The sequence below is a fragment of the Dermacentor andersoni genome, chromosome 9, assembly GCF_023375885.2.
Source record: "Dermacentor andersoni chromosome 9, qqDerAnde1_hic_scaffold, whole genome shotgun sequence".
NCBI lineage: Eukaryota > Metazoa > Arthropoda > Arachnida > Ixodida > Ixodidae > Dermacentor > Dermacentor andersoni.
The window spans coordinates 18,100,366-18,161,199 of record NC_092822.1 but is presented as its reverse complement, the minus strand read 5'-3'; the positions used below and the strand labels follow the sequence as shown (position 1 = coordinate 18,161,199).

General features: G+C 45.4%; 2 protein-coding genes across 7 annotated transcripts; one reads left to right on the top strand and one right to left on the bottom strand.

Annotated features, from left to right (window-relative positions):
- Positions 1-7,805: 7,805 nt before the first annotated feature.
- On the bottom strand, positions 7,806-33,645 carry LOC126527153 (tRNA (guanine(6)-N(2))-methyltransferase THUMP3-like). Its single transcript, XM_050174902.1, has 8 exons — positions 33,316-33,645; positions 30,081-30,314; positions 21,478-21,767; positions 20,418-20,487; positions 18,992-19,116; positions 13,751-13,838; positions 11,048-11,185; positions 7,806-8,208 (listed from the first exon to the last, which is right to left on the bottom strand). Exons 1-8 carry the CDS (start codon positions 33,628-33,630, stop codon positions 8,098-8,100), a joined length of 1,371 nt encoding a protein of 456 aa, XP_050030859.1. The 5' UTR covers positions 33,631-33,645; the 3' UTR covers positions 7,806-8,097.
- Positions 33,646-33,978: 333 nt separating this feature from the next.
- Positions 33,979-55,894, top strand: LOC126527134 (uncharacterized). Of its 6 annotated transcripts, none has more exons than XR_011890260.1 (3): positions 33,979-34,156; positions 35,137-35,271; positions 41,212-41,300. XR_011890260.1 is itself a non-coding variant. In XM_055068588.2 (3 exons), exons 1-3 carry the CDS (start codon positions 34,147-34,149, stop codon positions 55,712-55,714), a joined length of 2,400 nt encoding a protein of 799 aa, XP_054924563.1. In that variant the 5' UTR covers positions 34,090-34,146; the 3' UTR covers positions 55,715-55,894. The 6 variants fall into 6 exon arrangements, 2 of the variants coding, with proteins under 2 accessions (XP_054924563.1, XP_054924562.1); XM_055068588.2 differs by lacking the exons at positions 35,137-35,271; positions 41,212-41,300 and adding exons at positions 49,149-49,820; positions 53,997-55,894 and having other exon boundaries at positions 34,090-34,156; XR_008611649.2 differs by lacking the exon at positions 35,137-35,271 and having other exon boundaries at positions 41,212-41,297.
- Positions 55,895-60,834: the final 4,940 nt, after the last annotated feature.

Here is a 60,834-nt window from a genome sequence, read left to right as displayed (position 1 = left end):
ATATGCATTCTGACGGGGGCGAAATGCAATGACGCCCGTTTACTTGTATTTAGGTGCAGGTTGGCGAGCCCCCTGCAGGTGGTAAAAAATAATCGGAGGTCATTACTGGTATACGTGCCTCATAATAAAATTGTGGTTTTCGCTTGTAAATCAATTATAACTCAATTTAGGCGTAAAAAAAAAAGTCCCACGACGGGTACGCCGTTCTTCTTTTCTTTTTGCTGGGATTAGGTCTCGGCAAAGGCTCGATAGGGAGTTTTAGAATAGGGCTGTGCGTCTGCGGATAGCGTCTCGTGCCTGTAGCGCACTACTACGGCGTCAAAGAAAAGCTATTATAAATGCTTATTTTGTTCTATATAAATGCTCATTCCGGGATTTTTGGGCATTCATCCAATGTTGCGGCACCAGGTAAGCAGCACTACCCGTACGAAACACTACCGGACGGCATCAGCTGAAAAAAAAAAAGTAAATTACAAACATGTGTCGTTTTGGTGTTTAGACCTTATAGCAATACTGATTCTAGAGGCGAAGCGTGCGAAAATGGTGAATGGGTGGCATTACAAACAAAAGCAAGTTGCTTTTCCATACATGGCCTAGAAGATACCCGACTCATTCCAAACAATACCATAAAATATGATACCTGAAATATATCTGATTTCCAAGCATTCTCCCCCCATTCCCAGGCATTATTTCCTGCAAGAGCACAAATACAAGGGCGACTGCGTGTTTTCGACATAACTTAGCCCCTTTACCCGCCGTGGTTGCTCAGTGGCTAAGGTGTTTGGCTGCTGAGCACGAGGTCGCGGGATCGAATCCTGGCCACGGCGGCTGCACTTCGATGGGGGCGATATGCGATAACACCCGTGTACTTAGATTCAGGTGCACGTTAAAGAACCCCAGGTGGTTGAAATTTCCGAAGTCCCCCAGTACGGCGTGCCTCATAATCAGAAAGTGGTTTCTGCACGTAAAACCTCATAATTTAATTTTTAATTAATAACGCGGCCTCAGCTGACGCTATGGTACGCTACGCAGACAGAGATGGCCACAACACAGGCTCCCAGCCAGACCATGCTAGACGCTCGCAGAATGCCTTCTACACGAACTCAAGACATGCGGGGGTGAAAAGCCTGTTTTCAGTCGTTCACAACACGCAATTTTCGAGTTACAAGTTCCTATAGTTTATTGAACTCCTCGGCCTTCAGCGCGTTCTGCAGGCGCAAGCAACGCACTCTCGTGTTATCACTCTTGGCAGTCGCTCGTCGCGTTTTCGACAAGCGTGAGTACCGAAAGAAGGTATATATTGTTGGGGGGTTGAAGTGTCACGACCTTGTCCCAGTAAGATTCCAGTACGCGCGAAGCTAACTGCGTCATTACGGTCGAGCTGCTTTCCGCCAGGCGCGGCGAGCGTGCCCAAAAAAAGTACAGAAATGAGTTACAATAACGTTGGGGACCACAGAAAGTAAAAAACCAACAGCACCACAAGGGCCGAACTGTTTTTCGCTAACTGCGTCATCCCACCGTCGGGGCTGTGCGTGCAAGACTAAATTGCTTGAAATCCAGCGCAGACTGTCAAACAAAATTTCTCACCTTACCGTAGTCCAATAGCACAGTGGTGCCGTGTCGGAGTGGAGAACGAACCCAAGAAACCAGGCTATACACTTAAGCAAAATTACACCCCTTGGGTCGTATCTTGCCATACAACGATAATCGTCATCTGTCTTGTCCGCATTTCCTTTCTTTAACGCTGCGAGCCCGGTACTTCCCAGTCACGAACGGCATGCGCGTTATCAGCATTACAGTGCATTCTCGACAGTAAACTAGCGAGCGCAGCGTTTTCAAGAAAGCAGACGCAGTCAAGACAGATGACGATTATTTTTGTATGACAAATATACACCCCAAAAGGTTGTACATTTGTTTGAGAGTGTATACATCCGAAAGAGACAGACGGGTCGCCGAACAGGCGGCCGCTCACATGCGCAGCCGACCTCGCTCGCTTCGGTGGCGTGTCTGGCGTATGACACGTGCATCTGGCATGTCAATGGCCTATCGCTAGGCCAACGCAAGAAAGTCGCAAAGTATAGGTTCATTTATGCGGCAAGCTTTATTAGCTTTAGCAGGAAAGAATAAAGAAAATACAATGTTTGTTGACTTCATTTCACTTTTTTTTCGGTGCTCGCGGCAGCTAACGGATGGGGCGAACACTAGGCGTGACGTGTTTCGTGTTGCCAGTTTTTTGCCAAGTGCCCCCTCTTGAATGTTTTTCTCTATCCCATTACCGCGGAGCATATCTCACTATATGAACTAGAAACTCTGGGCCGCGGAGACAAGCGGGCGAGCGCCCGCGCACTTCCTTTCTTTTTTTTTTTTTACTTGCGCCGTCGCCACGACTGTTGCTCATGATCGCGGTGCGCAGCCTCATGATCGCGGTGATCGTGGACCCGCGATCAAACGGAGCAAACTGATGGTATCTTCGACTGGTCGCTTCCATCTCCCGAAGCAGAGTCGGGCAGATCCGGCGTTCCCCGAGCTAAAAGAGGTAGAAGACGAGCGCGCAAGCCGAACGTGCGACGCGCTCTCGGAGGAGGAAATGGCAGATGCGAAACCACGTGACGCCCGATGTTTCGCCTATCCAGAGCTCCCGGTGCTGTCGGGAAAACCGGCGGACGCGCCGGCGGAACGCGCGTTCGTCGAGACACCAGCATGCAGTAGCCTAGGTTGCCAAGGTTACGGTGGGCCGTCGCCAACAGCAGCGACGCGGCGCTGTGATGACGTTTCAATCTCGACGACTGCTCCGACGACAGTGCTCGGAGCGCCTCAGAGTGCTCCAAGATAGAGGAGAGCAATCGAGAAGAACCAGCCGAACGCAGGGCGCACGCCCTCTTTCGACCAGCCGAAGACAACGCCGCTCGCGAGAGCGCTCCAGAGCGCTCAGAAACGACCAGCCGAAGATGGCATGAGAGTATCTAGCCGCCATACTGATAAGTCGAGCAGTGAGGGAAGGCGCATCCGGCGACAAGGAGGCCAGGAGAGGAGGAATGTCGCTAGCTTTATTTTGGGGGTCACTAGCGGAGGAGAGTCGCCCAAGACAGGTGCGCGGCTGGCGAGACTCCTGAAGTATACAACGCGTATTAATAATAAACATGAAAAAGAGAACAGAGACAAGACAATAATCGACATTTAATCATCGAATCAATTGAGCAACCATGTGCCTTCTTAAGCGTCAACACTTGTTTTTGATTGTGTTCTTTTTAAAGCGAAGCTCTCTTTGTCTCTTCCTTTGACTTTCCCACTGCTGCTGCTGTCTGGCACACCGCGTCGGGGGGTGGTTCAGAGCGTGTGTATACATGACAGGAGCGCGGAAGAGAGGAAAGGCGACGCGAGCAACTCGTTTGGCCCCCACCGCGTCGAAAGTGCACAATGCCCTCTGAAGCTCTCTGGGCGTCGCCACATCGACAGCTCTAGTTACCCGTGACCCATCTCAAAAGCACTGAAGAAGTTGCAGCGTTTCCCTTTCTACTAAAGTGCTAGTCCAGAAGGGACGTAGACAAAAATGTAGAGAGCATGGAGGAGAAAAGGGGAAGGGGGGACGTGACGTGAGAAGGCAAGGAAACCCTACTGCTGTGCAGCAGCGGTTGCGGGGAAACTGGATAAGCTTAAGTTCAAGGTACGGTACAGTGCGTTCCTACTATTTCTGAAAAATAAATACCATGCAAATATGTCAAGCGGACAAATTAAGCAGGGGTTGCAGAAGCAGAGCCACATTAATTAAAGCGCACCGCAGGGTCCAGACGACACTATGGAAGCGGTCGACCATCATATCAACACTTCTGTGCCCGCCGCGGTAGTTTTGCTGCTATGGCATTGCTAGACGTCACGAATTTGATCTTGACCGCGGCAGCCGCATTTCGATGGGGGCGAAATAGAACACGCACGTGCATTTAGATTTTAGGACACGTTAAAGAACATTACGGTGTCAAAATTAATCTGGAGTCCGCCACAACAGCGTACCTCGTAATCCGATTGTGGTTTTGGCATGTACCAACCCCATAATCCAATTCAACTTTAATACTTGTGCCACGATACGATGTCCCATGCGAGGCAATGACAATGCTCAACCCTCTCAGAGGTTATGAAATATGGCGCACAACGCCTCAAGCAAACGTCTCTCCCTGTTTGTTCTGTGTACTACGCAGACAAACAGCAGTGGTGCACGCAAGGTAACGTTCAACATCGACTGACCACTCTCGTGTCAGACTAAACGTTGAAGAAATTAACCTTTCGCCGTCGACATTGCCGTTAATTACCGTCAATCAAAGCAACCAGCACAGAAAGCTTCGCTTACATCGATTCCCACTGTGCGTGGGATCTGCATATTTTTTTCTTCTAATTTTGCGTCCTTTATTGTCAACGTTTGTCCTTTTCCCCAGTGACTATAAAGCCTACTCGTACCTACGTGGTGTCTTTTCTTTTCCTTCTTTTTCTTTTAGTATTGCTCGTTTTAACTGTATCCGCAAAGTGATCTCATTTTACTACCACCCGAAATGCTGTAGCATTTGTACGAATGCAGTGCATGAAACATTGAGAGAGCGCTCTACCTGTATTGCTAGAGCTCTCGCACTTTTTTTTCCCTGCATACGCAGAACTCGCCGTGCAAACGTGCTGCAAAATATCCATATCCGGTGAATCGTGTGCGTTCTTCAACACGTAGCACATCCAGGGAACCGTCTAAAGTCGCTGAGCGGAAACACTGGCTCGGGAAGAAACGAAGTGGACATGACAGACACTGGACAGGACGAGCGTCTGTCCTGTCCACTTCTTCCCGCCAGTATTTCTGTCGAGCGCACGCTATATAATGCATGAAATGGCCCAACAATCCACGCTTGGGAACATCCAAGGAATTTCCGAAGCTCACAACACCGCATTACGTGTTGCCAACGACGACGGCTTGATCAAAGAACAGCTTTAGAAAAAAAAAAAAATCTACCTCGATCTGAAAGTCGCATGGTCGCTTGAGATCCTTTCCGAACGCCCCCACAACGCCCCCACGAATGGTCCACATTCGGCAAACATGCTCCAAGGCTGTACGGCTGTCCATATCTGTTGGCAATGACCATGCCCCAGTTAACGTCACAATACGAGTAAATACGAGTTAGAGCGTGCCGAAAAATAAACAATATAAAAAATCTGCACATTTCGGCGATTCCTCCCGCGCTGAACTCATTTACCGCGACAACAGCACAGTGGACAACGCCACATTCTCAAAAGTAACTCAACAGTGTTTACTACATCGTGCTCGACTGCCACAGGCACAGCACCTGCCCTTCGGAGCATGTGGCCACGGAGAGCAAGCAAACTTCGAAACGTCTGCGCTGCGAGAACACAATGTGGCGGCCACGAAACCAGCAGCTCCCGCCCTCAAAAAATCTGCAATGGCGTCATGGCGGGAAACCTCTCTTACTACTTACCGTCTTCCCTTTCGATTTCACGGCCTAGCGCTCCCGGCGCGCTTCGTTAAACGAACAAGATTTTTCTTTACCTCATGTCATCGAGAGTTTAAAAAATTAAGAAAGTCACGATGCAACTCGGCTGCCTTTTTCTGAGATGCAAGCGCGCACAGCGACGCCAGAGTTCGGACAGACGATCGACAACAGTGATAACGGTTTTGTCCTTCAGTACTCACTTCTATAGGCCCTCCCGTACATGCACAGCAGATGGTCCTGGAACCAGGCGTCGTAGAAGGAACACAACCATTTGTGGCGTACCGACGCGTAATCCGCCAAGTTTGAAAACTGAGGCACACATGTAATCAGAGTTCGCCAGTCCAGGCGACAAGGCGCCGCAGAGCCTCGCAAATCGCGCCTAAATCACAAAGCTCATGAGGCACTCACCGATCCACCGCGCCAGCGCAGCTGTCCGTTGTGTCAGTTTCGTTTAGCGTCTCGCGATTCAATCTGACCAATTAGAGCATGCGAATGCACACGGCACGCAGGAGCATGCGGGCGGACGGACCAATGGCCAACTCTCGAGGTTCATCCCTAGACCTAGGGTTTCCGAAACCAACTTAGGGATTTGGCATCTTTACGGCAATGTTTAGGGATTTTTGAAAGGAACAGAGCGTCTTTTTTAAAATAACAAATGCGGGTTGCCTTACCGGCTTATTATATTTAAATACATGCGAGCAGTTCTTCCTGAAGCTCGAAAAGTGGCCTGTGGTACATATGCAGGGTGTCCCAACTGTCATGTACCAAGATTTTAAAATATGCAAATGCTACGTAGCTGGACAGAACCAAAGTAGTTGATTGCCGCTGCTTGGAGATACTCCGATTATTTCTTGCATTCCGCCTAATTAAATAATTAGTGATGATTAATGAATTTCTCAAATATAATTGGATGAAAAGTGTCTCCCGATGCAGCTTTCTCTTGATCAATACGTGTTACATACATGTTTTTCCAAGCGAGGAAGAAGCCCGCGAATACACGCAAAATTGTCGCGCAATTGGCCGCTCGATACACATTGAATTGAGCTTATCTTATTACTGATAATCATGTCTTCTTCAACTGGACAAATTATTTGGAAGTTCATCAGAATGAAGCCCCCTAGACAACATCATTTAATTAATGTTCATCCCTGCTCCTGCTGCCCACACCGATTATTATATGTTTCGCTTTTTTCCTAAAGCTATCAATCAGTGGAATTCCCTCGCCTATGTTGCCGTACTTGCACATGAGTCGATGCTTTCATAAACAGCAATTAGTGCCAGTCTTGTATGAAACAATTAAATACCATTACAAATTATTCATTGGTACACCTGTCAGTTTCTCCTGGTATTTGGTGCCTTAGTGTTACTTTCATTGCATTTGTTTGTTTTGTTTTTTCTGATACATAAACTATCTTGATTTGATCCTTGGCCCTGCTGTCATTCTAGTACAGTAGACTTTCGTTAGTTCGACACCGGTTCATTCGAACCAGACCAAAGGTCCCGGCTGACGTTCATCCATTTCTATGGGCCCAAACTTTCATTATTTCTATCCCAAAATTGGCCTTCGCCGGATAATTCGAACTTGGCCAGTCAGCAAGCACGCGCCTCACCCCTCTGGTCACTTCCGTGGCAGTGTCCGTCTCGGCAGAGCTTAGGAGACAGCGAATGCGTTTCGTCATCGCCCGTTGAAAACGCCTATTTTCAGCCAGCCGTAGGGAGATTTTCAAGCAATAACCGTAGCTCACAATGTCCGGTTATGGTACTTACTGTATTCTAATGCGCGCATTTTTTTTTTAATAAGAAAATTTACCGGAAATTGCCTGCGCGGAGCAATCGGATACGAAACGAAAAGCGCCTTCGCGGCGCTTGTATGCTCTACTGCATGACATGAGTGTGCTGCGGCGAAGCTGACTTTAAAAACCAACCGTCATCGCGCAACACGTATTTTGCTTGATAAAAACTCAGGTGCGCGTGAAATTTATACTTTCTTTAGGGGCTTTAATGTAACTTCTACGTGTTTTCTAATTTGTAAACACAGAAATTTGGCGAGCATGTTATTTGGAGGGCGCGTTAGACTGGCAAATACTGCCAAATGGATCGGCAGTGTGTTTTAGAATTTTTTATACATCTTACTCAATTCTATCCGCCGGATAATTCGATCAACTTCGTCGGTCCAGTCAGGGTCGAACAAACGTTATCAACAGTATACATGCATTCTTATAAACTCCTGTAAAAACTTTGTACAGGGCCGACAGTATTAGTAAAGTAAGTAAACAGACAAATTCGCACAGTTGATTCACGCATGCAGAAAACCACTAAGCAAGAGCAAGTTGGCAAGTTTTACTGCACACCAAAAGCAAACATGAACTTGTCCTCTTAACATCTACAAGGCTGCTGACACGCAACCCGTACACTAGCCCTCCTCGTGTTTTTGAGAGGAGCAGAGCGGGAACAAAGAAAGAGTCACTGATTGTCACAACTCTTTTGTGGCTTGTCACGCTGAATGCACACACGGCCCTTGTGTCGCACATAGGAAGTCGTTGAACCAGCAGGTTGCCTTGACTGGTAGCCTTCCTGTCAAATAAGTCGGCAGTGGCAGTTGGAGTAGCCAGTGGCCTCACAGGGCAACGTCAGTGCGCCGCAGAACGTAGATGGCCGCTGCCAAGCCGCCCACGTTGACACCGTGCACTCTCAACTGCCTCCACAGCCGGCCCAGCCGCCCCACGGCCTGTACACATGCGCCATTGTGTGTGAACGAGGATGCAGGTGGACTAATAACAAGAATATCGCTTAACCTATGGTAGCTTCTGTATTCTCATGCTCAGAGAATGCAGATACTCTCACCAGACGGACTCTGCACTAGCAACCCGACAACAAATGAACCTCATTATAGCAAAGCCTAATTCAACACCAAAATTCATCATATTCGATATTCGCTCTAAGCATATATTTGATACACGTTGATGTTGGCAAGAAGTATTTCTGTAAGAGGTAAGCATGGGTTAATGGCTATTCCACTAATTCATTCTTCTACTCCCTCCTTCCTTTTTTTCCCCTCCTAGTTGACCCTTGATCATCTACTGTGCAGCGATTCTAGACTTCTTGTGGTCACTTCACAATTTTACATTTACTTTGTTAAAACTATGTTCACTATATTGACATTCGACTGCACCAGCAAGACTTGGGGCAGAGGACATGAAACCAACAGATAATGAAGACAAGGAGAGCAGAGAGACTATGAACTGCTTCTTTTAGTTTAAATGCAGCCATAATAAAGAAATTGGATGTGAGGATGCCCATTACTGTACCTTAGTGCTGGAGCACTGCAAGCTAAAGCTGAAGTTATGAGCTTGGCTCCTACTCATGGCAACTTGTTTTCTCGTACACTTTAATTTATGTTTACCTTACTATTGCTACACTTCAATAAAAAAAAAACATTATAATTTTCCCTGTCTTTCCTTGTCTGTTGGCTTCATGTGGCTGTGACTAACAATAATCGAGCCATTTGGTTCCCCTTAATCTTCCTGTTATTAGCCCAGCGAACACACTACCAGCGAATACAAGTTGGCCTGGAGCGGCTGGAATTGCATTCAGCATGACTCTTATGCAAGGTCATGTTATGAAAGCTGACTGCATTGGGAAAATGAAGGTGGAGAACAATTAAAAGAAGCAGGAAATGCCAGAACCGGGAAGAACAAAAGAGGGTATAAGGCCATAGGCCATTAAAAGAAAATGCATTCGTGCAACCACATAAAGAACAAATAAATCGACACAGAAATGCTGCATTTTCTGCCATGGTTGTGCTGTCTTGTGTGTTTGACATGTACAGGGTGCTGCATCCACCCATTGAAGGCATTTACATTCAATTTCGTACGCTTGTTACTTTACACATGGGGGTGAAGAGCACTTGTGAAACAAAGGTGCTTGCAGACATACGTGCGAACGAACAGTGGCAGCTATTACTCAGCGCAGCAGGTGAACTTGCCAAGCAGCTGTATCTCTACAAACTGAACTTGGTCACCAGCACATGGGCTGAGAAACTGCTACATCATGGTATAATTGATTGATTTGCACAATTTAAAATCCCATCACAAATCTGGGGACCATGACAGACATGCATCGTGGCATGATGGCGCACCATGGTGTGGTGGTGTGGCCAACCTCTGGATTCACAAGGGATTAAAAAAAAAAAATTATGGGGTTTTACGTGCCAAAACCACTTTCTGATTATGAGGCACGCCGTAGTGGAGGACTCCGGAAATTTAGACCACTTGGGGTTCTTTAATGTGCACCTAAATCTAAGTACACGGGTGTTTTCGCATTTCGCCCCCATCGAAATGCGGCCGCCGTGGCCGGGATTTGATCCCGCGACCTCGTGCTCAGCAGCCCAACACCATAGCCACGGGGCAACCACGGCGGGTAACACAAAGGATTTCAAAACAATGCATGTTATGCTTGCACACTTACACTTCTGGCACTCATAAACGATGTGACATCACGATGATGCAGTGCCACTACTGCACATTCAATGCAAGCAAAAGGGAGAGTAAGAGAGGGAGAGAGAAATTTCAAGCTTTATTCACTTGAATTTTCTAAAAAGGAGTTCAGCACAAGTGGCCAAGTTTACCTGAAAAGTTACTTTAGAGATTACTGTGGCAAAGCAAGCAGCAATGAAGAAGAGTGTCAATGCAGTCTTCTCTTTTTTTCCTGGATTAGGCAAACTTCCTAACTTTGACGGTTGAAAATACTATGGTTGAAGCCAAGAAACGATAAAGCTTGGTGAAAAAATACTGAAAAGCATTCAATTACTGAAGTTGTTGACTGCATATTTATAGAATTTGGTGATTGTTCAGTAGAGACGCTATGAACAGGCACCCTGCTCTATCGTCGCAAGAAGAATGGTCTACGCCACACACTAATGGAAATATTCATTACGTTTATTCTTGAGACTTACTAAGAGCCATAAAAAAATCTGTTATCTTTGTGCATTGGTTCGATGGGTGAGTGGCACTGACTTGGGTAGGTCTGAATAATCCTGGGGTTAAGAAAAAACAGCTTGACAAGTCAATTGGGGACTGTGTTCTGTGTTCTTTCAAAAACAATTATACCCCAAACTGGACGCTAAAACGATAAAATCACAGATGCTCACAGGTATGGCTACACATTGCCATGATCTTTCATTTAAACACATGCATGTTCACAACCAGAAATTTTGTGCCTGCAAGTTTACGTTCATATCGAGAGATGTATCCAGCGACTTAACTGATTGGGCATTTGTGCACCTAATAGTAGGAGCACATGTACTTCTCGGAATGGACATGGACAGAGCTTGGCTGGACACGTCGCACATTGGCAGTCTTGTTAGAGGCACAAGTCTGTTATCGTTAAAATTGTTCTGTGGTTTTCGTGGCGCCCCAAGCGAACAGCGTCAGTATGTTTTAGTCGCACACTCAGGTTGCCGTAGTGCCACCTGGCCAGCGCCGATTCCCTTTACTGCAATAAACTATTGAACAACCTTCCAAGGACGCTCCCAATGCACTGCAGTGAGAAAGCATGCAGATGTTTACCAGGGACAGGCTCTTCTTGTCCTGAGTGAGGAGCACTGCTCGCCCAGTGCGAGGACGGGCAGCTCGAGCCAGCTCCTGCAGCAGCCTGGGGTACAGCATCCGGTTGTCTGGTCGAGAGCCCATTCGCTTGCCGAAAGGCTGCACAAAAGACACAGGCAGGAATGCCCGGCAGGTCTAGCAATGTCCACTCACGAAGCACAATAAAGAAAACGGAAGACCCCGATGATGCTGCGCTTGTGGCAGTGCTTGGTGATATCGGCATCAACACAACAATTGTAAGCTAGCTATAATTATTGGGCATTCGTACGATACAATCACAAAAAATCACAGGTATGGCTATGCATCACCACGCTTCCTCGCTCACAATCGGTCTCCCAATCCCACCGTTGTTCAGCAACATGCCTGTCATCTGCTTTCTGCCCTTTCATTCTTCAACATTTGTAGAGTTGCTATCACTGCAAAACAAGTAGTAGTGGGAGTCAGCCAAGCCTTTCTTTGAGTAACGCCTCTTTGTCAACATCGCTGGTAGGTCAGAATGTCATGGCCCCTCATCTAATGTCTTTCATTCATCAGTAACGCTTTTCAATGTTGTGCAAGCACCATCATCAGCAGTAACATCATCATTAGTCTCACTTTTGTTTTCTGCTGCTCTCCCAATTTTACTGTGCCTACACATTACATGGCTGGCCTGTGCACATGCCCCTTCAAACAAGAACAGCACTAGTGGGTGTGGAGTTGCTAATAATGATGATAATAAAATGGTGAATAGAAAAGTGGGCCTGCAGAAGCCATATGGGGGCTTGAGCAACCCTGCCTAACAGCTGGACACATGAGAAAAAAATTACAGCAAATTGACAGAGGAGCACAGCATTACAAGGACGAGAACATCAAATAGTTATTTTTCTTTAGGTTTTCTTTTGCTAGTTTTATGGGCATTTGAAGTAAAAATACGGTCAGGGAAGGCACAGAAAAGGTCCTGTCACCAACGGTTGCAGTAAATGCCATACCACTGACTCCATAACTATCTCACTCAAAGCAAGTGGTCGAACAATCATGTTTCAGAAGGGTAGCTGCCATTACTCGTTCCCAAGTGGTCTCCATCACGGGGACTGACCGTGTCAAATGCTGCCTCACTTCGAGCATCTAACATGAAGCAGTGTATACAGCTTGACATGGCCAATGAGCACCATACTAGCCAGCAATTGTGCCCGTGTCTACTTCCATCAACACGAGATTAATCTTTTCTATCTTTTCAATCAAGGCTAAATCTTGCATGTACATCTCGCTTGTCCATAAAGTACATTGCTGTCGAATGTTGAAAGGAACACTCTGATGCGCAGCTTTTAACTTTGCTGGTGCTTTAACTACACGGGCTGGCTGAAGTTATGCCAGTTTGCTGCACAGGGGTGTTGAAAAGTTCCAGTGCCAGAAATCACAAATCATCCGCTGCAAAGCTTAGCAACTGAAGACTTGCAAGAGAAAAAAATCTGCCCACGCTCTACACAGGAAGGGAGAATTCTCATCTGCCAGAGAGAAAAAAAAAAAAAAAAAAAAAATTGAATGATGGGGTTTTACGTGCCAAAACCACTTTCTGATTATGAGGCACGCCGTAGTGGAGGACTCCGGAAATTTTGACCACCTGGGGTTCTTTAACGTGCACCTAAATCTAAATACACGGGTGTTTTCGCATTTCGCCCCCATCGAAATGCGGCCGCCGTGGCCGGGATACGATCCCGCGACCTCGTGCTCAGCAGCCCAACACCATAGCCACTGAGCAACCACGGCGGGTTGCCAGAGAGAAGCCACAGAGGAAATCCATATCAGTTTCAACCGCAAAGCTTTTTCTCAGAAATATATATTGTGTTTCCTTTGCAGCTTTGATGTTACTGTCAGCTGCATCACTGAGAAAATCTAGCCTTGCAAAAAACTGCGACAATCTCAAAGTAATGAGCGGCATAAAAAAGCATAGTGCTGTGCTATGACAAACGAAGCACATATCGATTTCAAGTACAAAGCTTTCTTTTCTTAAAAAGCTGTATTGGGCTTACTTAGCAGCTTTGTGCTACCCTCTGGTGGATGAAAATTTTCGTTTTCATGCTACTGCCACCTTGTGAATTTCTGCGCAAGTGACCTGCCGTGCTCTACACTTGCGCATAACTCAGACTTCACAGTACAAGGGTTGTCCAGAAAGTAAATTCCAATAAATTTTTAAATAACACTCACACATAAAAAAAAAAAAGTCTATATGTCAGACAGTGATGCACAGGCTGCTTTTCCTAGTGTGAACCATAGTTTCGTTGAAACATTAGCTGTAGCATAGCACAAAGTTATGTTTGACAGTGTCATGCTGGCCTCCCACCAATGAGTGAAACCAGGATATCACTTCTGTAAGAACAGCAATCTGTTGCCAAAACGTTGCCCTGCCAGAAACGTAATGATTTTGCACAGCAGGAAGTGGCACAAGAAGGCTCACTGCGGTGCTGTGACAATTTCCTAAGAAATGGTGCTTCACATGTCAATAAATAGCCCATGCACTACTCAATCTGACATTATCAACACGGTTGTTTTTTCCCTCAATTTTTATGAGTACTGAAATACCAATTGGAAGTTATTTTCTCGAAGCTCCTTGTACTAAGTTTGGCCTTACAAGGCTTCCTTATCTAAGCGAAACTATGAGGCCGAGATTCATTGAGAGCTACTTACCAGGTCAGTGATGAAGACATCAACAGAAGCAGTCTTGAACGGCAAAGAGCATGCATCCCACTGGCACACGTCCAAGCACAGCTGGCCGCTGCAGCAACACCACGAGATAAACAGCCATCATCAGTCATGTTTTGTGGCACCGTTAGAGCACATAGAAACGTAAGGAAAACCAAGAAGGGACAAGACAAAGTGCTGACCACAACTCAGAACTTGTCTAAGGTCCCCAAAAATTGTGGTCAGCACTTTGTCCTGTTCCTTCTTGTTTTTTTCTATGTTTATACGTGCTATAACACTGCTACAAAGAATGCGTCACCAACTAGCCTGCAAACAAACATTATTGAATTTCACCATCAGTAAAACATTTCCAGCACCTAGTGGAAAAGAGGAAGGCAAACGGACGCAAAGCAATCGGAGCGCTCTTTCTGTCCTGTTGCTTTCTATCGATACTTCTGCCTTCCTCTTTTCCACTAAGTGCTGGAAATTTTTTATCAATGTCACAATTCTAACTAGCCCAGTTTTTGGGATTTATTACAGACATCATCAGGTACTGCAGCCAATACAGCTACTATTTGCAGAAGGTGTGAGCTCATAATGTGCGGCAGGTGCCTCTTGAAGTTCAAAGAGCAGATGCTGCCATCGTGGACTGTAATATTGTAGAGTCAGTTGCGGAAAACATTACTTTCTACATAACAAAGTGGAAAGGAAAGATCATGTAGATTCCACACACTGTGGGAACGAATGTTAGGCATCAGCAATTAGGACACAGAGCCATGCTATTATCCATCAGGTGGCTGGATCCTGCCACCTACCAAGCCCAGTTTCGAAGTGTTCTGAGCATTGGAATGACATTCTGAGCGATCACTTTCGCGAGATTTCAAATGACTTGGCATAGGACGTGTTGGTGTTACAGCCGACAACATTCCTGGCACTATGACAAGCTAGCTATCTTCCAACATAGCCAAAAATGTGGTTTCCTGCATACTTTCACGTATATGATGCTGAGTCATGTGAAACCTCTCGAAGGTGATATAGTACCCCAAAGCTGATTGCTCAAGGATATGGGCCATTAAACGGAGCCAGGTGGCTAGGTTCAGTAAAGCAGATGCCCCTACATATACAATAGACTTCCGTTACTTTGACTCTGGTTAATTAGATTATTCAGTTGATTTGATTCCCACCGAAAGGTCCCAGACAGCACCAACGCATTTCTATGGGCCTTAACTTTCGTTATTTCGATCCTAAAATTTGCCTTTACCAGATAATTCGAGCTTGACCAGTCAGTCACCCCAATAGCGATTTCTTTGGTGGCAGCGTCTGCCTCGGCGCAGCTTGGGAGACAACGAATGCATTGAACACATGTCAACTTCCTGATAAAAACGGCTATTTTCAGCCTGTCCTAGGAAGATTTTTAGGCAATAACCATACCTCACAATGTCTGATTACGTTATCCACCTGATTCTAACACAAGCCTTTTCTTTAGTTTTTTCAGAAGTACTGGGCCGAAAATTGCCTACGGGGTACGATTGGACAGGATATCAAAACCACTTTCGTGGCGTTCGCATGCTTTATCACATAGAGGCTACCTCCATGGACTTTGGCAACGAACCTTGTGTGGTTGAAATCCAACGCAAAGCGCTGCTGCGCATTCGTCACCCCACACTCCATGCAAGCAAGAGCAAGCGAACGCCACCAACTGTGCCGACGACACAGCCCGCAAGGAGTCATCATCACCAGACGAGCTTGACTTAGGAAACTGATGAGTCAAAGACTCTGCTACGATCTCATAGGTCCACGCTCTATGCCGCACACGATTACTTTCGGTGGCAGTGTAAGCTGGGTGTCAAATATCTGGAGAAAGTTGGTAGGCAGCGAACAGCTAGTTTTTGGACGTCGGGTGGCAGACGCTGAAAATTTGTTGCTTTTTCACTAAATATATGTAATGCAGCAAAGCTGAGTTTAAAGAAACCATGTGACGAAGCTCTAATTAGGAAACCGGCCTCAGTTGTCCAATGCATATTTGATACCTGCCCATTTTTCTAAATAAGAAACTGGGTGCGCGTTAGATTCTTACTTTGCTTAGGAGCTTTAATGGCGTTCTACGCTAGTTTTCTACTCTGTATACATAGAAAGTGGGTGCACATTTGATTTGGGCGTGTGTTAGAATTGGGAATATACTGCCAAATGAATCAATTTGGGTGTTTTTTTCTGCACCTTGTTCCACCTTCTGGTTAATTCAATCAATTTTGTCGGTCTCATCGCGGTCGATTAACGGAAGTATATTACACTATGTTCATGACAGCTGTTGCTAGTATTGGCATATTATACATGTTCCGTGATATCATAACACAAACTTCATACAACACAGTGTTGTCAGAGTACATTGCAAGATCCGGCAGTGCCACTGAGCCACACTGGATTGCACAACCCAGTCATCGCTGACAGTTCTTACGTTTCGCCTATGACGCGCGGTATAGCCGGCGCGGATGCAACGGACGCCGGGGCTTCGTTCAAAGTGGCGGACATTTTGGCCCGTTCCGCGCTGCCGCAACGCTTCCTGCCAAGCGCGTCCAGGCATGTTTCAATGCCACGTGTCTTCGTGTGTGTGTGTGTGTGTGTGTGTGTGTGTGTGTGTGTGTGTGTGTGTGTGTGTGTGTGTGTGTGTGTGTGTGTGTGTGTGTGTGTGTGTGTGTGTGTGTGTGTGTGTGTGTGTGTGTGTGTGTGTGTGTGTGTGTGTGTGTGTGTGTGTGTGTGTGTGTGTGTGTGTGTGTGTGTGTGTGTGTGTGTGTGTGTGTGTGTGTGTGTGTGTGTGTGTGTGTGTGTGTGTGTGTGTGTGTGTGTGTGTGTGTGTGTGTGTGTGTGTGTGTGTGTGTGTGTGTGTGTGTGTGTGTGTGTGTGTGTGTGTGTGTGTGTGTGTGTGTGTGTGTGTGTGTGTGTGTGTGTGTGTGTGTGTGTGTGTGTGTGTGTGTGTGTGTGTGTGTGTGTGTGTGTGTGTGTGTGTGTGTGTGTGTGTGTGTGTGTGTGTGTGTGTGTGTGTGTGTGTGTGTGTGTGTGTGTGTGTGTGTGTGTGTGTGTGTGTGTGTGTGTGTGTGTGTGTGTGTGTGTGTGTGTACATGTTAGTGCCCACGCTTGTCAAAGCACGGCAGCCAGGGAGAGGAGCTCCCCAACTGTGAAGCGAGGAGGTCTGACCAGCGCCAGCCCGGCGGATGCGTCACTTCTCGTCTCAACGTGTCCGGGCGCCGCCGTCACGTGCGCCTCATCCCGAGCCGTTCCTTCTTGCCCTCGACTCCGAGAGTATAAAAGCAGCAGCCCACGGACGCCGAGGGAGGCTCCGATTTCTTCCGTTGAGTAACGTGCTCTCCCGTCTCTCCACTTCGGTCGACCTGACCAGCCGCTCTTTTGCGATGCTATAATAAACAAGTTGTTCTGTTAGCAATAGACTCATCCTTTGCCAGGGCCTTCGGATGCTTCCAGCTGTGCCCCAGGCCGCCAGGCCAACGCTACCCTTGGGGGCTTGCGACCCAGATGCAACACAGTGCATCTGTTTGCTCTCCGGACTTGTTAGTAGTACAGAGAATCATGTTCCTTTCGATACTTTTCTGCACATATCTAGCATGCTGTGTATTATGAGAAGTGTTGCACTGCTTGGGCTTTTAGGACCTCATCAAGCTGTGAAAAATCCAGAAAATCTTCCTCTCTCAGGAAAGTAAAATTAACTTGAACTGAAAATGATTGGTCATTTATGACTGGCACGAGTATACCATACTGCCCTCATTTGTGCAACTGAACAAATATGCAACTTTGCAACTGCACAAATAGAGTGTACCGTTAAATTCATGTATCACCTGATGAAATGGACGACCCGACAACAGCTAGGCTAGTGTTTTGATATTATGTTGTATCTACACTCTGTGTATGTGTCACACAAAGAACATTCAGGGAAAGCGCACTTTAGCAAGGCTAATAGGAGAAATCTGTGCATCAGTCAGAGCGTGCATTCAAAGATGCATAGCATTTCTCGATTGCTTACTCCCGAAAACAGAGGAGGCTGCGGACAAAGAATATCACCACCATGATAAGGCCAAGTAATCTTGATAAAAATTGTTTTTTGCTGGTACAGTAGAACCCCGCTGTTACATTCATCACTGCTACATTTTCCCGGCTGCTACATCGTTTTCATCCGGTCCTGGCATAGCTTCCATAGGATCCAATGCATAAGGAACCCCGCTGTTACGTAGTAGCTGTGAAAACGTTCCCGTATGATACGTCGCAACTTAGCACCCCAAACCCGCCTGGGCTAAAGTAGGCAACGTGCTCCAACCGCCATTTTGGCTTTTGACAAGTTTTGGCCGAGCTTGGCTATGGAACTGGCTGCAAGAAGCTGCACGCCAGTTCGAGAGGCCGCCACTAGGTGGCCATTCGTGAAAAATGCTCTCACTATCATCACTGTGATTACGGTCACCGCATGGTTGTTGGACGGGTCGAGTCGCGGAGGAAGGAAACTCAGGAGAGGCCCTGACATCACTCTTTGTGAAGCTAAAGTGAAGCCGGGAGTTGGCGTCGCTCATGGCGTTGCTCCGCCTATTGGGCCAGCTCTCCTCTCTTGTTTACATTTCTCGCGAAACCACGCCGTGCTGCGCACAACCGGGCTGCTCGGACGCGCGCGCTCCGCAGCAATACTAAACAATCGTTATCACGTTAGCATGATTACGCCAAAGAGGGCAAAATTTCCCGCGGATATTCCTTCGGCCATTGCCATTGCCGTGACGCAGTGACGACGAGCACGAGCCGCATGATACCGGGGAGTTGCCAAATCCTAGCTTTGGAGAAGCCGTCGCGGCTCTGGACCTCCTCCGCAGGTACATCGCACCTCACAGCGATGCTGACAGCAATGCGACTTTCCAGGCTATTGAGAAACGTGTGGTGATTTCTAGCGAGCGAAAGAAACGGCAAGCAACCATTCTAGACTTTTTTAACTCCTAAGCGCACTCTGTGGAAATAAATTGTCTATAGTTGAAGCTGCACTTTTATCATTCATTTTCGGAGCTTTCCTCACTGTTGCATTTTCCCGGCTGTTACGTTTTTTTTCCTCGGTCCTGTGAAAAACGTATGAACGGGGTTCCACTGTAGTTCTCAGATAATTCCATCGATGTTCCTTGCGAGGTTTGTGTTTATGTGTGAAGTCAATCACGCCAACAGAAACGTGCTAACCAGCTCAGTAAGATGTCCTAGTGCAATACACACCTGCCCTCGGGACTTGCCTTGGCACGCTTTTCGTTGAGTGCAGATAGGTTGTCATATGTGCGCTGCACAGCTAAGGGGTGGTTGTCGCCGCACACAAAAACAGTCTGCGGCCAATTCACACAACCCTGCAAAAGTACACACAATGTGCTTATTACAAACAATAATTATGCAAAAAGACAGTGAACCCTAACGTTGAGACTGCGCGCAATGCTGTATGCAGGAATATGTGCTAGAGACTCCCAAATGTGTGCCACCTTGATACTAGTTGACTTGAATGAGACTCCAGTCCTGGCCCTTGCCTGAACTAGGCACTCCACTTCCATAATAACTCCCATAAGCTTAATCCATGTTTGCCCTGTCCTTTATCTAAACTTTGAATTTCCACAATAGTGAGCAAAGAACTGGAATAGGTCAGCCTGCTAAAAGAGCTGTATGCTAATACAGCTTTTGATACAGTTCCTGGAGAGTGCAATTATACGTCCAGTTGCCATTACTGGCTGATGCACGATGGTTGGCTAATGCTGTCCTCTGTAACTCATTCATAAATTAGAACATAGGTGATTCTAATTGAAATAAAGGCAGTGGTAAAATGTGGATAGGAAAGAGGAGAAAGAAGCTATGTTTTTGCCATTTCACCATTACTGGGAAGAGTCACTTCCACAAACGAAGACAACTCAGACAAATGTTTTCTTCTCAAAAGGAGATTGCTTGTGTGCATTTGAAAATTTTTACTATGACTGAAAAAGCACAGAACTATGCAAGATTAATACTGTGCCAGCTATTACTTCACTGCTTTGCATTATCCGTAAAACAAACTTTTTGTTCCTATTATTCCACTGATATTGTTTACACTCATAATCATGGGCCACAATTTTGCAGCGATGCCGTCCACTCGATTTTATGCCACTCTTTATCATCCACCATTCACTGCTGCTGATACCACTGGTAAAGCAGGCAGAGCATTGCTCTGACCACTGACAAAGTGCGAAAAGGAGTAAAATCGGAAGAGGCATCACTGCAAAACTGCAACCTTGTACTTCATTTTAGGCCATGGAAAGACCGAGTAGAAACTCATGGTGAAAGGAAATGACGGACTCCAAGTAGGCGGCCAAGTGAAACATGGCTGCAGTGAAAAGCAGCTACAGTGTTACAGCATTTTTTAAATATTTCATGCAAACTACAATGAAGTAGCAGAGAGGTAGCACACATAGCCTTAGCTTAAATGTTATGAGTACTGCTAAAATGAAGCATTCATAACAGTTGAAATGCTGCACATGTTGCTTTTTAATGATTTTAATAGGCTCAGAAAGTTGACAGCTTTTCATTTAACAAACATGGAGCGGGGTCCCTGAAGAAATGGCATGTAAACTTTCCTGTTGTGAAAACAAAATCGGCAAGCAATAATCTGAGAGTGGAAAACACTCGCCTCCAGTGGAATGGACCCTCCGCCAACCATGGGGTCGCACACTATGTCACTCGGCTTCAGATCACACAGCCTGCAGCAGGGTACACACAAGCGATATGTACCATCACTAAGGACTACGAATGCACTGAAGTCCAAATGGCACTGAAAGGCACACCACATGTAAGCAAACCATCTTTCACTTTGTTGCAGAAAACATCTGCATTGGGCTGATGTGTATCGATGACAACGAGTAGAGTTTTTTCATAGGTATCTGGTCTGTGTTGCACATGCTAATTATACCTCTGTCTCTATTTCAACTTCACTACACATGCACACGCACGCACACGCACGCACACGCGCACACACACACACACACACACACACACACACAGGGTGTTTCACGTAACATGAACCAAGAGTTTAAAAAGTGGTTAATCGCATGGTTTGCCACCATGTGGCGCTCCTTAAAGTATTTCTTATATTCTGCTTAATTAGTTAAGTAAGATCAATTATGTAAAATTATTAATATTTACTTTAGGGCAAAGTGCATTTCGTTACAATGTCGAGGGGATTCAGAAACGACCACTCCAATCTTCTACGGCAATGTACATGCTGTGTGGCGATTTCTTTTCAGTGTTTAAAGAAAGCCTGTGAAATATAAAATAAAACGAAGTGATTGCACTCATGTGCTATCATATTGCAGCGCTCTCAGCAGTTCAGTTGACTCTCAGTTGAAAGACAGCACTTGCCCTTTTTATGCTCTTCGATTTATATTTTTGTCCCAAGTCATGCAGTTACAGCTTGGAACATGCACCATCACAAGCAACAGTTTGGAGACCATTGCAGCAGCCAAAACTTTTCATTTCCTTTCTGGCATTTCCTTTCTTGGTCAGGAATTGAACCCCCCACCTCGTGCTCAGTGGCAGAATGCCGTAGTCACACTGAGCTACCAGAGTGGGTCTGTTACAATAAATATGCAGGTTGCTGTAGTACTATGCACTTGAATAGCAAAGCTTGAGTTGGGCCCAAGGTAAGTAAAGATACTTCTAAAAAGTGAAAGCATGACAGGCACAACACTTGCCTGAGCATGTTGTACGCAATAGTGCAGCGAAGGCTAGTGGGTCCAAAGTGCTCCAAGTGCCGGTGGTGCAGACTGGCCTGGGTCAATGTCAGACAGACGTACACGCAGCCAGGGTCCACGTGCAGTACCACTTCCAGATCATAGTTGCGCATGTCCACGCCCCAGCCAAAGAAGTCGTTCACCGCACCCCCGAACACGGCCGCCGCCTCCATTGAGGTGAACTTGTGATTCTCGCCCGACCGATGGCAGGTCACCCGAAACTTGGGGCCTTCCTTCTTGTTGGTCTCTTTCTGTTTCAATAGCAGAGTGGCATGGCGAATTCAAGCGTGAGAAATGGTGCATCTGCAGTCTGTGAGCCGTTACACTGGATACACATGAGGAACTGAAGTACGATTTGGGCTTATGGATTGCACATCACAGGATTATTCGTCACACATTCCCACACTGCTCACTTGGCTCATACAAAGAGACTCACAATACATATGGCAGCAAGCCAAATCACCTTTGAAATTTTCAGCTAGAAATGCCAAAATACCCAATTCTAGAAACAACTATTTTCAATCCAATTCAAGTAACTCGTTTAATTTAAACATGTTAAACAGAAATGCGTGGCTGTGGTTGCTCGCTCGATGACTGCAAGTGAGAGAGCACAGCCCATTTGCACTTACATTCGTTCGTGCCTATGCCTTAAGGAGCAAGACTACAGTTAGTTTGCAGTCTCTGTGGTGTGTGTCCCATTCTGTATTGAAGTACTAATTCTTGGCTTTGCGCAAAACAGAATGTCTATCATGAAATGAAAAGGATTAGTTCATCAGTGTAATCACCAGTTTTTCTCTTCTGTCATGGGAATGCTAGGTGCGAAGTGATCCAGCGTATGTCATGTCATGTGACTATTTTCATTCACAATAGCATCTGTCATGTGAATCCAGCTTTACACGAGGGCACAGCAATAAATTGCACTTGCTGCTTTGCTAGTTGTTCATATTTGACTTGATACATGTTAGTGCAATAAAAGACAACAGACAAGGAAAAAACCAGACCATTCACTTTTCTTTCTTGCGACTGCTGGCATGCATTGTAGCATGGCTGCTTCTGTTCTTTGCCTCACTGAAAACAGTATAGCCGAGAACCTTGCATCAATGCCTGAATGTCATAGGTTATCAGCTACCTCCTTATTGCTAATGAACGGTAGTGCTGCATTACTGGCACAACAAATTCGCATTGAGGTAAAGGCTGTTCTTCTGATCAGGGAGAGGGGGTGGGGTAGCAAATCAAAGTATAACTCAAAGTAACAGGGGCGCAGTGCAGCAATTCTGAAACAGCAAGTTAACTGCAGCAATCAAGTGATGTGATCAGAGCCATTATATGATGTTTCAGATGATGAGTGCATTTTAGTCTAAATAACGAATGTATGTACCTTTGCAGGTGTCATTTACACTTTCACTATTGACCAGTACCAATTCACAATGGCATGCACAGTGACAAGTGATCGACAGAGAACAAAATAAGGGAAACCTCAGGCTGGAGCCATCATTCCGACAATGGGACTTGTCTTCATTAGGGCCACATCTTTTCTTGGCAGCATTGGTGTATGTATTGCATACCTGCTAACTCTCCCGCTTTCTTTGGGAGCTTCCTTGATTTTGCCCAATTGAACAGACAAGGCCATAAATCCTCTAAAAAGCTGCCCCAACTCCACCACAAAAAAAGAAAGAAAGAAGAGTAAACACGTTGCACAGCACAGTTGGCATCGTAACTGCCATTATGCGCTATATAGCTAGCTGAAGCCAGATTTAAATCCAAGCCATTTGTGTATAGGCAGTGCAGGCATAACTCAGTTTGCTTCATATCACGACATGCGTTGAGGAGTGTGTGTGAGGTAAAGCTCTAATATGTGTTGCATAACGGTGCGTACTCTCAAGTTCGTGTCACCGGTATATCACCGTGTCATGTGGTGAAGCATATTAAGTGTTCAAAGGGGCCATTGCTAAGGGACATAATATATTGGCACGCACTAGTTACGCTAGAAGTCGAGGAAGAAGTGTGTGTGGTAGCTGCTGCAAAAACGAACTGTAAACGGCCGTTCGCTCAGAACTGACTGACTGACTTTTCCTCTCATGACAAACTGGTGGAGGCGCTGGGTACGCATCCATCGTATGCCTACGGGTCCTGAACCAGAAGCTACCGACGCCAGTACCTCGGGGACGGCAGAAATCTATCGAAGCAACTGTCGCCTCCAAGGTCTTCCACCGCAATACAGTCCCCTGGCAAGCACCGTGAGGAAGATGTCAACTACCGCAAGCCAAACCGAGGGGATCCCAAATGCTGCCGTACCATGCATTCTCAACGCGCCTCGCACGCCTAACCCGTTCCATGGCGACGCCTTTGAGGACGTTGAAGACTGGTTGGACCATTTTGACCGGGTCGCCGCCTTTAACGACTGGGACGATCGTCGTAAGTTGAAGAAGGTCTAGTACTTTTCCCTTTTAGATGCGGCGAGAGTATGGTACGAGAACCACGAAGCCTCATTTACCAGCTGGCAGGAGTTTTACCGACTGCTTTGCGAAGCCTTCAGCACTCCCGAAAGGAAAGAAAAAGCCGAACAGACACTGTCTTTGAGGTTCCAAATGCCAAACGAAACCGTCGCCATGTTCGTCGAAGACATGACGCGATTGTTCCGTCGGGCCGATCCACTAATGCCAGAAGACAAGAAGGTGCGTCTGTTAATGCGAGGTATAAAGGAACAGCTTTTCGCTCTCTCAGTTCGTTCGTGAGGCAACAGTCGTGGAACGTATGCTTCAGCAGTGGCTCTCGCAGTATGAACGCCAGACCACCATGACTGCTGCATGCTCTCTCGTACCTGCAAATGATGACAGGGAGTCCCTTACTGAGCTAATATGACAAATTGTTCGAGAAGAACTGCAGAAGTCCTATGCATTGGTTCCGGCACCTCCCAGTGCCGCGGTTCTTACGGATGTCATTCGGGAAGAAATCGGCAAAGTGGTTCATCCCTAGCCACCAACACGACCCGAACCTCCCACGTTCTCGTACGCGGATGCTCTTCGGGCTTGCGCACCGTCGACGGGCGGTTTTTCGCAGCCGCCTGCTGGGATTTCTCGACGCTCCCCAAGTCCGATCCACCGCATGAATCCACAAGCACCCTTTCATCCTGGTCCGCGCAAATCTACAGTATGGCGCGCCCCTGACAACAGTCCGTTGTGCTATCACTGCGGGGAGGCTGGTCACATGTATCGCGACTGCCAGTACCGACGGATTGGTCTGCGGGGATACCATCTGGACGCCCGTTGCCCGCGCTATGGCGAACGCCCGCACGAAATCGAGCAATACTTAGAAAGTAACCAGCTTCCTCCTGCCCCACAGCGAAGACAGTCACAGTCGCCTTCACCTCGTCGGTACGCGTCACCAAACCGTGCTCTACCCGCCTTTGATTCCGCTGGAGTCAACGGTGGAAGCCCGCGCCGGGGAAACTGAAAACGGTGACCTCCGGGGGTGAGGCCGCTGTCATGCGAATCGTCAAATATCCTCCGCCGACCCCATCCCCTCGTGACGTACCGCTGACACCTTCATTCGAAACTGCAAAAAGAACTTCTGCTGCTATTACTGCTTCCATCGACGGTTATCCGGTAACTGCACTTGTCGATACGGGAGCTGACTACTCGGTTATGAGTGCCTCACTGGCCACTCGGCTACGCAAGGTGCTGACAGCGTGGGACGGCCCACATCTGATTGCGGCCAGAGGACACCTCGTGTCACCCATTGGACGATGCACCGCGAGACTTGCAATTTCTACTTCGACTTTCGTAGCGTCTTTCCTTGTGCTGCCCAAGTGTTCTCGGCTAGTTATACTGGGCATGGATTTCCTCCAGGAATATGGGGCGATCATTAACCTTCGTGACTTGTTAGTGACTTTTTCTAACTATGTTTCTTCGGATTCGAGTGTGGAGGATGAACATCACCGTGCGGCTTTACGCGTGGTCGATGACTGCGTGACGTTACCGCCTCGAAGTAGCATCTTCTTCCTCATTGATTGCCCTCAAGACCAACTAGGAATAGGCATCGCCGAAGGTAACCTCACCATAGTGCTGGACTGCGAAGTCGGCGTCGCACGAGGTCTCGTAGAGCTCTAACATAGGCAAACCACGATTCTAGTTACCAACTTCAGTGGCGAATACAAGCACTTTGCGAGGCATACCACCATGGCCTACTTTGTAACGGTGGCCAAGTCCAACGCCTGTGCTTCGGTAACGACTATCTCGATTCCGGAACCCAGCGATGTGGACTTGACCAGTCACATCAACGTCAACCCACAGCTAGACCAAAACGAGAAGGAGAGGCTCCTCACTCTGCTATCGTCATTTAGCGACTGTTTCGCCACCACGTCGAAGATCAAACAGACTCCTTTAATCAAACACAGAATCATCACTGAACCAACCGTCCAATATGTTTGCCAACACGCTTATCGCATGTCGCAGAGAGAACAGGATGCTATTCGTCATCAAGTTAAACAAATGCTCGACGATGATGTCATTTAACCATCGACAAGTCCTTGGGCTTCACCTGTTGTATTAGTTAAAAAGAAAGACGGTTCACTACGATTCTGTGTCGATTATCGCAAATTGAACAAGATCACGAAAAAAGACGTTTACGCACTTCCTCGAATTGACGACTCCTTGGATCGCCTGCGACATGCCCGTTACTTTTCTTCAATGGATCTGCTTAGTGGGTACTGGCAAATTGAAGTTGACGAACGGGACCAGGAAAAAACGGCGTTTATAACACCTGACGGTCTCTATCAATTTAATACCCCTGTCACACTGGGTGTTTTAATGTCATTCGAACCGAATGGCATTAGCATCGAATGACATTATTCGGTTGCTACACAGCGATATTTAATGCCATTACCACCGAATGACTTCTGCAATCGAATGAGTTCGAGAAACTCATTCGGCTTCGCACTCGGAGCGAATGTGTACTCTCAACCCCAGAAACTAAGCAAAACAGGACACAGTATTTGCAAATTGAAAACCGTACTCGTATAGAAATAATAACGTTTGCGTGTTTTAGTGGTTTTGTTACTTTAAAGACACAAAATATGTGAGGCAGGCTGTCGCAAAATGTTGTTACTCTCCAGCTCAGCAGCGTCTGGCCGCCGCCCATGCCACCGCAACTCTGCTCGTCGGCCATAGAACGTCTAATCGCTTCCTCCGATTATTACGCCTTCTCGTAATGCAAAGTACGCAGCAACTAATCGCTTCACCTGCTGCAACTTAGCGTCGTCGTCCAGCAACGCCATGTCAGCCATTTTATTTGTTTTCAATTTATAGGCTACTCAGGTGGCTAAGCCTTGTTTTGGCTTATAGTGGCCACATAGTCTGAAATAGAACAACTTTTTTTTATAGGCATTACTAAAATATTTTTTTTTTCAGTGAAGTGACGTCCCAAAAATATATTTAAATATATGGATTGCTTATGCAAGCACTTTGTACCTACCTTGTTCTACTTTAGTTGCCACGTATTTTTCGGAATGATCGCCATTGATATCGCCACCGAATGACATTAATTTTTCGAGTGTAGCACCTCCGCGGGCAAATGACATTCGTTGCACCGAATGCCATTCGATTCGAATGACATTAAAACTCCCAGTGTGACAGGGGTATAAGGTCCTCCCTTTTGGATTGTGTTCCGCTCTGGCCACATTTCAACGCAAATTGGACACAGTTTTATCTGACCTCAAGTGGAACTCGTGTTTAGTCTACTTAGACGATGCAGTTGTTTTTTCCACCACGTTTGAACAACACATCCAGCGGCTTGAGGTGGTTCTTCAAGCTACCCACACCGCCGGCCTCTCCCTGAAGCCCGAAAAATGTCACTTTGGCTACGAGGAGCTCAAATTTCTAGGTCACATTGTCAGCAGCACCGGTGTGCGCCCTGACCCTGACAAAGCCATGGCAGTTGCTCTGTTCCTGATACTGAAGACAAAACATGATGTCCGCCGATTTTTAGGGCTTTGTGCGTATTACCGCCGTTTTGTACCCAATTTTTGTGAAATTGCCGAACCTTTGCAACGACTCATCAAGAACGACGTCACATTTGTCTGGGGCCCGGCACAATCCGACGCCTTCCATATCCGTCTACAGACACCACCGATCCTTGGTCACTTTGTCTGCTGCTGAAAAAAACTACTCAGCAACTGAAAAAGAATGTCTGGCAGTCATATGGGCTATCCAGAAATTCCGCCCATACCTGTATGGACGCCCCTTCCGTGTTGTCAGCGACCACCACTCTCTCTGCTGGCTGGCGAATCTCAATGATCCTTCAGGCCGTCTCGCAAGATGGAGCCTTCGGTTGCAGGAATTTGATGTGACTATCCTCTATAAGTCTGGCCAGAAACACTGACACCAACTGTCTCTCCCGCGCCCCCGTCGAACCCGCACCACTAGATACTGACGATGATTCTGGTTTTCCTTGTACTCTTCCGTCTTAAAACCTTGCTCAACAGCAATGCCAAGATTCCGAGCTCCAGCCCTTGATTGAATACCTTGAAGGAAGCCGCCCACAACCCCCACGGCAGTTCGCGCGTCACTTGTCCTCTTTCTGCCTACGTGGCGACATCCTATACAAGCGGAACTTTCACCCTACGGCAACCGTTTTCCTGCTCGTTGTTCCCGCTACTCTCCGCGACGACGTTCTACATGCATGCCACGACGAACCAACATCCGGGCCATCTTGGTTTCATGTGTACTCTCGCGAGGATCAAGCAGAAGTACTATTGGCGAAAACTCACAAAAACCGTGAAGCAGTACGTCAGAAGTTGTCGAGATTGCCAGCGTCGCAAAGTTCCACCACTGAAACCAGCCGGTCTGCTTCAGCCTGTCCAACCTCCTTGTTCACCTTTTGAACTTGTCGAGATGGATTTACTCGGCCCATTTCCCAAGTCTTCGGCTGATAGCCGCTGGATCGTTGTCACCACCGATTACCTCACTCGATACTGCGAAACACAAGCCGTTCAGCGAGCTACTGCTTCAGATGTTGCTAACTTCTTTATCAAAAATATCGTTCTTCGACATGGTGCTCCCGCTGTCGTAATCACAGACCGTGGTACGGCCTTCACTGCCCAGTTGGTCCGAGATATTCTGCAGCTGAGCGGAACAACGCACCGTACGGCAACTGCGTATCACCCGCAGACTGACGGTTTAACTGAGCCTCTCAACAAAACGATTGCGGATATGCTTTCCATGTATGTTGCCACGGATCATAAAAATTGGGACGAACTGTTCCCGTATGTGACATTCGCGTACAACACTGCCCTACAAGAAAGCACCGGGTTTCCTCCTTTTCGTCTGGTCTACGGACGCGACGTCACCACTATGCTCGACGTGATGCTCCTACCAACTTCGTCTCAACCTACCGCACCAGATACAGACGCCTTTGTTCAGCGTGCCGATGCAGCGCGGCACCTTGCGCGGCAATGAATTCTATCCCGACAAAGTCAAGATGCTCGTCGATACAACATATGCCTTCGAGACGTCACATACAACCCAGGAGATATTGTATGGGTTTGGACCCCTATACGTCAGCGAGGCTGGTCAGAAAAATTATTGCGCCGATACTTCGGCCCCTACATAGTTTTGCGTCGTCTAAGTCCTGTCAACTACAAAGTTATTCGAGCCGACACTTCGCACCACTCCCGTAGACCACGTTCCTCTGACATTGTTCACGTTACCAGGATGAAGCCCTACCATTCGCGCTGACTCTCATCCACAAACTTTGTGATGCGGCCCCTGTCGTCACTTCCGTTGTCTTTCTCACTTCTTTTATTTTCTCCTTGTGGCTTTTAACATCTCCCCAACTTTATTTATTTATTTTTTGGAGGGAGGGGTAATGGCACGCACTAGTTACGCTAGAAGTCGAGGAAGTAGAAGTGTGCGTGGTAGCTGCAGCAAAAACGAACTGTAAACGGCCGTTCGCTTAGAACTGACTTACTGGCTTTTCCTCTCTTGACAATATGCGTTCCTTAGTTAGACATGTGCGCATGTGCACTCTCCGATCACAGAACGAGCACTGCGACATCTAATAACTGTACTGGCAGCCATTCAGAGCTGTTAGATGTTTCTAATATTGCCTTCACAAAAAAGAGCAATGTTTTCTTTCCTTTTTTTCATCTCTCTTTGGACAAGCAAGCATACACTGATATACAATATGAAAATGATAAGCTTTCATGCACAAAAGAGCATGGAAGCATTCTACACAAGAAATCCAGGGATGATTGTGTAAGTACGCCTTCTCTGGCAGAAGAAGAGATAGCCTTTGTGCATGAAAACTGCTAATTATTGTACTGCACCAGTGCACGCATGCTTAATCTGAGCAGACTACAAAAGGCTGGCAATATTCTGCATAACCTCATTTCGGCTGCACTGTTTCAGCTTACGTTGAAAGTGGCATCAATGCACAGAGACATATCCTGAATTTATTAATATACTTGGGCTCAAACCTCTCCTCTTACCCATCAGTAGATTGGCTTCAATGCTTGCCATAATTAGAACACACCCAATCAAAATGTAGAAATGGCAAAACTTTGTCACCTCATCACCAGCACCGCTGTCAGGCTCTTTCTGGCGTTGGTGGAAGAAATCGGCCAGTTCAAACTTGGCACTTGGGTGCATCCGCCTCCAGACCTCCAAGCCTGTCTCCCAGCGCATCTTCTCCACTAGTGGAACAAGTGCTGCTTCCATTTCCTCCTTGGACGACGGCACCTCCATGCTCGAAAACGTTGCAATCACCACATAGAGGTTGTCCACGCCTTGAAGGTGCCACACCTGTCAATTTAGCACCACCACTCTGTCAAGCGACAAATAAAAGATGATTAAAGGCACACTGAATTACTTTAAACGCATTAGTTTGGACCAGAGATGTATGCTTTCAAGATCGGTTTCCTTTCAAGACTGGACTTTCATTTGTGGAGTTGATGCACAGCCCAAATAATTCAACAGTGGTCGTTTTTATGGCACACACAGTTCTTCACTTGTTTGAACATTACCTTCGATGTTGTTGCACATGATGAATTGGTATCTGTTTATCTATTATTATGACGTCTATTTCATACTAGGGTCAAACCAGGATATATCAAACCCACATATAACAAATTACCTACTGTATACATCGTACATATGTAAAATACCCTTGAAAATTTTTTGTATAAACATTTTATTTGATATACTGAATTACCTATATGTCGAGCTCTTTTGTGATCCCCTTCAGATTCACTATGTCCGGGTTTGACTGTACAGTGAACCTGCACAAAGTACAAACTGTACACATTTCTTTTTGTGTCGACAAAGAGGTCATGTTGTCATGACAGATTTCTTCGCCCTGTTGTACATGAAGGGATTCAGGGCTCGCCAAGCTCATTGAGGCCGCCGTTAGCCTCAACCTCCTCATTCTACCAGTAAAGAATAAATCTTCAAAAAGAGTAATTTAGAAATGCAGCAAACTTCATATTCCTCATTAAAGGCTGCTTAATGAAACAATTCTAGGCAAGCTATTTACAGATTAAGTGATGCAATGGCAGAAAAGTGGTACAGTCTATTTTACCTTTGTTGAGTTCCTGTATCTACAAGCAGTTTCCTGATCAATGTACTTTCTCCTTCATTAAACTGTTTTGATACTGGAATCACAAAATGTGTTTTGTTTTGTTTCACTGCTACTGAATGAGACTTCGTACTGTTAGAATAAGGACCCTCTACAATGAACACCCTCCAGGCAAATAGAGCAGTGTACCTATACGCATAAATATACGCACAGATATCTGCTGTAGTGGCTCAGTGATGGTAATCAGCTGCTGAGTACAAGGCCGCAGATTTCAATTTCTGGCTGTGGTGACTGCATTCTGACGGTGCCAAAATGCAAAAACACCCGTATACTTAGATTTAGGCACAGGTGAAAGAATCCCGTATGGTCAAAACTGATCTGGAGCATCTTTCATGGCCCCAGAGTTGCTTTGGGACATAAAAATCCGTAAATGAATGAATCAACCTATCAATGCCCATTACAAAACTGACAAGCACTTTAGGCAGACTATGATCATTTTAATGTGATTAGCATTCTTAGGATACTTCCTTTCTAGCAGCCATCTATCAATGTCTATTATCAACTTGGGTCTCTAGGTAGTCCATCGTCTAATGAATAAAGCATCAGGCTCCTGCGCTGAGGGAACCAGATTCGAAACCAATTGTTAAACCAACTTGGGTCAGCGGGTGTGTGCCACTTTTCTATGACAAAAAGATCCTACAGAACTTCTCCAGTCGTGGGCAGAATGGAACCTGCATCATATATATTCAGACAATCTTGTCTGAATTTACATTCGGCATTGCTTTAATGCTAATTGCATTAACGCTGACATTCAACGTGAGATAGGTTATGGCAGAATTTTTTATTATTTCGCCATAACCGCAGTCATGGCATATTTATGATTCTTTGATGGGGCTTAACCAAGGAGGCTAAAAAAGTTGCTGAAGGGGAGAGCAAAAATGAAGCCGGACACCAACATCTTACCACCATAGCCACGAAAAAAACGTTAGCAAACAGTGGAGAATGCAGGAAGCGCTTTCTTCTGTGTAGGTTTAAGATTGCCTTGTGATTACTGCTCGAGGTCAGTTCTCTAAGGAAGTATAAACGTCTTGGCAAATTTCATGGCATATCATGGTATCAGTACGCAGCCAAGATCAATATTTTTGCCAGAAATAGCAAGGTTATACTTTCCCATTAACCTAGCATTTACACTGGTACAGCAAAAGCACTTGAACTGTGAGCGCACTCCAGGTGCCCTGGCCCTCTCTCCGAGTGTAGTATGGGCAAGTTCAGGCTCTACCTCTGCTGGTAACAAGCTGTGTAGACTGGCACTCTAGTACTCTCATATATTTTTTTAAACCTTTGTTAATTTAACGCCCAAAAAGTACTATGGGGCTATTAGAAATGCCATAATGGAGGACCTCGGGCAAGTTTTGACAAGAGATTCTTTAATGTGCACCCAAAGCTGTTGGAGGACTCCGCCTCCATCGGAACGAGGACGCTGTGGACTTAACCTCCGACCTAGTGCTCAACAGGAGGATGCCACACCAAAGACATTAGATGACTTTGGTCATATCCACTGGACCAATGTGGCCTCTAAGATTTCGAATTGAAATTGAGTAAAAATGTTAAATTTTTAGATATCTGCACAACCTGAGAGGGACTACACAGCGTCCCCACTTGCATAACTTCATTTTAGAAAGAATAAAATCGTTTGCGTCACACCAAAGTGACAGCCTGGTTTGCTTCTTATATCCAAAGAAGAAATCAGCACTTCCAAAAACAGTTTTGATTAGCACCGCATTTTTCTCGTACTAAACACCACAATTCTGAATCCATCGAAGGCGTATGCAGTTGCGCTCAGAATCGTCGTAGCTGCCGTAAATGACGGGCCGACTGCAACAGCTCGCGAATGAACGCCGTCAAACGCTGTTGGCGTCCGTCCCTCTTCCGACAGGCGAATATTAATAAGCATAACGTTAAGCGCACTCGTACGCAACAAAGAAAGTTCCTTGAAATCAACGTATACCATCCTTCAAATTATTTTCACGTTTCTCTTCTTTTGGGTTCACAGTGACGCCGAACGCGTCCCACTGAATGGTCAACAAGCGGGTACGCGTGTTGTTTCCAAACGCGCACGCGACCATAGAATAGACGTGCTCCTTATTCCGTACGCGCCCACTTTTCTACAAATTTATAGGCCACAGCGTGACGATAAGACCGGCGTTGTTCCACGCTAGTTAAACCCACCTCGGTGACTCGGTCGACAGGCAGGTCGAAGAATACGCGGCCGCGCGCCGTCTCTGGACGGACGCCCAGCTTGTCGGTACATTCGTCGCGTGCAATGTGCTCCAGCCCTGTAACCACGGTCGCCTCGATCCGGCAGACTGCGTCGAACGTGTGCGCGCCCGCTGGCGCGGTCGACGCACCGTCGCAGCTGGTTTCGCATACTTCGGTTTCCACGCCGTCGGGCATGCTGCTATCCATGTTGCTGTCAGACGTGGCGGCCATTTTCAAACCAATGCGGTTTCGAATCTCTGGATTGACCTCGGCCTGGCACATCATGGCACATGCTGGCACGACGACAGTTTGAGATGCTAACATTATGGATGGTAATGATGCTCGCGGAAAGAAGTTAATCTGAGTAAATGTCAACGCATATGTTTATAGCCAGTCAAATAATTTAACAACTAGCACATTAATATGTACTGCAACGTGAACGAATTCGAGCACATTTATCTGAGCGCTTTGCTGAACGTGTTCGAAGCAAGTATGCACTATTGCATGTTTTTCAAAGCAAAAAGGTATAACCCCCATAACGGTATAGCAAGTTTGTGTAGGTGTTCTGTGGTATAGCCTCCTTGATTCAAAGTCAACTGTTCACAAAAACATATTTTTTTAAATGTTTAGGCAGTTAGGCACCGCGTCACAAAGGCAGCGCCATGGCTATTTCTATGGCTACTCGCGTTCGCTTGTTCTATGCATCCTCCTTGGTTCTACGCAGGTCGTGGTGGTTCTACGGGTCTAACATCTACCATTTACGATCATGGCCGCGGATCGTGACGAGTATGGTCGAATCCAATGTCGTATGGTGAGCACGGTAGTAATAGTAGCATGTTAGTCCGTTCTTGTGCACACAGGTGCGCGGGCGTTGCGATTCGCCAGAACCGTGGACGTGTATTGGACATGTGTCCTAATATGTGTGCCCGAAGCAGCGCTGTGCATAAAAACTTGGACCTGTCAATCAATGCAAAGCCGCTGCAGTGAGGTTGTTAAGTATGAATCCTTCAGCATCAGCCTCTCCCTCATCCATGCTAAGAACGTCGCGTAATGGTGTCATTTCGCAGTGAGCTTTGTTTAGTACCGCGTTTGGACGCAATACTTGCTTTTTTTATGTCTGAGGAAACCATAAATGCGCGTCGTCCATGGAGATGCGAAACCGCAATATCAACTGTCTCAGAAAAGCCCACAGCTTTGCAAACGATGAGTATTTATTTTCGACGAAGCAGGCAAGTACTTCACCAGGATGTTGTGTTAGAAATGTGGTGAAAAATTTACAGTGAAGAGAATTAATTGCACGTGAAGAGAATATGATAAATTTTCTCGGCCGAGAAAAATTACACTAGTAGAGCTCGCAAAACGTTTTTGCCCGTGCAGAATACGATGGCAAAGCTGCCGCTTTCATGACAGGATGGTCCGCAGCTTGTTTGTTAATGTGGTTATGAGGAGTCGTTATTGGCTTTCAGGATCAACATCACACATGTGGTGATAAATGCATTATTACTCATTGAGCTACCTTGCACTGTAATGTGGTTTGGCAGTGAAGCCTTTTATTAGTGAACTCGTATTTAGGGTTTCATTAGCTGCTGTTGCTAAATTGTTATTTTCCTGCATAAGAAGGAAGTATAGGAGCAACGTGAATAGGAAGCAGGGAAGACCTAAGCAGGACAAACATTAATTGAAACATTGATTGCTAACAGCAGTGGTAAAGTATCGAATGGTTAAGAGGAATGAAGTGAACCAACAAAGCTTCCACTGTGAATCCTCTGTGCCGCAATTACTTCTTTACAGGATCGAGGATAGAAGACAACTGGCAGGAGCACAGTTATACAGTTGCTTCTGTGACAGACAGGTTGCTTGGGACTGGAGTTCTAGAAGACCTTCACTGTCACATTGCTTTATATTTATTTTACACAGCTCAGCTTGGTAAGACCTGGAGTGGTATTCTCGGTCAATCACTTTCAGGGATATGATCACCTCCACAAGATTTCGTGTGGCTCGGTACTGGACGTGCTTATGACTACTAGTGAAACCATTCCTGGCACTGCATCAATACAGTGTGTTTGACACTGTTTGTGGAATTCTGTTGCCCATGACCTGTGCCTAGTCACGCAAGATATCTAGTAACTGATTGTGTCCCTGAAAGTGCCAGAATGAGAATACATTCCCTGGATGCCAGCTTGGCATACAGGATTGATGCATGTAGATCATGTATATGACACATAACATGTAGGGACCCAGCCCCTGCCCTTGCTCCACAATGAGTCATGTGGCAGAACAGGGTGCTGATGTTACACTGCCAGGTAAGGCATCATAAAAGCCTTTGCGAAATATTTTCGGAGCCCCTTCAACAACTACTAAGCAGCAGTCCCACTGTTGGAATTGTGCGTGCACTTAGGACAGGCTGATTGGGTCTTGCGTTTCTGTTGATGTACTAATGGCTGCTATGGTTACAGAATGTAAGTTAGTGCAGCCCTTTTAGTGCATGTGCATATTCTCACAAGTCTTATCATGCTTTTAAAGCACTGTGTACACATTTTGCATACATCTTGCTACTAAGTTGTACCAAAGCAACCATTCTTAAGGCATTGTAACACACATTTGTGCACTCATATCTACGCCTACAGCTCATGCTTTTTCTTTCTTTATTATTATTTATTTTTTTTGCTCTTCCCACTGTTCCCACACTAGATAGGGTCACTGTGTCACTAGCATAAATATGTGTGGTGCATTTTAGTGTATGCAGCATTGCTAATGAATGTACTGCATGACTTCTGCAGCAAGAGAGAACTAACACCTTCAGTTAATACTTATTCTGGAGCCTTATAGATTGGGTGATGCTGATATGGGATGTCGAGGAAGGTTTCAGTGGGGGCACGAGAGGGAGTTAGCCAACTCCGTAGAGATGTAGGGCAATAGCTGCAAGGTACGTTTTTCAAAGAAATTTTAGTAAAGGGAACCCATGTTACTTTCCTCTGTAGCTTGGATGACAACTTTTTCTATCTTCAAGTTTCCTCCTCCTTGGTTCATTTCTACGAACTCATTTTCATGGTAACGCACTATGTACAGTCAGATGCCCTTGTGATGAAGTGCTTTGGACCTCTGAGTTCCATCGTTATGCAGGTCACTTTGTTGTCAAGATTGCACACCATACTGGTTGCAGTTTAGCAGGCTAAGCCTGTTCAGCAAAACAAAACTCTTATTTACTGTGAATTCTGTATTTACTTAGTGAAAGAAGCTGCTAATTTTCTTGTGCCCACTTTATCCAACAAAATGCGTGACTATAGCCGATCTCATGACATTGAGGTTCACAAATTGCTAGCGCCACTTCATCAAAGTGTTCAGTTCGTTGGGACAGCTACCACTGCTACTGTGGAATTCAAACTCAACCGATTCGTTTTGGCTGTGATGTCAACCAATGCTCCTTAGGCACACTCCAGCTCAGTCGTGGCTATGAAGCGCAGTGCTGCTATTTGTGTTCTTTCTAAGGCAACAAATAAGCCACCGGGGGTGTGTAAATTTCTTCATTGCATTGACAAATTAATTGTGGCGTTCTTAGCTATAGAATCATTCACAATACACATGAAAGACAGGAATTTGGCTTGGGCACATGGAATCTGTCATTAGATTGGTCATTTTATTGAAGAGGCTTCATTGGCTGAGGCATTCTAGCATACATATAAAAATGTAGCCTTTTCTTTTTCATTTGAACCCCTCCCAGTGGTTCAGTGGCAATGTTGTTTCGCTGCTGATCATGGTTGCGGGTTTAATGCCTGGGCCTGGCGGCCACATTTTGATGGAGGCATATTGCAAGGACACTTGTGTACTTAGATGGTGCACACTAAAGAACCCCACATGGAGAAAATTAATCCAGAGCCCTCCACTGTGGCATCTCTCAAAGACCCACTGTTGCTTTGAGATGTTAAGTCCTATGAATCTATTAGTAAATAATTTTCTTATTTACTCACATCCTGTCTGGTCCTAAAGGCATTACAGAGAGGAATGATTAACAGGTGATAGCTTAAGCGCTGTGTGTGCATATCATCTTCCTCATCTGTACATAACCATCATCACAACTTGGGGCTATAATAGTGGGTGGCTCGCTCATTGAAATAAAAGGACGACCTGTGGCCTAACCGTTGTCTCGCAAGTGGTGGAGGTGCTGGGTACATAGCGATGATGTCGGCTGCAGTAGTGGGGTTCTTCACAACAAGGGCATTCAATGCAACAGACCGAATTCCTTTGAGTAAATGACGCACACAGTCATTATCTGGCATGGAGCCGTTGACACGGTGGCAAAGGGCGACTACGTCTTCTATACATGAAGTGTATGATGCACCGGTGTGCTCAACATGCTTGGCAAGCTTCTTCTTTGCAACCTCTGAACGGGCACTGGGGATAGCAAAAATCTGTCGCAGCTGCTGTTAAAAGAGGTCCAGTCTATGAAGTCACATTCATGGTTGAGAAACCAAGTCTTCTCAACGTTCGTTAGATAGAAGGCTACATTAGTGAGCTTTGCAGAATCATCCCAATGATTAAATGCACTCACGCAGTCTTAATTTTCCAACCAGTCCTCGACATCATTGCCGTTGAGACCAGTAAACATCTGCGAGTCCTTCCGAGTGCTAGTAATGGTCCAAGAAGCTGTCCCCACAGGAGCAGACATAGTGGAAGCTGCCGTGTCGGGCTGCTGACCTTGTGACTTGGCCGGGGGTAGTGGATAGGAGTGGCGATCCAAGCAGAGCTCCAGGGATGTACTCGAGGGGAAGCTCTGTAGAGGAGAGGACTGCAAGACTGCAGAGCAAACCTCCCCTGTAGACTACTGTGTCACTCCTGTTAGAAGTTCGTTCTGACTGTCGTTGCCGTGGTTCTGACATTGTTCACGTTTCATGTCTTTAACCATTCGATGTTTTTTTCCAGCCTGATTGCGGCCAGGCTGCCCGCTTCAGCGCACGGGCGAAATTGGTATGAGTGCTGCATATGCATTTCATCTTCCTCATCTGTACACACTCATCATCATTTGAGGCCATATAGCGGATGGCTTGCTCGCTGAAACAATAGGAAGACCTGCAGCCTAACCATTTTCTCGCAATATCACGGCGAAGCTGTATAGGGCTAGCCGATTTGTCTGTCCATCGGTTTGTCACCTGTACGCCAAAAACTCCTCTGGTGTAACCCCACGCACATGCGTGAAAAAAAAGGGGGGGGGAAAGAGGCACGCGATTGGCTATCCCAGTAGTGACATCATTGCTCTCCATCATAGCTGAGCGTGCACGCAGCGGTTCCTTTCCGGCTCTGAAATAGGTAGGCCATGCTTCATACGTACTCTTGAGGAGCAGGCAGCTTTGAATCAGCAGTGCCATGAGCAGAACCGGCAACGAGTTTGTCTGCGCCATGCCGATGCTGCTGCCCGAGCAGAAGAACAGGCTCATGCAGCTGAGTGCAAGCGGCAACTGCGTACCGAGGGTCTAGCAGCCTACCAAGCCATCATTAAATGAACCATCAGGATTAACCCAGCGATAAGCACCAGGACTGCACGTTTCAACTTCGTTGGTTAACCATCTGTACGGAGTGCTTGGGCGGTAATTTTTTACTTCTTGAATGTGGCCAAGACCTAGGCTTGCAGTGATAGAGGCAGAAAAGTGGTTCTGTTTGCTCTTGTTCGTGGCAAAAAAAAATAATAAATGTGGTTGATGTTAGGTAGGGACATTTTAGTTTGTCTGGCAACTTCTTACCATTTGCAGATAACCAGGTTACTGAAGGCATAAACTTGAGCTGCCATGTTGACAACGCCCCCTGGCGGTGCAGTGCTCACCCAGACGAACGGAGCTATTGCAGTAATCAAGTGTAGCCTACTTCACTGCTTGTGTAAATTTGTGAATGCATTGCCTTTTTAAATGTCTTTTTGACAAGAACACTCATGGGCCACAAAAACGTGTCCGTAAGGCATTGTGGCTAGATGAGACATCACAAGGTGTCGGGAGCAGCATTGTTGCTGCCATGCACCTCTCCGGTAACACTGCAAACCATTAACGGCAAGAAATTTGCAGACAAGCTAAAGCTCTTCATTAATGTGGCATGATGGAATGTAAATCTTTAAATGAAGTGATAGTGGGGCTGGTGGGAAAGACAAGTTCATGTATAAGGTTTTTTTTTTTTTTTTTTGTATGGGAAATCTTGTGCATAAGGCTTGAGTACAAGCATTCGCAGTGCAGTCATCGTGTTGGCAGATCTAAGTTGAATTTGATTGACTATGTGCTGGTGTAATGGCAATATATAGAAAGTATTCAAGAAGCAGTGGCATAGTGAACGGATTAAAGAGAATTAGTTAATGCTATTCTGAAAGAATCCCAGATAGATGAAGCACATAATATCTTTGGTATTACTGAAGATTTGTACGTCAAATTGGGAACGGCGAAAGAAATTTTTAGAGCTGATGTGCAAGTGTGCGATTAGCTTTATTGGATTGTTGTACAACATGTATATTTCATAAGAGGTTGTGAGTTGCATGTAATTCCAAGGTGCCTGTGTGAAGCTACGGGGATTATAGTAAAGTTGTTATGGATCTCAAGCAGCAGAAACTTGATGTGGGTGAGTTGGATTAACATACTTAAAGAAAAGAAAAAAGCACTACAACGACACGGACTAAAAGAAGAACATGTACGATGGACAGGCGCTAACTTCCAACTGAATGTTTATTTGAAGATACAGGATTTATATAGACAGAAACAAGAACGCACCATTGTGACTTCACGACCTCTCTATCGCATCAGAAAAGCAATCTCTTTTTCGATAAGTGCCACTGGCGGACAGCTAATGCACGTGCCCTCGGCCTTCGCCATGTAGAAAGCTTCTAATATCTCTTGTTCTAGTCTATCTCTAGAATGTGCCAGAGACCTGGTGTTGTGAAGATATGGACAGCATTTGTGACGTTTACAATGTTCAGCCAGATAGCCCCCCGCATTGTTATTTACAGCCCAATTGTGGTCATGCGCCCTTTCATTGTAACATCGTCTGGTTTGACTGATATAAACCTGGTGGCAGCTTAAGGGTTTCTCATATACGACATTTCTAGTGCATTCCGTGTATTGCGCTGCATGTTTCTTGGAGCATAGTTCGGGTTTTGCCTTTGTCAGCATAGGGCATATCTTGGCCAATTTACATGGTGCACTGAAGAGAAGATTAACATTGTGCCTTTGCGCAACCTTCTTGAGGTTGTGGGACACCCTGTGCCAATGTGGAATTGCAATAACAATGGGGTGGGGCAATCTGGCTGAACATTCTAAACGTCACAAATGTCGTCCGTATCTTCGTGACGCCAGGTTTCTGGTACGTTCCAGAGATGGACTAGAACGAGAGATATTAGGAGCTTTCTACATTGAAAAGGCCGAGGGAACGTGCATTAGGTACCCATCAGTCGCACTCACCGAAAAAGAGGTTGCTTTTCTGATGCAATAGAGAGGTTATGAAGTCACGGTGGTGCTATTGTTTCTATCTATATAAATGCTCTTTCTTCAAATAAACATTTCGTTGGAAGTTAGTGCCTGTCCGTCGTACATGTTCTTCTTTTAGCCCGCGCCTTTGTAGCACTCTTTTCTTTTCTTCAAGTATGTTATGGATCTGTTTGTGCTGCTTCAAGCAGTTGAGAGTTATATACACTACTCACCACAGCTTTATTTGTGTGACTATCTTGTGAGTTGTACAAGCAATTTGGAGGAGCTTGATATTCAATCTTTTTTTTTTGTTTCTTTGCCTTCCCATTTTTCTTAATTCACGTTAGCATAAAATTGATTAGGATTTCTGTTTATCATTTAAAGGAATACTGCATCTGTCAATTCTAATTTTCATCATTCTCATTATTTTCAGGATCTTGCTTCAAGGCCATATGCAATCCTCAAGAATCAAGAATATCTTCAACTGACTGTCTGCTTGTGTAGTAGTTCTGAAACTTCATGTGACATCACCATAGCATCATTCTCAAAATTGTACCTTTATGTTATATCGACATTGTACAGTCAACATCAAATGTTTAAGAACCATGGGATCAGAAATAAATGTAGGATTTCCTATTGGTTTGGTACCATAGCCAGTAAAACCATACAACAATATATGTTGCTCGCATATGCATATATGGGCTGAAAAGCAAAATACTAGGCTGTGGAAATATTGAGCTTTTTCCCAGATCATTGTTGAGTAAGTTTTCAATGTCAACAGTGCATGTGTTTAAAAGGTGCCCCAGCTAACATTAACCAAGTTTTTGTTGAAAACTTATTAAAGGAACACGGCGCAAGATAGGATTTTGAGGCCTACTGTGCTTAGTGGTATCTTGCCCAGTGTTCTTTAAATCTTTTTTTTTTTTTTTCCGAACAGCTTCGCTAATGTTAGTTGAGACACACATTTCTATGTGCAACTTTGCATAGATGTTTTAGCTGGTAACCATTCCTACCAGAGCAGCAGCTGTAGGATATTTTATTTGGCACCATAGAGAATGTTATCTTGAATACCCATGGCTGATAGACTGCGAGATTTCAGTATGACAATTTAAATACTGAGATAAATTGGGCAATGCAAGAATGCTTCTGTGTTTCTAACCTTTACCCGAGGTTTGAAAGCTTGTAAAGTGTGGCAGAGATAGGACTGTCAGGTGTACATGATTGTTCTTTCTAAACCACTGGCTGATGTCAGCTGAAATTTCACACAAAGGTATCACTTTGCATGAAGTTTAATACCATGTTTTCAGGCATTACTTACCAGTTTTGTTCATGGTAAATTCAAAGTGGCTGTCATCTGCAGCAGTGCCACTAAAGAATTTTCTGTCCTGCTGCAATGAAATAGTGGCACCATCTGCCATGGCCAGTCAAGGCTACCATGAAAACTTGATGTTCAACGTAGCCATGTCTAATGGTGCCACCATTACGTTGTGGTTAGGATGCTTGAATGTCGAAGATGTAGTATTGGTAGTAATGAGGCAATCTAGTTGCGGTGGAATTGACGTGTTTTGAGTGCCGCTACCATGCATGGCACCCAGTTTGGATTTGTTTTGCATGAAACTGGCGAGTAATCCCCCAAAACATTGCAATAAACTGAACTTCATGCAAAGTGGTACCTCAATAAGGCAAATCGGTTCTTCAAAAGCCCGCAAGGTGGCGGAAGCACGGATTGCAATTTTTTCCTTTCACAAAGTGGTAGGTTTTTGTGAAATTTGAGCACACATCAGCCAACGGTTTAGCAGAAAGAGTCATGTATACCACACTCAGTACAAGCTGCATTTGTTCTTCACATTGAGTGTGCTAGCAAGTGCTGCTCAATTCTAAAGTAGTTATACATGGCCATTGGTAATGAACAATATAGGAATCCATTAAACAAACCATATTTTTTGTTATGCCATATATTCAATATGGTGAAAATATGATTATGTTAGCTTGCCATGTAAATTTCTTTTGTTCCAGCTTGCTTATAAAGCTACATTTGATCCTCCAATCCACTGACCAAAAGTGTGAACTTTGAGAATGTATTGCATGTGTCACAGTGGCTAGCTTAAGGTCATTTCAGGTAAAGAGGTTTTCAATAATTGTGTTCATTACTGAAAATTAAAGCAGCAGTGGATTACCGGCTGCTTTAGTCCAGGTATATGAATTGTGTGCCTTATCAATATATTTGTGGTGTTTGTACACTGTCCGAACTTTTTGATGAAAAAATGTGTTCTGCTACACACAAGGCATTATAGCTTATTACCTTGAGTAAATTACTATTTACATATACCTTATCAATATTCGTACAGGTTGCGCCTTCTCTACTATTGTCTACCTACACATTTATTCTCGTAGCTGCTGAAAGTATAATTCTCATATAGTACATACATTAAAATGGCTCTTGCCTTAGGTTTCTGTATCTGTTCAAAGCTATTGCATTGTACCAAGTACAACAACGCCACTGTATGTATTATATCTGTTTATCTGAACTGTGGTTAAACCGTAACATTAACCATTCTTCTGCATCATTGCAGTGCTGTCTGACAAGCATGGACCTCTGCCCACAAGAACAACACCGGAGGTGTTTCTTCTCGAACCTGGCCCTCACCAGCCTCGCTCAGAATCATCGCTTAGTTGTAGCGTCCTACCATCTGGAGACATTTACGTCAGCCTCCTGCGTCATGACAGCGATCCACTGGCTAAATTACTGGCTTCCGGCAGAGCCACCATAGAGGAGAACAGTGCAGACAGTCTTGCTATAGTTCCAAGCATGTCCGCACAGTCTTGCAAGGTACCTTCAGGTTTGCCAGCTGAAGGTCATCATGCAGCCGCAGGTACAGAATCATGCATTGCTGACAACTTGGATGTTAAACCATGCGCTGAGAACAATGGCAAAGACAAAGAACAGTCATGCGGCATCGTACCACCTAGAGACATTTACCTCTACCTCCAAGGCGATGGCAACAACCCACTGGCTAAATTACCAGCTTCTGGTGGGGCCATAACAGAAGACTGCAACATAGACAGTCTCGCCACGGTGTCTCGTGCGTCTGCACTTTCTTGTGAGGCAACTTCAATTTTGGCGATTGGAGGAGTTCATTCTGCAGCCACAGACACATCATCGCACATTGCTGACAACTCCGGTGTCGAATTGTGCCCTGATAAGTGTGAGAAATTCAGTGAGCATTCGTACAGTGGTTGGCGGGGCACTTTGCTTCAGAGGCAGGAGAAGTACGCTTGCCACCTGTGCCCATACACAACCAGGTATCCAAGCGTCATAGAGCGTCACCGGCTGCTGCACACAGGCGAGAAACCACACAAGTGTCAGGTCTGCAGCCGCGGTTTCCGTCTGCGCACTACAATGTTGCAGCACCTACGCATACACACGGACGAGCGCCCGTACCAATGCAAGACATGCTTGCGCTCCTTTCGCCATGGTTCGTCCTTGCAAAAACACGAACGCGTGCATACGGGAGAGCGACCCTATCAGTGTGAAACATGCGACCAGGCGTTCAGCGCCCTCACTGTACTAAAGCGCCACAGACGCACCCATACAGGCGAGAAGCCCTTTGTGTGCCCAATCTGTGACATGCGATTTGGAGATGCAGGTGCCAAGAAGCGCCACATGCGTCGCAAGCATGCGGTTGACAAGTGACCCTTCAACTTGGCATGCTTGACTACCGTCTTTTAAGGGAAGAGGCACTGTCTTGTGTTTCTTTTTACTTGGAAATCCTTTGATCTTTTTGCACCTTACGAGGTGCCATTTTCCAAAGGCCAACTCACCTGACAAGGTGCTATGGTGCCGGACCACTCATGGAGATCATTTGCTCAATGAGCACACAGTCCATGGTTTTGTGGTCTCCACCTATTGTCTGTGCCTGTGTAATGAAAGTGTGATGTGGGTGACGGAGTGCTGCAAGGGGAACTTGTCACTGTCCTGTGTTTTTCCAATAGAGTTCTGTGCCACTAGACATAGTAATGAGCTGCAATTCCAGCTTTCTATGCATTGATACAAGCTTTGTACCTTGCATGTGTGTGACAGCGTCGACTATTTATTCACAAAATTTCCCATTTCATGTTAATTCTAGTATACTTCCATGTCCATCGTGCCTGTAGCACATCCATTCGAAGGTCATTCTGCACTTATATCATTAAGTTATGTGTTTCAAGTTGGGACATGAACATTGTAGCTTGTGCTGCATTGCTCGCCCTTCACACTAATGCCAAGTGTAATTTAAGCAGCATATCAGTGTTTCTTTTGCTGCCGTTGTCTTTCTTTAGCAATAAACATGTATTACAGTCAACATTTGTGCTGTGCCATTGAAGTCCTTTGGCAAGTTTAGCCTTGTACGTGCCCATGCATTAGCCAGTTCACCTACAGAAAGCTCACAGAAGCCCTTTTACGCAAGGTCATTGATTTCCTTTGTTTTGCAATTGCTGACTTTGAGGTCAGACTGGCATAGAGCAACAGTAGTTCTTGCTTGGGTGAATAGGTTTGAATACAGAATTATCTCTGTTTTCCCAGCATTGCAATGATATCCATAAACACCAGTGAGCAATCCCTGCCAGCAACAGAGGAATTCTTCCTCCTTGATTACGGACCTCAGCAGTTGACATACACAGTTTCCATTCAGCCCATACCATCTGGAGACATTTGTGTCCGCTTCCAGCCCAAGAAAGTAATTTAGCTGAAGGAATTTTTCTGTTGCCTTTGTTTGCATTTTTTTTTTTGAGCTGATGAATGGCACTTTCACATCGCTGTTACCCCCCTCCCCCTTATGTAACAATAAATGATGATGATGATGATGAATCAGCCTATGGTTGTAACATAGCAGAGTCTAAGGTAGTCAGTTCTGTTGGAGTTTCACAAGTCACCATGCTTGCAAATGTAGAGGTTGACAAAAATTTTGTGGAGAATCGGTACAGCAGATGGCGGGGCATGTCGCCACAGTTCCTTAAAATCCATGTCTGCCACTTGCGCCTGTCATGACTACGAGCGCTACAACTACGAGAATACAGGAGCATCATTACATGGCACTTGTGGCTTTAGTGCATGGGCAAAAAACAGCAGGAGCGCACATTTTGGAAACAAGACATGATGCAGATGCACCAGCACGCACAGGCCAGCTGCCATATCAATGCAAAATGTGCTTGGAAACATTTGCCTTTGATGCCTGACTGAAGCTGCCTGAACACTGGCTGTTTCAACAGCAGCAGTTCTTGTTGTAGCTTGTGCAGAGTGACCTTCGTGTCCTGTTATATCTTGAGGCACCGCATGTGCAAGCACACACAAAAGTCAAGAAGCTGTATGTATGCGACATCTGCAGAATGTTGTGTTTGAACAGAGCCATCATGAAGCTCTATGTGCAAAGGTTGCATGCTGCCAGAGAGTATGATAGACTACTGTGCTTGGCCTAATTTTAGCGCACACCCAGTATTTATGAGCAGAAAGCGGAAAAACAATGTCTGTCGACTTGTCAATCGCATAGGGCTTTCATTGCTGGAAGCTAAAGTAATACCACCACCCTGCTTTGCTGATGTGTGTTCTACTGTTTGTTTTCTGTTTGCTAGCTCCTGACAAAAATTATGCTGTACCTGTTGTAGTGATGCATTGGTACCTTGTGACTACACAGATAGCATTGAAACTGCTTGAAAAGAGTGGTATAGAGGATGCAGGGGATTGGAAATTGACCTATGTTTTCTGCAACCATGTTTATGCAAGATTTCATGCCATTGTATTATTTAGCAAATTTCTTTGTGCCGAATGAATGGAGCATGCAAATATTTCAAACATTTGAATAACGAATTGAATAATGTCCTATTTGATTTGGTCTTCGAATTGAATAGTCACTATTCATAAATGTGAATATTTTTTCAATACCTTTCAAATATTTCACTATGTCAACTGCGCCCAAATAAATATAAAATTGAAGCAAAGGTATGGTAAATTTTCGCCACCGCAGACATAGTATAGACATAAAACATGAGAACTTGCATAGTGGAGCAGGCTACATCGATTATGTAGCCATGCCATAGCCTGTATAGCAATCATTCCCACTCTGAAGAGCCCTGTTCATGTGAAGAGACTACTTGCTTGCTCTAATGCTTCATTTGTGCTTTTAACAACAATTCAAAACGTACTATGCAATGACAAAAACCTGCTAACTTTAAGAATACTTGGATGCAAACATTGTTCTTTATTAACTGTGACAACAGCTGTTCATTATTTGAAATCTATTCGAAAAGTATTTGATTCCATTTGCTTCTGGCATTATCCGATTCATATTCGATTCGGTCTCAAAAATCGCTATTCACTCACCCCTACTTGTTAGATTTGGTTTCAAATCCACATATAATCTATCACCTACTGAATTATTAACAATGGCTTTAAAGCTATTGCAGCATTACTGTTGTGCTCTTGTGCCTCACTCGCTGGAAATAGCATGATATGTGACATGGGCTTGTGAACATCAAACAGCACATTGGTGTACTGCCCACTGATCTTTGCATTTAGCACTAGGATCACTTGTTACATGCAAAAATTTGTGTAGTGTGCTGGTCATGCATTTTATTTCATAGTGTTCTGGATGACACTGTTTTGGATAAATTTCTAACTGAAGTAATCTGGGAGCATGTAGTAAGCACATTGACAGTGCCACCATATGCTTGGTCTTTTGTGGTCACTGTTGCAATTCAAATAATGTCTTTGTTCTGGGACGAAATGTTTTTTGTGCTGTTTATGTTAACTGCATCTAGTGCCTTTCCATCATGCCCATCTTTATTCATGATGTTTGCCTCTGCTTTAGTGCTTGAAGGGTAACGAGGCTGTATTGAATTTTATCTTTGGTTACACATATTTTGCACCTTGTAGATATCAGAAATTATGATTAACTATAGAAAAAGAACAGGCTCATGCTAGTTGTCTTGGCAAAAACTTTATGGTAAATGTTGTCATTGCAGTACTGAAGGCAGTTGTATGCTTAACAAATATTCACTTAGTGTGAGTCCTGTCATGCTGTGAGATTTTCAAGAGAATGTCTCTAATTTCTAAATGTTTCAAACATAATGTAGAAAATAAGAAAGCTGAATATAGTATAGGTGCACTAATGGCACCTACACTCATAAAATATCTTCCAGTAACTCGCATAATGATCGCACTAGTGTAATGATCGCACCCCTGAATTTTGTCGTCAAAATTAGATTTTTTTAATTTCCCGTCGTATGATCGCACCCTGATTGCCGCAGCGATATGTCGCGTGCCAAGTCTAGCTAATGATCGCGCTTACCATCTGTCGAATGCTACGTGAACGACTCTTCAAGAGAAACCAAGCGGTCTGCACGCACCAAACATTCTTAAGCAGATGCCCCATTTCATTCCTTTCGTCACTTTCCGCGCTTCCATGACAAAAAAAAATCTACAACCAAATTTGCCTTTATTATGTGTAGGCTTTATAATGGTTGTTGTCAACAACAACAGCAAAGGTGTCTTTCGATTCTTTTCTGCACTCGTGAGCATGCGACAAGTTGCGAGCGGCAGTGATAGCAGCCACGTTTACACTGATACGTTAGAAGTGTACCCTATTCATACGCCGATGCTTGTAACACAGCTAAGATATTTGCCCCCCACCTCCCCCTGGTGGAAACATGCCATATTAGGATAGTAGTGAAGACAAATGCCGCAGCTTCCGCGGCATGCCCACCATGTGTTTCTATGTCACTGTCATCTAAGCGCGCCCATCTGTTTCTGTCCCCTCAAAGTGGACATGGCTACGTTATTGCCGCAAACTTGCCGATATTAACAATATTATTCATTACTGATACGGAAGAAACTGTTTCAATGTACGTAATGTACTCACAAGAAGAAAAAAAAAAATCGCGTTCGGCTTGCTCCGGCGGCCGTCATTTTTGTGTTGGGATGTCGCCCTACATACAGCGGCAGCCGCCTATTTGCTGACCTGTTGTCATCCCGCAGCAAACGCGGGATGAAAATGTTTTGTTCTTTTTGCAGGAATTTAATCCGTGTAATGATCGCACCCCTGAATTTGTGTAAATTTTTTTACAAAAAAGTGCGATAATTATGCGAGTAAATACGGTATTTGTGTTCTAGTTGCTATATCACCTTGGCAGTTCACAGCACAATTTTGATTTCAGTTCAGTGTTTTTTGGTGTAATTTAAAATATTTTGTGTAGTATATCACAATGTAAGTTAGCATACTGAAAGGAGTGAGTTATGCAAGGAATATAATAACCGTTAGCTTTGAGTGTTCCAATATTGAGCGCATTTCTGTTTGTAGCCATTACTTTGCTTACTAATGTTTTGTAACATTGCAGGGTTGATTGGAGAGCCCAGCCTTGGATTCCTGCCCACGCTAAATCAAGAGGTCACCTTTCTCAAGTCTGGTTCTCGGCAGTCTCCTGAGGCATCACCCATATGTGGTGTTCCTTTCTCCGAAGATTTTTACATCTGTTTGCAGCAGGATGATAATGACCCATTGGCTGAATTGCTCTTCCCTGATGTGGGTGCTGTCGAAGAGTGCAGTGCAGATGGTGATACAGCAGCTTTGAAAGTCTCCGCAGCTCTGTGCCAGGATGTAGTGGATTCTCAAGGTGGCAGTCATTGCGGAGCTCTGGAGGCAACGATACACTCTACCAACGTCAGTGCTGAATCGGGCGCTGAACCATACAGGAAAGTAGCAAGTGTGTTGAAGGAGCGTGTCTACTCGATTGGGAAGAAGGGCATCTTGCTAGAGAGGCAAGCAAAGTATGCATGTCACCTTTGCCCATACATGACGAGGAACAAGAGCAGCATGATCGCCCACAGGTTTCAGCACAAAGGCATCCAAAAGCACAAGTGCAACATCTGCGAACGCAGCTTCCAGCGGCGCTCAACATTGCTGTACCACCTGCGCACGCACACGGGAGAGCGTCCATACTGCTGCAGCATGTGCCCGCGCGCCTATTCCTGCAAGTTCTCCCTGACCGTACACGAGCGCAAGCATACGGGTGAGCGACCGTACCGTTGCGACATTTGCGACCAGGCCTTTGCAGTGATGTCTTCACTAAAGTGCCACAGGCGCAAGCATGCAGGTGGGGGGGAGCCCTACGTGTGTCCAATGTGTGCGGCGGCATTTGCAAAGCAAAGCATGCTGAATGACCACATAAGTGGCCAGCACACAGCAACCGAGTGGCCTGCCCGGTTGGCATGCTCGGCTGTCGGCAACGTCACCAGCCAACCTAGTGCACATGGCCAGCCTTAGTGGTCACAGCGATGTGTCAGTGCAAAAAATTGGTATACTATGTGGAAGAGTCAGCACAGAAGCACTCCACTTCTGTACTGTCGTGCCATGCGAAACTTCAGATTTATTGTTTTTCTGATTTTTGAACTGTATTTTGTGTTTTTGTACTGTGTTTTGAACTACCTGTGGCTGGTTTTCAAGGAAGCATTAGGAGCTTCGTTTCACCGTGTGTGCCATGCTGGTAAGTGTGCTGTCATTTTGCAAGTGTGCTGTCATTTTGTCATTTTCCACCTCTAATTGGCCAGTTCAGATGCATCGGTATGTTGGGCCTATTTGGCTTTTATAAATATGTTCTGTAATTCCTGTCAGATTACACGTGTGTCAGCATCTCATGTGCCATGCTGACAATGGAGACATTGAACTTTTGTTTTTTAATAATGCAGAATGTGTGGCCTCATATAGAGTTCAAAGTTTGCATCAGTGCTTAATTTTTTCTTGTACTGTTCTGGCTCCAGGGCCACATACTGTTGCACTTTATTTAAATCCACAAATTCTGCTGTGTCCTCTTGTGGGTTTTACAGGAAAATAGTTGTTACCTCAGGTTTGTATGATGTCGGCTAATTTCCTACTTTAACAGTTTCCCAAGTCTATTCTCTCTAGTCTGAGAGTTTCAAGTCCTGTCTTTTTGTGTTTTAAAGTGAAATCGAGATTGCCTGCAAAAAAAGGGGTAACTGTGTGGGAATGTTTCTTTTTAGCATATAAAGTGAGCTACACATGCTGTTGTTCAAGTGCCTTCTCTGGTGTGGGTAGTTATCGAGGATAAATCAAGACAGAGTTTTTTTTTTTTTTTAGTTATAGCCTACTACATCTTGAATGTTAAAAGGAGCTTAGTTTGTTTCCATTGAACAACCTTTTCAATTGGAACATCGGTTGCCTTGTGGGAAACAGAATACACTTATGTGATGCAGCTACCATTGTGTCAAGTTGCGACATCATTTGCTTGGTTGTGTTCAAGTGCTATAATGTCCAAGGAGTGTCACGAAAAGTATCATTACAGTGCAAACATCCGTAACATTTATCTCTTTGAAATGCAATTGTCAGGCATTCCATTGCGCTGACTGGTTGTGTACTGTATTTCACATGAAAGAGGTGTGGTATATATGATTAGAACAAGCTGCTTGATTAGCAGCAATATGAGTGGTTCTCAATTCGTTTCAAGCTTACAAGTGGAGGCTGGGAGGAGAACGTGTATGGCTCACAACAATAACGGGCCAAACTATTGCTTTGTTTTGTTCATTTGTTGGAACACTTGGAATTTTTCAAAGTTGTTTGCACGCTTGAAGTCTGTAGTAATTGTTTCTGTTAATGTCTGATGAAGCAGAAGTTTTGTTGTGTTGTTTTCAGAACACTTTCACTAAACTTTTCATTGCATGATTTGAGCAAAGAACACTCATATTTTCTACCAGTTTTGTATCAGTATAGCATTGCATTTCACTTTGTGCATTTTGATACTTGCATTAAATAAATGTTAAGCTTGGTAGCTACAATGCCAGAGTTACTATTAATATTGGGATGGGATGTAGTATTACTCTGTCAACTTGTAAGCTCTGTATTTTTAGCTGTTATCTGTACTCAACAGGATTGTTCACATCACTATTCCACATAAAAATGCAACTCTTGAATTTTTGTCACATTTCCAAGTGCTAGGAATTAGTTTGCAAAGAATGAGAGGTGTGTGTGTACATACAAAACTCCCACAAAGTTGATCTGCAAAACTTTGTTAATTTCACTTTGGTCAATTATGCATTTTTATTTTTTGTGCAGTAACGTCCACCTCCTCCAATGAGTAGATTTGGGCTACACGCCTCAGACAATTTGAAAGGAAGTTCTGTTATGTTTGAAGAACCCCTGCTATATACATGCATATAGACACAATTATTGCCTAAGGTCTAAGTCTTGTGTAGCAGTGATATTACAGTCTTTTCTTTTTATTGAACTGAAGAAGGCAGTCCAATTTAAGTGCCTCTGCTGACTGTTCTCAAGGCCAATAGAGTATGTTTGGGACCAGATACACTTTGAAATAGGTTGTGCTCCCAGGAATCATATTAAGTGAATGTGCAATGAATACCGACTGGTCCAATTACAGGATTTTGCAGTTAATTGAAAACATTTAATGTTGACCCAAGTGGCTGTGCAGGCTATAGTTGAACCTGCATATAACAATCTGTCGAGTACAACGACCATATAGGAGCTTACACTACAAATTTGAGGCCCCGACCAATTGAAAGTAGTTATATGGACCCTTTCTTTTTCTCTCTCTTTTCTTTTTTAAGATCACAATTTTTCATCGAATGATTCAGACTTGCTTTAGGCTTATGAAATGCAACTCAAGCAGTTAAAGGGGCACAAGACCTTCCCTCAAGCCCCTCAAAGTTGAGTATGCTACTGAAAGTGCACTGAAAGAAGTCATAATAGGGATGCAAAGCAAGAGAAAAATTATCTCTTTTGTGTGTTATGCTATTCCGCGTGTGTCATGAGGAATCATCATTGGTCCTTCCGCTTCCTGCTAAACGTGTAAGCAGGTACATCAGCTTCTGCTGCAGATGCGCTGGTTATGTGTTCATTCGCATTTGCTGTGACTGCATAAAAGTTCATTGATCGAGTGCACTTTTGCCCCCCTCCCCCTTTTGTACATTTGTATGTACTCTCTCTGCCAACCTGAAAGGAACCACTTTATTTGTGTGCAAAACCGATAAATTTGCTTGTGCATGTTTGTAACAAGGAAGTGTACAAGTGGAAGTCTCCAGCAGGCGAAAATCCTGACAAATAGCATTGAGTGAGGTTATGTACGTTTTCTAGAATCACTATTTGAACACAGATGAAATGTAGCCTTTCATATTGGCAGAGAGTGTACAATGGAATTGACCAAGTGTGTGATTAGTAATATTGTTTTTGTCTGCATAGAAGCATTGTAGCCTATGAACTCGCTTTTTCTTGGAACAGCAGTACTGCGGTGAAGCCTATGCTCCCGCACTGCATGTGAGTAAGCATAAGGTTGAAAATGATAGTGGCACCAGGTGAGAGCACGTTGGTGGTTGCATCGCTCGGCGCATGTGTGCCCACAATCGCTATAGCGTTTGTGCGCGCGAGCTGCAAAACTGCCATGTCCCGATGAAATTGTCTTTGCGAAGGGCCATGTCGGTTCACTCTCTGAATGCAGAGTAGTGCACATGCTCATGCCTTTTTGCATTTTTTGCGGCTGCATATTGCAGTAGGGACCATATTTCCCAAGTGCACATTTAATTTTTTTAGTGGTTCATCCCAGCTGTAGAGACTGCATCCGAACTGGTGACATAGGGTGAAATAATTTTAAAATTGATCTTGATAAATTGTGTGGCTCAGTGTACGTGCCCATGATGGAAGAGTGAGAGGAATGAAATACGTATTCTTGTTTAAAGAGCTTGGCGAGGAGTATGTGAACTACCTGGAAAATGCTACCCGAGGTGTACAGCCCTGGTGTAAGCAGCTTTTATAGAGTTCTTGTATAATGAAGGGGTAGCTTATATGGGAACTAATGTAACGGCCTCATCTTGCAGATGTATCGCATTGTTTATAAGTGTGTTTGACGGCACACATTATCGCAATGTTCATTATTTGGGCCCCCTTTATGGAGGCTAAGGAATTGTTGTGAGTGCCCTTACACAGAACTCTCATCCCATTGTTATCGGATATGACGCCTGCAGTGTTCGGTGCCCTTTGTCATTTAATTTTTTTCACGGGGTACAGTTTTGTTTCTGCATGTTTTCTTCCTGTGTTTTGACCTCCTATTTGTTTCCTCCCCTTGGACGTTCGCTTAATTTGGTCTGCATGGTGAGTTGAACTTGTGCTATAGTCACCGGACACGCCACAGGACCTTGCTGAATGATATTTCTTAAATTTGCAGTGCCTGCCAAACGTCGTCGTCGATGGCGCAGAGTGACACCACAGCAGTCTTTTGAGACATCAGCCAATTGTCGCTTCGTTTCATCTGGCAACGTCTATCTCTACACCAAGCCTGGAAAACAAAAAATGCCAACCATATCAAAAACTGCGCCAGTAGAGTGCACTGCTGACGACGTTACAGGGAAAGCGAAAACCTGTGTACTTGTTGCTGATTCTGCACACCAGGGCACCGTGAATAGCTCGGCGAGTGGTGGCGAGTCAACCACAGCTCTGACTGCTTTCGACAAGTACAACATTGGAGGGGCAGTAGGACCAGAACAAGCTTATGTTCTAGCCAGCGACTTTTCACCGTTGGATCTGGCAACTGGTTCGGAGACAAGTGCTGAGTTAACCAAAGGTTTGACCGACTGTGCGGAATACAACATAGCTGGCACTATGGGTGAAATGCAAACTTATGTTCTAGTTACTGACGCAGCACCCAAGGGTGGAGTGACAGGTTTAGTGACCGATGCCGAATCAATGACTGCTGCGACTGGCTCTGCTGCTTGGAATGTAGTCGGCACTAAAGGCGCAGAGCAAGCATACATACTAGTAGCTGAATCATTGCTTCAGAAATCTGGTGGTTTAGCTACCATCCCTGAGCCAACCACGTCTTCGGCTGTTTTTGCCGACTGCAATGAGGGCAGCGCTACTGGAGCAGAGCAAACCTATGTACTAGTAACTGAGCCCACGCCTCGCAGTGCATTGCCTTGCATCGAAGCAACAGCAAGCTCGCCGACCGTCGGCAAGTCCAACTTACTCGACGCTACGAGTGTAGAGCAAGCCTATGTCCATGAATCTCTGGCCGGTTGTGAAGCAGCTCACTCGGTGAGAAATGCCGAATCAGCTGCGTCCTCTACCGCTGGTCCTGACGCATTATTCGATGCTGCGGAAGTAGAAGAAGCGCTTGCAGCAGTTGTTAAGCGCGCGTCTGAACGTTGCAAAGCCGATCCAGGAACTAGTGGCGAATCGTCGGGGCCGGCAGAGGCGCTGCCCGCAAACAGTGGCGACCGAGTCACGGTGTCGCGCCTCGAGCCCGTCGACATGACCGAGGAGCACTCGTACAGTTGCCGGACCGGCATCTTCGCTGTCAAGCAGCCGGTCTACGTCTGCCCGTTCTGCCCGTTCCAGACACGGCACCGGAGCGCCTTCGGGCCGCACCAGCTGATGCACACGGGCGAAAAGCCGCACAAGTGCGAGGTGTGCGGCCGCGGCTTCCGGCTGCGCCTCACCCTGCGGACACACATGCGCACGCATACGGGCGAACGCCCGTACCACTGCGACGTGTGTGAGCGCAGCTTCTCCCTGAACAGCTCCTATCGGCTCCACATGCGCGTGCACACCGGCGAGCGACCGTATCTCTGCACGACGTGCGACAAGGCGTTCGCGTCGCGCGCTACGCTCAATCGCCACACGTTGCTACACAGCGGAGAGAAGCCATTCAAGTGCGACGGCTGCGGCAAGGCGTTTCCCCTTTCGAGCTCGTTGAGGAATCACAAGTTCCACAAGTGCCGCCCTCAGATGGCCGACGAGTCACTTTCCAACGGTAGCGAGAACGACCGCCGCGCCGTTGAGGAACCATTGGTTGAATGTTCAGACGCTGCCAACGTTGGCGACAGGCCGTTGCTAGACCATACCCAAAGCTCGGAAGGTTCAAGCAGGGATCACGGGATTATGTAACAATCTTCGAGCGAATTTCGAAGAGTAGCATGCACGCAGACTGGTTCGAAGCAAGCGTTTTAACACATATACTGGCAAGTGTCTACAGATTGATTCACCATGTGTTTAATCTGATGTTTCATGTGTAATGCTGCAGCCTGTTTGTTTCGTACGTAATAAACGTTCGAGCGTAAACACTAATTTTGTTGCTGTTGTTGCTTCGGACACATGCGCTGTTCTAAAAGCCATCGTATCCCGCACTAAACCGAAAAAAGTTATGTTAACCATTTGGAGACGTTTGTGTAAATAAAAGTCAGTTTCGCACGACAGGCGAAGCATCGATTGCGATAGCAAATTAGTAGACAGCTATAAGAAGTAATAATAGTAGGGTTATCGGCAGTATAAACTCGTAAACACAGGCATACCAACTAAATCAAGCAAGGTGTCACTTGCGCGCAGGTATACATGAACACATCCCGCCGCAGAAACTCGCTGTCAAAATTCTGGAGTGAGGAATCGCGGCAGCAGTAAGGCGAATTCACCTTCATGCATCTCTCGCTTCAATGCGAATGAAACGTCGTAAGCACAGCGCATAAGATGTCACCGACACTGCGCGCACTCCGCAAACATCGCAGATCGCTTAGATGAGGCCCGCGCGGGCGCGCACTTAGGCCACGTCGCAGATCGCTTTCAAGACACGAGCGCCGGCAACGCGTCCGTACGGCGTCCCCGATTCGCGTGGCTACGTCGTAGAGAGGCCGCGGCAGCCAGCGTCCGAGCGTAGCCGGTACGCCTAGAGACACGCCTACAACACGCGCGTACGTGCATCAATGTGTCATTCTCAAAGAATGTGATTGCAGTTTCGAATGAAATAATGACCACCGATCAAGACAATAAACGAGTTCGTACCTTTGTTCAAAATTAAGTGTCACCTCCGTGTCGTGTGCCAAACAGCTGAGCTGGTCAACCACCTTCACAGAGTGGAATGGCTCATTGTTTTCTTCGCACAACATACACTTTTAAGGTTTCGTGTTACTTGTCAAATCGGGCGGGCGAAATCAGATTCTTTGTGAAAAGCAGGTCCTACCAGCTTTGCGGAGGATTCAGAAGTAGAGCTTACGGAGTATGTAGCGTTTAGGAATAACCAAGGTCCACTAGAAAGAATACATACTGGTTTACAGATGAAGTTTCAAGAACTGCAAGATGAGCGCTGACTGAGAGACGAAAGTCACTCGGCTGATAAACATTGCTGGACAAAGATTTTGCTTTATGGAGATTTCAAAGGCGACAAAATTTTTGTGGTAGATTTGCAGTGTTATAGGCACGAATATTGGAGGAATAAGGTCCAACAGTAAAGGGCGTGGACCTTATGCACTTGTGGCACTGCTTAAAAATAATAAGCGTCTTGGATCGTTGTAGCTGTACGTTCACTATAGTAATCACTGCATGAGTTGAAGAAAAAGGGCGATATCAGTGCGAAGCTCTAATGCATCATGTAGCATTTAGTACACTTTCGTTAAAATTACTTTTGCGCATAATTCGTCAAGCAATGCCTGTGCATACTTATGTCGCCGCAGTTGGTGTGATGCTCTCATCGCTACCAAAAGTGCTTTGTACGAACTATGAATGTAAGAACAAACTTGGGGCAAGCATCGGGGCGTCCGTCATCAGGTCGTCGCAGTTGCATGGCAGCTTGCCAGGAAAGTTCAGCCTGTGCGTTATGCCGAAATGACAGTCTTCTCTTGTGCCGTAAGACACAATGCCTGACAGCTGTACATAAGCGAGAACTTTTTCTATATGCTCATATCTGAACAGGCAACCAACCGAAAGTACGGAGCTCAAGTTCACGACGGCGTCCATGTGTCAAAGTGAAAGGAAGTATATCTTAGCAATTTGCAAAAGTTCTCGTACTGCACAGTTGATTGATGAGTGCTTACTTGCTATATATATATATATATATCAGGCAATTTCAAGCTCTGTCAGTGACGCACAGCGAAAGATGCGTGGAATCCTCCTGACCAATGCCCCTTCGCCTCGCTGTAACAGTATAAGTAGCAGTTTTGATGTAAAAACAAAAAAAGTATTATGAGTAATACCGCACAATGCAAACCCGTCCAATTACAACCATGCGTTATTAGTCGCATGACAATAGATAATGTAATATTAATAACATAGTTATTATAAATTCAAAGTCGCCAATAATTTAGCATAAAATGCGCAACGATCAAACACATCATCATTCACCAAACACTTCGCGATCTAAAAAAAAAAAAAAACATGTATCGTATTGCACAGGTAAATCCACGAGTGTATTAATATTTCTGGCTTAAACTGAAATGTCAGGGTACATTTGGAATTAATGTGTATTCTCATATTCACTAGTTTGTGGGCCATAATTTGTGCTAGGTTTCTTTACTGCTATTTGAAGTGCTACAAAGGAAGGTTGTGTCACGTGTTTCAAGCACTAAGGCACAGTGCAAAGGATAAAGAATATTTATTACTCAATTCAAGTTTGCGTATAGCATGAAAATCTTCGTGAACGGGCGTTAAAAACAACGGAATAAGACGGTTAAGACGGAATCCCACCAACTCGTCGAGCTCTCAGTTTTAATGGAATGATTGCACGGGTTTTAAACGAACGCCCTTCCGCAATACTGGGTAGCTCGACAAACGAGCTTAACGAGCAAACGTACAGCTACAATTCGCTCAAGTACAGCTCACTGAAGCGCAGGGAGTATCTTTAGTTGTTTATGAAATGTCACGAAATGGCGGAGTTCGAGAAAGTCGAGAAACTCTAAAGTAGATGAATTTAAAAGTGTATATATATATGTATTTGCCAACTACAGGCGACGTGAGCCAAACTCTGGCGAAGTCTCGCTCGTCTCGAAGAACTTTTGCTAATCGAAGTCTCGCTGCTTGGACTAGTGACGATCAGAGAAGAGCGCTGCGAAGAACATTCCGCTCCTCCACTGGTCGACTGCAGGAACTCAAAGCCAGGCCGCTTCCACTAGGAGACGGCGTCCGCATTAGCGACTCAAGTACGACACAATCACTTCGTCAAAAAAACCGGACGACTGTCTGTCTTTTCAGGAGACGGAACAAGTTAAAACGTTTTAGCTTTCGCCAATTTGTTCAACCGTATCATGAACACTTTGCCGAAGCCAATACTTATGCGTTCCAGAACACGTTCGACGAAATAGTACGCTGAACGCGTGCCGCCTTCAAACCGTCTTGCCAGGTTGCATATAGTCGACGTAAAAACAGTCGAGTGGCAAGAAGCTGTTGAACTAATAAAAAGAGGATACCATACGGTCTGAGCGCTCTAGCGGGCATCGCTGCACATTCAAGACAAAGGGTAATAGTATTGAATTATTGCAGTCACACACAAAAAAAAAAGACACAAAAAAGAAGGTGGCCGGTTGCGTTTCTATTTCTGTACAAGAAATAACAATATAATGAAATCACAAGTTTGTGAACTCAGAAGTGCCTGCCAAGTACGGCGGCGTCATCGTTCTTCTGTTCTTATGTTTCCGGATGAACTACTGCTGCTTGCGAAGTACACAGCGCTTTCTGAATGGAGATATCGCGAGGACGATGAGCAAGTGTGTGATGAGGTTTCCGAAGACCGCCTTAGTTTCCAAGCACCCGGCAGGTGAAGAAATTCGCTCGCCCCAAGGCCCTCTCGCGCGTCGCAAGCTTCACTCGTGTCGGAAGACAAGGTCATTGGCGTAAGAAGCTGAACGAGGAGCATTCCTATAGCCATCGCCTATTGCCAACTCGACCTGCAATTGCTTCCTCGCAGCTGAGGAAACGTAGTTTATTTATTTATTTATTTATTTATTTATTTATTTATTTATTTATTTATTTATTTATTTTAACCTCAGAATCAAACGCCAGTACAGAGGGGAGTGGTTACAGTCACTACAAAAAACAACAGAAAACGGCTAGCTTGCGTGATCTAAAGAGTGTTAAGACGTACGAGCCGATGACCTTTGACACTAGAAATCTCACAAATGCTTGATTCATACCTCATAACGGTAGATTAATGGTAACATTAATTACAATTGCTGTTATAAACCTATTAGACAGCTGCTTCTTTTTTGCTTGTTTCTTTGTGCTGTGTTTTTCTGCCTGCTCTTTTTCTCCTCAACTTTGTAGGACACGCTTTTTTTTTTGGCGTGCATACGAGCATGTGCTACTGGCTTAAATGAAAATGACTTTTCTTGCCATGGTATCGCTAGCTGCAGCACGCACCCAAAGAGCCGATACACGAGTGTTCTGGCATTCCCCTTGGGTGAGAATGGGGACGTCGCTGCAACCGAATTGAACTCACGATCTTGTGCTCACCAACAGGTACGCCATTGCCACTGAGCCATGCACCTTGGCGGCTGACACAGATTTTCATATGGCCATCCTACGTCACTGATAGAAATTTAGGTTTCTTTCTTTCTTTCTTATTCATGCGAAGGCACCAAATGGCCCAATGAGCGAAATAGCCGGCGTCTGTAGCAGCGAGACGGCACCTAAATTCCAACTGGCGTCGACGTCGTGCAGGCCTCCACGGAGCAGAGCAGGCGAAAGGTAACACCTGCTGCCACTATGCCGTGCCAGGTGTTCGTGAGTGGAGTGGGCATCCCCACGAAGCCACGTCATCCTCACTGTCGCTCTCGGAGGGCTCTGTTGTCCGTGCGTTCCTTGTCCTCGCACGCTCTCGCCTGCATTCAAACTTCGCCTCGGCAATCGCTATCAAGAAATGAATGTATAAAAAACAATATATTTCTAAAGAAAAAACGTAGGCGGCAGTAAGTTTCCTACTTACGACCCCACGCTTAGAAGCTGAGTGTCTTACTAAATGGGCTAAACCAGTGCCTCCTAGAAAATAGGCCTGTGCACTCTGCTTTACGACTTCATGTTACTTGGAACAAAATTTCCATTGCCAATTTCGGCGTGACGAAAGCGGTGACGTCAAAATCACCGTGGGTTACACAGCAGCGTCGCCATTAGATTATGTGGCAGTCGGGTAAGATAGCATGACGTCACTGACCAAAGTGCATCGGCCTTATGCACTCTAAGAGGCGTTTGCCAAGCGTCACAACGCGCTCGCTTGTTGCGAGGAGTTCAAAACTCCAAGGACCGCTTAG

Excerpts from the sequence above, each read along its gene's own strand:
- LOC126527134 (XM_055068587.1), top strand. The coding sequence starts at position 49,130 with ATGTTTTGTAACATTGCAGGGTTGATTGGAGAGCCCAGCCTTGGATTC. Across the intron at positions 49,821-53,996 it reads ACACGAGCGCAAGCATACGG|TGCCTGCCAAACGTCGTCGT; the intron begins GTGAGCGACCGT and ends TTAAATTTGCAG.
- LOC126527153 (XM_050174902.1), bottom strand. The coding sequence starts at position 33,630 with ATGATGTGCCAGGCCGAGGTCAATCCAGAGATTCGAAACCGCATTGGT. Across the intron at positions 19,117-20,417 it reads GAGGGTCCATTCCACTGGAG|GGTTGTGTGAATTGGCCGCA; the intron begins GCGAGTGTTTTC and ends GTACTTTTGCAG. Across the intron at positions 13,839-18,991 it reads AAGGCAAGTCCCGAGGGCAG|CGGCCAGCTGTGCTTGGACG; the intron begins GTGTGTATTGCA and ends GTGTTGCTGCAG.